Consider the following 63,569-nt stretch of genomic DNA (forward strand, 5'->3'; position numbering starts at 1 on the left):
TTTCTCAAACCACCGTTTTCTTAATAATCTAAATGATTACGTATATTTCTTTCTTTCTTAAAATTATTGTTTTGTTTAAGTTGTTCCATCCATTGATGTCTATGTCAACTTTGTTCTTCAAAATGAGTTCGTATTTATCGTATTACACCGACACATTTCTAATCTTGTTTGCTATATTTTACTAACTTACTCTTGATCAAGTCTTTGTGCCACGGAGGTATTTTAAATATTATTGTTTCATGAATTAATTCTTTTGTCAATTACATGTCAATCTTTGTATTAAAAATATCTTGTTTGCAAAGAACTCTTTTCTTTATATCAACTAATTGTGACATAAATTGATTTCTTATTTGCGCGTAGTTCGCAAATTGTTATTCTATTGAGGAACAGATTTCTATGCCTAGATATTCACAAAATAAATAACACAAGAAAGGTTCATAGCTCATTGCTTTCTGCACACTCAATTTGAATAAAATTGACTTACCTTGTGAACAGAGTAGACCAGTTGTATTTGGCGGACAATGACACGTGCAAATACCTTTTTGAAACTCAAGCGTCCCACCATTGTAGCAATATAACCCGGAGCATTCTGAAACAAACACAACTTTAGTGCTTGTGAGTTACCGGAAGCTTGAATATGCTTCAAAACAGCTCTAAACTTTCATAATAAAGCTTAAATAATAAATATTTATTATATTAATAAACTAAACTATTAGTTTTGTCATTAGGAACGAACTTCATCGTCAGCATTGGTACATAGACCGTTAAAATTATTAATCTTATTTAGCTAAAAGTAACATTGAAATCAGAGCGTCAATCAGAAGGTTTGGTCACAGGTCTGGTCAAAAATTATTGAAAATTTCATTCGAACAGCAGAGAAAAGGGAACAAAATCATGCGCGAATAATCTCTTTGATGTGAAATGAAAATAGACTGTTTACGGTTTATGCCGATACTAGAGACCGGATGATTACTGCAGCGACTCTTGATCAATATTCTTTTCAACAACAGCAAAGTTTAAAGTATTGTTCCGGTTTCTTTTTTTTTTTATGTTTCTGTTAAGTTATTATTTTTTTTTACGTTTCATTGCATACGCTGTTCAGTTTTCAACACCGTTTTCGAACTTGATATTTCACAAGTCCTTGATTTTATTACCCAAATAGCTAAAATATAAAAGTTTTGTTCATTGTTCAACGTTTATTTCACACTTTCAAGGCATTTTATGTTTGTTTGTTTCTTTGTTTGTTTAGTTTGTTTTACTTATTTATTTTTGTACTTTTTATCATACAGATAAAATTTTGTTTGAATGTTTACGCGCCTTTAATGAAGTCACATACTGGTTATCTATAGATACCAAATAACTCTGAAAGCTAAATCTGATTAGTTTAAATTGGATTTTCATGTTATAAAATGAAACAAATCCCTGTGTTAAAATTATGCCTAAGCTTTGCCGAATGCAATAAATGTAAGTTGAATGTTAATATAATTATTTTGTTGAAGATATCTCATAAAATCATGAATAAACTCTGATTTTTTGTAGCATCAATACATGTAGTAAATTCAAGATAATTGACATTAATGTTTGTGTTTGAATTGAATGCAAGGAATCTTTACAAAAGTTCTGATACTGGGTATGGGCTTGTAAAACTACTCTTACTTACTCAAAATGACCTTTTATATTCCGTCTTGACGTTTCTTTCTGAGATATTGAATACAATTAAACGTTTCGATATATAGCATGATAGTCTGATTATGAGATATGTCTGGAGTAATGTATAAGGCGGATCGTACAGCGATGTGAATCTTGAAGAACTATCAAACTTACGCTCCCTTCGCAGCTGGGTGAATACACCCCCGTGAACGATATTGAAATATTTTACCGGTGCGCAAGAGAGTACGTAAACTACGAAGTTCGTTTGCTTCTTAATTGTGTAAGATAAAAGGACCCCGCCCGCCTGACATTTCTACATACATGTATTTAGAACGTTGTGACCTTTACAAATTTGCTTCATCCAAACTTGCCACACAGCTCGAAGAATGATAACTATATTTTTTACCAAATTGAAACGTGGAATACTAGTTCTACTAAACGTATGCCATCACAATTGGCATAAAATACTTAGTCTAGTAATGTCGTCGCATTTTCTCCCCGTTTATGATGATAAGTAGTGAGAGAAAGGGCGATCATATTGACGTTTCGGGTTTTTTTGGTTTTTGATTTTATTTTTTTGTTTGCATTAAAATGATGGAAACTTGCATCGAGTAACAGTTTAAGGTACGCCATTCAGGGTCTTATAAACGGAATTGACTTCATTACAAATCAATGTCATTATCAGCCGACCAGTATGTGGGTTATTATCGATCGATTTCGTGCTCCCTTTTAATCGGAGCGGCCATGATATAATATGCAGAACTTTTTTCCTCTCATACTCTGTTTAAACATATTTTTATTTGTGTGCTGAACAGTCATGCAGTGGTGTTTTTATTATAAATGTTGGTTGTCACTAAGTCACTGTACTACTAAAGAACTTTCCTGATTTACGGGTGGGGGAAAACCGTTTAGCAGGCAAATAAGTAGAACCACCGGAATTCCAAGACAGCTGCTGCTATGTGAGATAGCTGCTAAATATACATTAAGGTTTCCTAACGTGTACCAAACCATACAGCCAATAAGTTGCAAGTAATTTGAATAAAGAAGAATGCGCGACGTACGCGGCCAAATCAGTATCAAATACTTGGTTTAAACATATTTATTCCCGAAAATATATATAATGTACATACTAATAAATAGCAAACAAAATATGTGTACACAATGGAAAAGGATGACAATGAAAGACAAGTGTTATAGAATTCTTCTCCTTTGTCGAACTATATGGTTTGTCTTAAATAAATTAATAGTAAGTATATACTAGACAAGGGAATAAGTATTAGTTATACACATATAAATATATATTTATATAGAAACTTATATAGAATACATTTACTACAAGTAGATGTCTAAAATGAACGAACATATATAAAAGAAGAAAACAAAATAGTGGGAAAGAGAAGAAAGAGTTGGAGAGATGATTACAGTCTCAATAAGAATGGATCTAACTTTTCGTTTTTTCTATATAATTTTGTACATTTGTAAATATAATAACGTTGACCTGGTATGTAAGAGATGGGCCACCATAGAGAAGCTTATGAAGGTTTATGCTGAAGTCTTGCAAGTTAAGGAGAAGTGTTCTGCGGACGGCATCGTATGCTCAGCACTCGAAAAAGAAATATTTGGTAGTTTCAATTTGCCAACAATTACACAAAGGGGTAAGAGAAATGTTTTTTTAAAAACAGATGGTGATTTATTGCGCTGCAGTTCGCTCGAAGCCGAGTGTGAAGGACATGCAGTTTACGACTACCTGTATAAAGTATTTTGGTGTATATTTCGTGTCCGTGTTTAAAAAAGTTTTAAATGAGGATATTGGGCTGTTTCGTATTATAACAGACAAGTTGTTCCAATTACGAATAGCTGATGGCATGAATCAATTATGGTACAGAGTAGTCCTTGATGCAATTCCTCTGATACCTTCAGAGTTTCGTAAGCTGTATCGGGATTGATCTGGATTTGGTATTAATGATGAGAGATAATCTGGAGTTTTGTTCGACTGCATATTGTAAAACATAATTAGTTTGTGTTTATATCTTCTTTTGGATAACGATTCCCAATTAATTTCTTTCTGCAGAGTTTTTTGTGAGATAAGCTTGGTTGCGCCAGTTGCAATGCGTACACATTCATTTTGAATCTTATCAAGCTGTTCGAAGTTCATATTGGATACAATTACACCAAATGACATCACCGTATTCCAAAATAGGTCTTATGAATGCTATAAAGATAATTTCCAAAGATTTACTATCCAGAGAGAATTTCAGTTTACGCATTATATTAACCATTTTCCAAGCTTTATAAGTTATGTATTCAATATGTTTGTGCCATGTGCAGTCAGAAGAAAGAAAGATGCCTAAATGTTTGTGTTCAGAAACTTCTGGAATTTGTTGGTTAAACATATGCAATGAAGGATGATGCTGACGATTTCGCTTTCTGGTTACAAGTAGCGATTCCGATTTTGAAGGATTGAAGGTGACTAACCACATTTCTACCCATAAAGTGATTTTTTGGATGTCAGACTGAAGAAGTGTGGCTGCTGTGTTAGGATGTTCAACTATAACATAAAGACTGGTATCATCAGCAAAGAGGTTTATGAAAGATTCAATTGCATTAACAATATCATTTATAAAAATAAGTATAGAGCCTTGAGGGACTCCTGCGTTGACAAAAGCCCATGATGAGTAGGCGCCAGGTAGTATGACCCTTTGTTTTCTATCAGTAATGTAACTTTTGAACCAAGATAACAAAGATCCAGATATACCTGCGTGCTTTAGTTTCGAAAGGAGGCCTTTATGCCAAACCTTGTCGAACGCTTTGCTGATATCAAAGAAAACCACACGAACTTCAAGGCCATTGTCAAGTGATCTACAAAGGGAATCATAAATAAAGGCCAGCGGATTTACTGTAGAATCACAAGGGATAACACCAGACTGAGCAGTATACAGAAAATTATTTACTTTAAGAAAGTTAAAGATGTGTTTAAATACAAGTCGCTCAAATACTTTTTTCTGTAGTGTTCAAAAGTGATATGGTTCTGTAGTTATTTGGGAGAGATGTATCGCCCTTTTTGCGAACTGCAGTGACATTTGCCTCTTTCCATGTGATTAGAACTTCACAACATCGTAGAGAAGCATTGAATACGTCACACAAGTGGAAAGATAGTTCATGAGAAGCCTCGCGTAAAATTCTATTACTTATACCATCTCGACCTACTGCTTTGTCAATATGTAACGAAAGAAGAATATCTTTTACTTCATGAGGGCTAAGCACAATATCGTTGAGACAGGAATGTGGTGAACTAAGGTAAGGTGGATCTCTGTTCTCATCGTAAATAGACATTTGTTCTACGAAGAAGTTATTCAGAAGATTTGCCTTATCGTTATTTGTGTAAACAATATTTCTGTTTAAGGGATCTGTCAGTGGTGTAATGCTACTATTATTTGTTGATGAAATAAAAGATTTCAGAGTCTTCCATCAGTTTGTAGATGAAAGTGTTTCATTTTTCAGTTTATTTGAGAGTTTACAAAAATAGTTTGACTTGGCTTCCCGTATCAATAATATTGTTTCATTACGAATGGATTTGAATCTTTGCCAGTAATATTGTGAATTTGTCATTCTAGCTTTTTTATACAGACGTTTACGTTTACGTATATCAACTCTGATTAAATTTGTCATCCATGGAACATATAACGGTCTTACTTTAATCAATTTGTTAGCCTAAGGGATGTTATTTTTAGCAAATGTATGTATCTGATTGATCACTTTATTTGTATATAAGTATATGTTAACATCTGCATTAAAGCAGTTTTCCCATGCATACTTAATATCAATTAAAAAGCATGAAATAAAAAAGAAGACTTATTTGTTTTACATGGATATATTGTAATATATTTCATTCGTGAACATCTGCTACTATATTTTCACTCGTGGCTTCGCCATTCGTGAAAAAAATGCATATGGTGTTCACTCACTGAATTAATTTAAATTTTACATGCAAAACAAACAAATATCCTTTATATACATTCAACCACAACAACATAATAATAATAATATTAATACTAGTAATTATAGATATGATGTTAATAGAAATAATAATAAATGTGGATCGCTTTTATCTTTCTTTGAACTCGTTTCCCAAGGGGCCTTCTTTATATCATTGTTCAATGAACTCTTTGACACTCGAGACAGACTAAAGAAACTATTATAACCTCAATGCCTCAACTTTCTCTAATAAACGTTTATACTTTATTGTTATATATATTTATATGTTAAATTTTGTATTATCAAAATAATTGATCTCTCGCAATTTAATTGGTATAATCAATGATATTCATTCATTTATGTCCTGAGAATAATTAATTTATTTTCTCAAATGACAGTTTCTCTCTCTAAAGGGGAATTACGAATCACTAAAATAATTTATGAATTATTCATTTTTTCCGAATTTTGATTGATCTTTTTTATCTTTAACTTAGCATGTGCTTATTTGTATTATGACAATTAGAAAGAAGCATATGGATGTAACAATAATTTGGATAGATCTATTAAAGTACATGAAGCTTTGTGACAGTGACATTATAACTATTATTGAAAGAATTTGTAATCATATTGAAACAAGATAACTTTGGAAAATGGAACCATAAACTAATCGTTAAGGTAAATAAAACAGAGATAATATGATACACAAACAGGAATTATAATCATAAAATATTTTGACAAAATGTTATATGAGTTCCTAGTAAATAGTAATCAAATTTTAAAAAAGAACACTGTTAACATAACAAAATTATATGTAATAAAAAGGTTTTATTCCAAAATGTTATACAGAATGATAAAGTTCATTAGTGGGTCTTTCATTTTTCTCATGGTAATGCAAGAACATAACAAAAAACAACAATAATTGCAAAAGATTAATAGTATCAATAGAAATCAAACATTTGAAACGCAATATTACGCACATATATGCGTTATAACGCCTTTTGTTCTGCGTTTTAACGCCCGATACAAAAGCCATATAAATGCAAAACGAAAGGAATAGTAACGCTAATAAAGGCGTTATAACGCCAATAAAGGCGAAGTTACGCCGAACGAATGGAGTAATAACGTTAAACATTAGGCGTTATACAAAGTAACGTGAAACAAAAGGCGTAATAACACAAAATAAACATAATTACGCTGGCGTTAAAACGCGAACAAAATGCGTTTTATTACCCTTCCAGATTTTTTCCGCCTATTTGATTGGATATTGATCACCCGAAAGATATTGATATAACCGAGCCAGACGGGTAATATACACATTAAATATCCCCGTTGGGTACCCAACGTTGTAAACAACATGCGCTGAGGTGATGCGCGTACGGTTCGATTTTACGCGGTGTAAATTCCGATTTACAAGCACTTTTTAACTGTCAAATGATAAATATTAACCAAAGTAGAGTAATGATACAAATTCCCATCAGTATTGAAAACAAATATGACCTTGTGAAAGCTTGATATTAATTACAAAAAAGTGCTTTCCTTTTCTCTTGTTTACATTCGTTAGGTACGGGAAAAATACGTCATGTATTTATGGGACGTCATGTTGTGATGAAGAGGTACCCTAAAGGGAATCTTATTTCGACGTTTCATTTGAAACAGCAATGATTTTTTAAAAAATCGTCTAAACTCGGCAGGGGAAGGGTAATAAAATTATTATTTTGGTTTTGGAGTGATATATGTGGATATATAACCTGCCAAGATAAAATATCACCCTCGCCTAACGGCTCGAGTGATATAAAATCTTAGCAGGTAATATATCCACATATATCACTCCAAAACCAAAATAACATATAATATAGCGAATGAAGGGGCTATGACGCAAAACAAAAGGTGTATATACGCGTACAAATAGGTGTAATAACGCAAAACAAACGTTTTAACGCCAATTTATTAGCACGTTAATGCTAATCAAATAGCTTAGTAACGTGACTAAAGGAAAAACAATACTGAATTAAATGCTCGATACATATTATCAAAGAATTATTTTTATTCTCATAATTACGCATTTTGTTCTATGTAATTTGAAAGCCTTTTGTTTGTGTTAATTTAATCTATTTAATACTATTAGACTTTCTTGAATAATAGTAATGATTTTAGAAATAATATTGGTAAGATGTTGTTGATAATAACGATTATGATGGTGATGATGTTGATGATGATACTTTTGCTGTTGATGCTCACAATAAAAATGATGATGATGGTGACAATGATGCTGATTATGATATTAAAAGAATCTTTGAAATAATAAGTATGATAATAAAATGCTACTTTTGTTGCTGATAATAATCATACTGACGACGATGTTAATGACGACGCGATTGCGATAATAGTGATGATGATGGTGTTGGTGGCAGTGGTGATGATGATGAACGTTGTGCCGATAATTTTAAAACATTATATGAATAGCAATATAATTTATAAGATTAGTCGTTAAACAAATAAAATAAAAAAATCACTTACCCGTTACATCTACTGTGCTAGATGTCTTTAGAATGTAAACGATGTTCAAACAAAGCATAGAACATGTGCGTAACGATGACATCTTTCCAATGATTAACAGAGTAGTATACTTCGTAGCGGGAATAGTTTGTAGGCGGGGTTTATTTAAAGGCGGGGTTATGATAAATACATAATGAATGTTACAGGTTTGTAGTGAAGTTCTTGACAACATACGTGCTTAAAACTACAAATCATTTTTCATATAAAACTGATTCTAACAAAGAAGTTTGATCATATCCATCTTCGGACATGGTCATGCAAAAAAAATCAAACTTCACTCTGTACTTGTTATGATCGCTGTCGTTCAAGACACTTTCAATAAGCCTATGCATACAATGCATTCTTAAATTGCTTTTGTTCGATGAGGGGGAAGGGAGCGGTGGTCCTGATGTGATTGAAATAATCGGATGGTATTTCTTCTTAACTCGAAATTATATCATATCTTATCGATCGGGTGGCGATTTTTGGAAGCATTCGCTTGTTTCCTCGATTTTCCCGGTCAGGGCAATATGGAAACGACAAAGGGTACTACTATCTTCCGAATTTTCGTACTTACACATGCAAAGCGACCAAATAATCGCATTATTTTTTAAGTTTCGGTTTCAATTCGGTTATAAAGATGATTCCGAGCGCTTGTTGATAGAAACTTAAATCAATTGTAACTAGTAATTTCTCAATACCACATGACGGCCTCATAAATGATCTCAAATTCTATCAGTTGTTGCTCAAATAATTTAGCAAATCAAAAAAGAAACGGTTAATCATCTGGGAAATTGAGTTGGGGATAAAAATATAGCGTCTGTTTACAATGATGAAAATGATTCAATAAAACTTGATTGCTTAGAAATTTAATTCTCTAACAAATCGATGAAAATTTAATTATTTGTTTCTTTTATGATAATAGTGATTTGTGTTCATTGTTTTTGTTATTATAGTGTTCTTTGTACATTTCGGATAGAAACTTATGTTCCTTTTTTCCGCGTTTCAATTTGTAAAGATATTTGTTTTTGTGATTCTATGAAAACCTTAGTTTAATGTATGTAACGTATTATGTAAGATACAATGTATATCAATTGTATCATAGTTTGGGGACCTTTCTGTTGAAAAAGTGTCAGAGTTAAATCGTATACATATACATGCACAGTGCGGTAACTAGAGTGCGGGTATTAGTTACCCGCACTCCAGAGCATGCCCATTGATTGGCTCATTTTTGATGGGGTTTACATATTGTGACGGCAGTGAAAGTGAAATCGACAGAAATGTCATATTTAGATGCTCGTTCATTGGTTCATTTTTGCCGGGGTTTCATATTGTAACAACAGGGAACGTGTTTTTATGTTTGACTATGATACAAAAGAGAAAGAACACAAAACACTCGGTAATCTGATTAATACTCGGGGGGCTACGCCCCCTCGTACAAATCAGATAACCTCGTGTTTCGGTGCTCTTTCTATTACATATTCACTTATGCAAAATTTTCGTTATACTGTCAATCATAAAGTTTACTTGATATATTTTAAATATATTTCCTGAACATGTTTATTCCGAACACGGTTTCTATTTTCTTATACAAGATCCTAAATTCTACATCAATATTTTTATCATCATTATTGCTGATGCTACATTTTCTTTCATGTTTGTCTTGTTATTGTCTTATAATGAAACGTGATATCAAAACGTTAGACGTAATAACGGAATAAGTGTAGGTGCGCAAAACGAATGGCGAAATAACGAGAAACATAAGGCGGTATATAATGAAACGTAAATCAAAAGACGTTATTACACAAAATATACGTAATAACGCGGATAAAGGTGACGCGAACAAAAGGCGTTATATAACGTATAAAGGCGTTATAATGCAAACCAAAAGGCGTAGATATGCGTAAAAATGGGCGTAATAAAGCCAAACAAATGCATTATAACGCCAATTTCATACCACAATAATGCTTATCAAATAGTCTAGTAACGTGAGAAAGAAAGATCAATATTGGTCTGATATAATTGCTCGAGACATATGAACTAAGAATTCTTTTGATTCGCGTAATTACGCATTTTGTTCTATGAAATTAAGCTTTGTTATTGTTTTGTGTTAGAATGCCTTTTGTTTCACGTTATAATGTCTCTTATGCGTTATTACACCATTCGTTTCTCGTTATTACTTACTTCGCGTAGTTATACTTTGATTTGCATAACGCCTGTACATTTTTTTCTTTATTTGATAATATTAGACTTTCTTAAATGATAGTAATGATTATAGAAATAATATTAATAAGATGTTAGTGATAATCACAATTATGATATTGTTGACGACGATACACAATTATTATACTGATGTTTCTGACGATGATCAATGATGGTGATGTTGATAATGATTTTGCTGCTGTTGATGCTAACAATAAAACATGATGATGATGGTGACAATGATGCTGATTATTATAAAAGATGTTTTGAAATAATAAGTATAATAATAAGCTGCTGCTTTTGTTGGAGGTGATAAAGATGATGATGACGATGATGATAATGATAATTGTTGTGATGATGATGCTAATGATGGTGGTCGTTGTGGGGTGAGTGTTTTAAATTAATATTAACAACAAAAGTATTTAAAACGACATTTATTAAACCAATAAATAACAAAATCAGTTAACCATTATATCTACTGCGTTAGAAATCTTTAAAATGAAAACGATGTTCAAAGCATAGAACATGTGTGTAACTATGACATCTTTCAAATGATTAACAGAGTAGTATACTCCTTAACGGGAATAGTTTGTAGGCGGGGTTAAATCAAGGGCGGTGTTATGTTAAATTGTTTCTAACAAGGAAGTGTGACCATAACCATCTCCGGAGATGGTCTTGCAAAAAATATTAAACTTCACTCTACTTACTATGATCGCTGTCGTTGCAAAGCGTATTTATAAGCCTATGCTTACAATGCATTATTAAATTGTTATTTTTTCGTTAAGGGGGTAGGGGGCTGTGGTCTTGTATATTGAAACATTTGGAAAGTATTTGATCTAATCTCGACAATATCGAGTTGCAATTTTGTATTGTGTTGCTTATTTTTATTTATTTTTTTTTTGAAAAGCGAAGATGAAAGCTCCAATGACTACTTTTTACATTACTTTGAAAGTTGAACATACATGTATATTCCTTAAAACTAATTATCGACTACTTCGAACAAAACAAGAGGTTTGAATTTTGTGCAGCATGTGATGTCTTATATGCTTTCAAAGTAGGTAAAATCCACAGAAAATAATTACATATAATAATTAACATAATAACTTTATTTCACTTTGGATAGTTTTAGCAATCAGTTCAGTTATAGTGAGTTAGTATTTGGTATGGAAGTCAAAATACTACTTTGTTTACATTTTCCTACTTAAATGACAAATTATTTCACATAAGTGCTACTTTATTCAGAGAACAAACATATTACATATTAAAACACTGTAATATCAATTTCATAAACTTTCTGTTGCCCTTTCATACAAGAAGATAAAATAAACAATTTATTTGTTTATGAGACATAATGTGCCTTAAAATCAAATATAAACTATTCGACAAAGCAAAAGTATCAAATCATTAATTGAATCATAAATATATTTGACAAACTATCACTTCCATAATCGACAGGAAAATAGTTTTTAACACAAAAGATCCTTTTTTATTACAAAAGTACATAAAGTACTAGAAATATAACGTTCCTAAAGGCCTTTTCACACTACTTTGTTTGTTCTACAGTCAGAGTAGTAAATTTCGCTGCAGGATTAAAGGCCAAGACATTCACCTTCGATCATTCTATTGTTTAATTATCTGTTGACCAGAACTGGTATCCATTAGGCCTTCTTTGAGGCCTTCGACTTTCTGAAATAATAAATAATCAATGTTACAAAAACTTTACAATACATAAACGTCAAAAAAAAAGAAAAAAAGAAAAGAACAATACGACAGAAATGTTGCGCTTTTTTAGAGCGCCGCTCGCTTATAATTAGATTTTCCGTCTTAAATGCCTTATTTTACCTTTTATTGCTTTAAGTTTTATGTCCAAAAAGCGTTTTAATTTTCGTGATCTTTTGTAGTATTCAAAAGGTTACTCATTGGCCAATTACTTGGCCCATCTTTATCCATACGTTGCTTTTTTGTGGCAATAAATACAGTTATCGAGAGAGAATTAATATTTTGTGCGGCAGTCAAAATACTACTTTCTTTACATTTTGCTTTTTTGCCACAAATTTTCACATTTGAGCCGTGTCAAGACAAAACCAACTTATTGGTTTGCGACTAGCATGGATCCAGACCAGTCTGAGCATCCGCACAGTCTGATCAGGATCCATGCTGTTCGCTATCAGTTTCTCTACTTGTTATAGGGTTAATAAGCGAGCAGCATGGATCCTGATCAGACTGTGCGGATGTGCAGGCTGGTCTGGATCCAAGCTGGTCGCAAATCCATAATGTTGGTTTTGTCATGACGCGGCTCATTTATCGCTACTTTGTTTAGGTAACAAGCATCTAACTTTACGAGTTGTTGTATTGGTAGTTTTTCATTCCGGATTACAACAGTAAGCCACGTTTAATTTACCAGAGTACAGTTCAGCCACCGCATTGTTCCTGCGCAAGCTGTCAAGCAGTTTACCAGTACTAGTTGCCTTCACTTTTGCAAGGAACTGTTTATTTGTTTACATACCAGAGCAGAGGTACGGTGCGATTGGCCGTAGAGAGTATTTCTAATCAATCACAACGAAAGTGACCTGCGCCGTCCGGAATCAAACCCGTGTTGCCCGATTCAAACGCTCTACCTATTGAGCTAACCGGACGGCTTTGCATCAAACTTAACGAAAATCTATCGAAGATATATTGAGTGCATTGAACGTATAATCAGTATGTAATTGACAGGTTAATAAAATCAGACAATACCTCTGATTGGTTCCATCTGCCTATAATAATTTTCACGTTGATACTCGCCCCAGTTCCGCCGTTTCCGAACAGGTTCGTCCCATATTCTGCAACTGTAATATTTCATAATAGGTTGATTACCACTAAATAATATAACTCATTCGAGGTTAAACGTATTTTATTCAATAACATTTCAAATTATATATAAAGCCCTTTTAATCTGTATGCCTTTAGTTAAAAAGATTTTTGACAGGTTATATGGCCCTATGTAAAAGGTTGTTTGAAAATATAACCCGAGTCGCTAGGCGAGGGTTATATTGCAAACAACCGTTTATAAACGGCCATATAACCTGTCTGAAATAGTTACAACGAGTTGAATGAATATACGGGATAATATAGCCTGAATGTGATAAATATAATATAACCCAAGGCGTAAGTAGAGGGTTTTATAAATGTCCACGAGGCTATATTCTCCGGTATATGCCGTTTAAATACACACGTTCTTATTGGTGACAAATTTATAAACAAGTTCACAGCTGCAACTTCAGAATCCGAGAAATGTGTACATTTATACAGAGTAGAAGGTGTTCAGATAGAAACTGGATGATATTTAATTGTTGAATGAACTGTATTACGAATAAGTCGAATATGCAAGTTTTTCTTTTTCCTGAGAAATCTCATTAATCTGTCAATCTAGAACTATTTATGATCTGTAAGGTATTCAAAACTGGTATATGTAGCTTCCTCGCCATTAGAAAAATATTCGTCGACGAGCTGCAAAACGATACTATATTTTGTTTCATTTTTTTATTTTATATATAATAAATGCTTGAGAACATTTTTAAAATGACATTATGCCCATTCAAGTTTAAAATTGTCAGTGATTAGGTAAATATAGAATGAACTTGACTTGTTCAATAATTGTGCTCAATTTAATAGTTTACTTAATATAATCTATGATAACTTGGCCAACGGAATTTCCTTTAAAAATCGTACAGAATGCATCGGTAAAGTTTAATTATTCAAACATTTTGGGCAGTATGTTTATTATTTAGGAACTTTAAAAATTTTAAATCATTTTGCATTATCATTTATTGGTCAATCACCATTATATCACAATCTTAAAATATATATCTATTATAACGGCGAAAAAAATGAGCATAATGTCACTTTAACAAAGTTTTGACATGCTTTCAGCGGCGTATTGATTTACCATTTGAATTTATAATATGGCGAATATGGCGAACTACTTCCACAGAATGAAAAGCACATCCAACAAATCAGAATCGTCGTTATTAACAGGATTACGACACATGCCGTAAACCAGGCGATATTACGACTATCGTCGAAAAACGTCTTGTACCTGAAGGGAAAATATAACAAACATAGTTTAAAAGCATTAAATGTTGATGTCGTTGTAAAATAATTCAACTGTGGTTCTGTTAAAACACTCATTGTAATATGCTCGATTGTACAGGAAGGTAATATTTCAATCACCTTTCATTCAGCGTTTTCAGCAAACCAGTGTTGTTTTTGTTTTTTTTTTTTTTTTTTTTTTTTTTTGGGGGGGGGGGGGTGGGGGTGGGGTTGGGTTTCACGTCGCACCAATATGTATAGACCATATCACGAGTTTCCTTCTTTGCTGGTAGAGGAAGACTCCATGTGTCCTTTTGTACATTACTTTTTCATGACATTTGACTAAATACGCGCTCAACGTCGGCTCAGCGTGGTTCAAACCCCATTTCCATTGGCTGTACTTATGACAGATAACATTTTCAAGACAAAGACCCTTGGTGTTCATTCAATTTTTTTTCATAAATAAGTAAAGTTATGGGATGCAACGACATAGTTGTTAAAGGGATCCCACTAAGGTTTGTAAAAAATTTCAAAATTTTTCTTTTGGGCCTTTGCCTTATGTATCCTTTATAGGGCCGTGCAAACGTCTATCGCTGTCAGTGGGAAAGGGGAAAAACCCCAAAAACTTAACAAAGAATAATTGTATAACGGGCTGTTGCCCGTGTAGTTGTTTTTGTAGTTTTGTTGTAAAAAAACCGGGAACCGTTTCTCGTTTTCATTTCCTCCGCCGTCCGAAACTACAATAAATTTTATGGTAGAACACCTCATGGTCCAGATACGGGTTTTTAAATTTCCACCTGAGCTGTCGATTTCGAAATTTTGCAGTTAATTGGACGGTCTAGGGTGAAATTTTTAAAGAAATATACTTAAAACTTTCACCCTTTTTACCCTAAACGTTTCGTCGTATCAAAAGTAGTCATGTCTGCGATTATCCATAACATAAAGTATCATGGCAGATTATTCTTATTTCTCATCTCAAAATCATCATCATCATTACCATTAGCATAGGCAGTATTATCATCATCACCACCATCATCACCATCATCACTATGACAACATCATCACCACCATCATCACCATCATCACCACCATCATCATCATCATCACTATGACAACATCATCACCACCATCATCACCATCATTACCACCATCATCATCATCATCACTATGACAACATCATCACCACCATCATCACCATCATCACCACAATCATCATCATCATCACTATGACAACATCATCACCACCATCATCACCATCATCACCACCATCATCATCACTATGACAACATCATCATAATAGTAATCATCACATCCATTGTTATAATTTATTATCATCATCATCATCAACAACAACATTATTCATAATTGTTACCATCATCGGCATAAACAAATCATCATCAGCATCATCATCATCAGCATCATCATCATTATCTACAATCTTTTTGTCACTACCATTACCTTCGTCACCGTCGTAATTATTATTATAAGCATTATGTTATAGGTACTGTTTCATTTTTATCATTAGAAACTTGACTTTTATACGACTTCTTAACCATAATAAACAAGCGGTTCGGTTGTGATCCCGTTTGCGATTTTTAAAACTTCAAAAAAAATTCGGACAGGAAGCCGGACAGGAACCGACCAAGAAAATCAGCCTGACTATTTCTGTCGTGTATGTCAGACCAGTTCTTGATAATCGTTACCGTATTGCTTTGATTGGGTTTGAAGTTATGGGATGTTATTATCATTTCTGTTCTTGACATTTCAACACTTTTCATATTATTAAAATAGTTATTTGTATTGTAGTAATTAATAAAGATTTTTGCCCTCTGTCTAGCAAAGTGAGTGCCAATACAAATTTAGAAGTAAAATAGTGGAATATATAGACTACTATAAAAATAATGTTGGCTTTATAAGTAGGTAAATGCCAGCAACCAAATTTGCTGGTACTTCGTTAAATATAGTGTAGAGTAGAGAGTGGGGGAAAATGCCCCTACAGTTCATAGTGTCGAGCTAAAGGGTGTACTTAAACGTACATGTATATATATAAGATATGTTATAAATGTTATGAATGACTAAATAGCGGACAGTTTGGGCCATGGTCTGATTACACGGGTGTGACGGCTGATCTTGGTCTGCTCTAGTCTCATTGGTATATTCAGTTACGGTAGATTCATGCCTCAATAATTAAGGTCTTACGTATATGATATATCTCCAAAAGTGCCGATATCAGCATCGGTAGCGGCAGCTGTTCCAACGACTGTACCTACTGCAGCGTCCAGGGAGACGAACCACACATGAGATGTGTATACAAACACCGGCGCATTGTCGTTTATATTATCTGAAATATTAAGAATTTAGTTATTATAAGTCTACAGAATACGACGGATATACAGCTTACGGGTGAGATGTATACATTGGATGAAAACATATACAGCTTTCGGTAAATTGTATAAGTAACTTGACGTTGTTAACAGTCTAGATAATGGACATTTACTGTAAAAAATGGGATGAATTGCCTTAATTTCCATATACTTTGTAGTATCCAGATTTGGAAGGTATATTAGTCATTATTTCCAGCTCAGTAGAACGAAGCTTAAGTGGACTTTTTTCTTTCTTTCTTTTCTTTTACTTTAAAGTTCTGAACACTAAGCCAACTTTTAGCAGTTAAAAACAATGTACGTAAATCTATATGATTATTATGATCATACTTATAATTATTGACAGAGGAGCTGTATCAGTTATCCCTCCACTATCAGTGACTGTCACGTTACAACTGATCGAAGATGGCCGGGTACCGTCATCCACGTCGTAATCCGTAGAGTAGCTCAGTACCCCGGTGCCCGTGACGATAGAAAAATATCCGGTCGAATCACCGCAGTCAACGCTAAACGAGTATGTGTCATCGGTATCTTCATCAGTGACGTTAAATCCGGCTGCAAGGATTACCGTTCCCGCCTAAATTGTCATAATTTTAGATTTGGCTTGATTATTCTTATAATGCATGTATTATATTACCATCCTTTTCACAAATCGTTGCTTTTATAGCAAACATTGAAATAACACTTTCCATGATCATATCAACACATGCTTGATTTTTTGGGATTTGAAAAGACAAAAAAAAGACGGAAAGTACCGAGTTTTGGCGGCCGGAAAACTTGTGTATTACGTCATTAGTGAAGCTCTCAATGCAAATAATAAATAAATATTATATAATAAGAAAGGACAAATATTTTTTAAATATTTTCAATGATACGAAATAAAGATCAAGGATATATGTATAGCACGCATCCCAGGTAGTATTTATAAATTAAATGTAAGCATGTTATTAACTTAATTAATAAGAATACAATAAAACCCCTTTTGTCGGTTTAAAAACAGGCAACAACAACAATACCATACCGGTCCTTCGTCTGCAGATATACTGTAAGCATTCTGGCTCAATGTCGGTGCTTCGTTTACATTGGTTACCGAAAGAGTAACTGTTTCCGTGTCGGAAGCTCTGCCGTCATTGCACGTGACTGGACACGCAAATGACGTAGTTCCGCCCAGAAATTCATAATTGATATTGGAAGTGGTTGAGGTGTAAATGACGCCAGCTGCAAAACAATCTTAAATGTAAGAAACAACAATTCTTAATTGTCTGATAAGATTTCACATTCTCAACTTAATTTAATTACATAGTTATATATTCATGATTAACTCTGCCTGTTTGAACTCGATATTTATTCAGAGCTGTCTTTTCAAAGAAGAGTTAGCATATAAATTGTCCGTATACATTAAAATCATATTGTCAAAAAAATCACTTGCATTATAATAATAATAATGATAATGATGATAATAATGATAATGATGATAATAATAATAATATTAATAATAATAACAATAATATTTTTATAATAATGATAATAATAACGTTGTTTTTACTGTAACGCCTCTTAAATTCAACCTGGTTTTTTTTATTTGTAAGATATAAATTAGAAAATACCTACATGACGAATTTATTAAAAAGTATGTCGAGCCGGAAGCGGGTGTACAGGACATTGTGTAGACAAGCGTGTCCGAAGCGTCACTGTCCGAACAGTCTGTAGTTACAACAGTTTCACCCAGCGCCGTGTTCTCTGGTACAGATATTGTTGAGCCCAGATTTTGTATCGCGGGTGGATTATTTATATCTAAATGAAATCATGACAATGTTTAAAAAATTAAATACAAAGAAATTTAAAGCTAGAAGATTAACTATCACAATAAATACATGTTTTTATTTGCATCATAATTATACCTGATTTCTGAATCTTTCAACGTAATAACGTCATAAATGACGTCATCATATGAACATAAATCTTACTTCATCACTTGTAGATTTTATATCGAACAGTTTAAAATGAAACGTTTTCATTTATTATCTTTCTCATTATCGCAATACGACCTTCCATTTTAGATACGACAGTAGTGTTGAAAGCCGATGTTATTTTTCCACTCTAATCACATATCTAATTCCGGACAATGTTATTAAAAGAAACTAAACCATTCAGTTTGTGTTACATCCACTCACCAGTATAAAGGACCGTGAGAATTTTGTCAACTCCACTTCCGGTATCATCCGAGATTGTAACCGTGACGTCATATCCGATATGTGTACTGGATGAGATATCAGCGTTCAGCTGTATTGCGCCAGCTATAAGAAAGAAAAACGTTGATGAAATCATTTTAGTGGCATAATAACAATAATAATCATCATTATCAGGATTGTTATTATCAAAAGATAAAGATAATGGCAGGTATGGTTAATATAATAATTGATAATACATCATTATAATTACAGAGAAACTAGAGAAAGGCAAAAAAAAAGGAAATTTACAATCCATATTTTGTATTACACTCGTGTTTAAAAGATAACTTTTAATTATCTTTTGATTAATTGATTAACACAAACAGTCTGTAAAAAGAAATATATTTTCTGTGGTAGGAAATGTGTGCCAACAAATAAGGCCTGATTTTTTTCAGCAATAAAAAGAAATAAAATAAAATAATTCATGTATTTTATTTCATAATAAAAACTGAAGAAATGCTTTGATACAGATTTGATTTCACATTAAAATAAACTCATATTTACAAGCTAGTATTGTGAATGGACAGGCGGGCGCGACGGGGCTACACGATCTAGAATACGATATCTGGTCATTTTCTGTGTCCGTCCCAGTAACCGTAAAAACGTTATCCCCTATCGACGTTGTTAACGTTGATACGTTAACGCTATCTGAAAAGTGAAGTCGTGAAAAAGTCAGAAAAGTATACAATATAGAGGATTTTCAATAAGTGTAAGTTTAATTCTAAATTAATTGAACGAGTTGAATGAAATTATAATATGCGAGCCTGTGGCGAGCATGATATTATTTTATTCAACGAGTAAAAAACGGCACTGGTATGTGATAAATATGTAAAATGTTAGAACAGGGTCGAATAGTTTGTAAAAAATAAAAAATAAAGAGGCTTCTTTGTGATGCACGATATATAGCTGCCTACATTCAAACACAAACCGAACCCCACCCCACCACCATATGACAGATTGAAATATAAATCAGGTGACAGTTTTTTATTATGCTCTTAGACGAAAATATATATTACATTTGCGGTCTAATAAACAAAAAAGATACATTGTATCGATGAAAAAATAAATGATTATAAAAATTTATATACAGAACGTTAAAGGCGTTCGTCACGCTATATTTTTCATTGTTATTTAATGCCAATTTACTTTGAGTGGATTAGTCTACAATGGGCACATTTTCCATAAGCATGTAAATAATGATAAAAAAGCAACAGAAATATATCTCGTTTTCTAAAGAAATATATTTTTTAAACAAAAAAACAATATTAACAGAAATTAGAGTGATCGAGTATGAACATTTATATGATTGTTGACAACATTTTGTTCTAGAAAAAAAAATTAATCTGCTCTGCAAAGATATGTAATATTAAAATACCAGTTATGGTTGTATCTCGCATATTATAATTATAATTAAAATTATTATCATTTCTTCGTGTATTGTATGTAAAACATGCAGAAATGGCCATTTGGGCCGACTCACTTCAATTTTGTACGACTATTTTATGCATGTTCTTAGATATTTTTTTATAAACCATACCCAACTGCTCGCAAGAGAATATCGTTATTTATGTAACTGAAACAAAGTTTTTTTCAACAAAGTTTTTGAATAATTAAAAATGGATAAAACAAATTGAAAATAAAAAAAGAAAAGAAAAAAGAAAAGAAAAGTTACCCGGTAGATTTGTTATAACAGGGGGCAGATTTGCGACAATGTTTACTGTATACGTAGATGATACCGTGTCACCATTGGCTGTACAGTCTATTCCCAGCGTGTACACTGCCTGGCTTCCAGGATCATACGTTTCGTCATGGACTGTGTAGAGCGACCAACTTGCTATTTTTAGAAAACAAAAAATAATTGAATTTTTATGCGTATTGCGTATGATATTTTTATGTATTAACTTTTAAGATGAACATCCGATGTCAAGTGGTTCAGGTCGTTGACCTCAAACCACTTGCCCTTCACCATTGTGGGTTTGAATCCCACCAGTGACTTTGGATTATTTTATGTATGGAAGTTATCCAGTCAGATTACGGAACGTTGGTTAATCTACTCAAGTAGCTCGTTCGTACACACAGGGGCACCTGAGGTATTGCTCTATGCCCACCAGTAAGGCTTGAAATTCGTCATATGACTCTACTGTGTTGGTGTGACGTAAACCCAACCACGAAAAAGCTGTTCAGGCGTAGTTAAAGTTTTTGAGGTTCTTTACGGATCTCCCACTTCGCTAGTGCAATCGCCTTTTCGAATATATACCCTCTTAACACAAAGTAAGGTAGTTAGGCACATTTGCATCGTTGAGTGTGATTGGATGCAAGTTTATTTATTGAAAACAATATTAATCAAGAACGTATTTTTGCTAAAAATTTCAAAACGGAAACGTAGGACATGGGTCTAGGCTTTCTTGTTGTTTGACACATGATTTTCATATCGTCTAAATAATGGGTTTAGAGCTTGCTAGATGTTTGCTACCTGAGTAAAACAGAGAAAATAAACACACAAAAACTCACGGTTGGCATCAGTAGATAATCTCAAATTAAATTTATTACTTCCACCCCCCGCTTGAAGTGAACATGTAATGCTGTCGCCGTCAGCGTCTGTGACGTCAATCACGTACAGTAATTCTTCCGTCCCGGTTCCCTCGCTTACGCTGGTGGAATTTGGTAAATTACCTATCACAGGGACCTAATATATTATAAGTTTAAGAACGGATTACACGCATAGTCACGAAAAGAAATATATTTTCATTTTCATTTTAACACGTTTGAATATGATGCGAAACACAAAATAAATTAAACGGTCCATCTTTCCTTTACAACACTATATTGATCTTATACGTTCTTAGTTATATCATAAACTTATTTCATTACACAGAATATATCTTTTTAAAAAGTTCATTGAACACGTGTCAGCGCAAACTCATTCAAATAAACCATTAAAATGACACGCACGGGCAGCACGAGCAAATCGTGAGCAGATGCGGGAACTTTGCAAAGTATCAAATTTAAGCGCTGGATTTTATAATTATAATAGCCATGGCGCTTGGTTCTATCTGGATATTACCCAGTATATCTCTAAAACAAATATATATCATTGAGAAAAAATCGTTGACAAATCCAAGTGGAGATAATTCAGTATATATCAAAGGTCACGCATGTGCTTACGATTTGAACTTACTCCCTGTAAGTGATAATTATGATACAGGTACATATCACACGTGGAAAATGTGAACCAAGTACATTTGCGGGCACATGATTTTTTTTTATCACAAATTTTGCCAGCAAAAATATAAGTATTTTAGCATATGGATTCTTTAGCTGTTGTTTCAAGTTATCTGTTTTGAAAAGACAAGGGTCCGAACTTTTGTTGTTACTGTTTTTGGTCATTCAGATATTGTATAGACAGGACATACTTGTGTTTAGAAGCCTCTTAGATTGTTCCATTAAGTATTTAACTAAAGACGAATAATCCAAACTAAACTAGTATATCAATATCATTATCATTACTCTTTACGCAACAAAAGATACAAGATAATTCATATGTAATGATTATTAAAATAAAACAAAAATCAACATACCGCTGCGTAAATTGTGGCGTATTTCCAATAGGAATGTAAAACGATGCTAAGTGCTAATAACAGAATTCCCATTTTTAGTTCTTATATATAAAAATATCACATTTTCAATCAAATTCACTTTTTCAGACTCTTTATTTTTGTTATTTCAGATATTTATCAAACGGTTCGATTCATTTGCCTTCATCATATTTATTAATACACATGTTTAACAGCCAAAGTTTGCGCATTGACAAAATGATATTAACTTAAACCACCAAGTGTAAATAATATTTTTATTCATTCCAGTTCAAAGGCGCTCTTTTCCTTTACTTTGTATTGTTGATTTTTTAAATGGATGGTTTTTAATTCGATGGTCTACATTTTATTTTATACACTAAACATGTAAACAAATCTGTACAACTGAAAAGCTATATAATTATTTCCATTTTTGAAGTGAACACAATGCAAATGTCTTTCTTCATTCAAATTGAGCTTGAATAGCTTGAAATAAGAAAATTTTCCGATCGATATACTTGATCATTCTATTTCATAATATTTCGTTTTTGATATCTTGCTTATAAAGGCTGCATTATAAGCATTTAATACCATCGTCTTTTTCATTTTGAATTTCGTTTATTTCATGCATCGACTCCGGTCAAATTTCATTTTTGTTGTTGTTGTTTTGATATATCACGTGCTTTCGCAGCGAAAATAATAAAAAGAAATTTGTAAACAAAAGATAAGACTAACCTAATACTGAATTAATTGAACGAGTTGAATAAAATTCTATTTTCGAGCGTCTGGCAAGCATTATATTATTTTGTTCAACGAGTACGTATGCAGTAGATTTAGTAATGAACTTACACGAACTTGATATTCTATTTATCATATACCAAAATAACGATCGTTTGAAGTGAAAGACAACCATTTTTCATTGATGCGCTTATAGTATAATGACTTATCTAATGTTTTATGTACGATGCAGACAGAGCATTTTGGTACACACTTGTCATGCTATCAACTCTGATTTGTAATATGAGCCGCGTCACGACAAAACCAACATAGTGCGTTTGCGACCAGCATGGATCCAGACCAGCCTGCGCATCCGCGCAGTCTGATCAGGATCCATGCTGTTCGCTTACCCACTCTACTACAAGTAGAGAAACTGATAGCGAACAGCATGGATCCTGATCAGACTGCGCGGATGCGCAGGCTGGTCTGGATCCATGCTGGTCGCAAACCCATTATGTTGGTTTTGTCATGACACAGCTCATTTGTTTTATTCTTTTTCCGGACAGAGGCCTCTAACATCAGTTTTACAAATTTATAGGGAAAAATTGAATATAAGAAGAACTTTCATGGTTATTCTAAAATTACAAACTGAAATCTGGGAATATCATTGGCTGTTCTAAAATAAAATGTAAAGTATAGTTCTTGTCTTTCTAAATTAAAATTCTAGGATAATTCTAAAAAATGTAAAGGATAGTTCTTCCCATTATGAAAAAAAATGTGAAGAATAGTTCTAAAATAAACTTTCGCACAATTAATGTGGTGGGTGGGTTATGACATATGCAAGTTAACCAGTTTTACTTTACTTCGAGCGAGTAAAAGTATTTGATTAATGTCCTCGCGAAAATGGTGCTTTTATTTGGCCTATGTTATGATAAATCGCATGATGTAAGAGGCCTCTATTCAGAAAAAAAATGTATAGCATTTAAACCAAACACAGTATTTGAATTTTAAACAACTTTATTGATGATAATATTTTACGAAAGTTTATCACAGAACTGCATTCTTTATTTTGAAGCCTCCTGAAAAACAAAAATGGAAACTTATTTTATTTTCGACCAGAGAATACTTCTATTTAAACATGAAATGGAAAGTAAAAATATGATGGCAAAAAAATAAACAAAAAAATATTTAAAAATCAACAACAATATAGTGTCTATATAGTATATTCAATTTAAAAATTAGTATACTCAATTAAGAAATCAGTTGTGCAATAGAAGTCTATGCATTTCGTTTTGAAACAGACCCCCGTTCATCCTACGTTTCAATAGATGTCCTCAAAGAACTAAATTCACTAAAATGATTGCCAACTACTACTACTACAACTAATACATACACGCGAAAACTTACTCGAATGTTGACAACAGACTATGTTAAATGTACAATATGCTTTTTTGAAAGATAGAAACACTGACATCATTTGAAGTTGTCAGCAAGGTAAAGGTCGACTAGGTATATAGCATTTGTTATCGCCAAAAAGTTGTTTGAAACGCAACAATTTTTTTATCGAAAATTATTTTTAAAAAAACTGAATTTACTTAAATTTGTAACATGTGGAGATTTTTTTTTAAAATACGAATTTTGTCTTGTGTGACTACAATGTGTAATGATTAAGAAGGATGCTCCTTCGGAAACATTAATCACAACAGAGTTACATAAAAATTGCAGACTTGGTTTGATTGAGTCTATACATGAGGAATTACGGAATAAATGTAACACCCCTCAGGTACCCTAGCACCAGCTGGAGTGGTACTTAATTTTTCAACACTTAAAAGTGTTGTAGTCAATGATCGCGAAGGACCAAAAAAAAACACTGAAGTGAACCTGGGTTTCCACGTGACTGTGACTTATCTTAGTAAAACCAAGAAACTATAGTGAAAGGTGACAAAAAAAAATAATTGGATGCCGACCACACCTTGAATGCATATTTAACGGATGCCGACCACTGACTAAGTTTCCAACGACGAACTAAATACATGTATACGAAAACGGATGCAGAACACAGATTAAAACGACGAACTAAATACACGAAAACGGATGCAGAACACAGTTCAAATACATGACAATGGATGCCGCCGAGTACAAACCAGATAAAGATACAAAAATAGATAAGTATTAACCCTTGAACCAACGTTACTTTCCTGGCTAGTATTAGCTTCCTGAAAAATATTCGTGACTAGAGATCCATCCGCTTCCCGGACAACATTTCTTATCCACTTTGCGGACCATGAGGTTGGCTTCTTCTGTTTACACGGTCCCAGTGTACCGTCGGGGAGTACATGGTAGCGGACCAAGGTAAATCCAATAGGAATCTGACCTAGAAATGAAGTATATAAATATAATTTACTTTGATGCATTGTATAATGTTTGATTACACGATTCGTCTGGCTATAATATATAATTAGATAAAAATATTGAAACAAATGTAGAGGGAAATAACACCGTCTCTATTTTGATGTCCAGTTAATTGTGTAGTTATCTCCCCGAATTACAATTACATCGGTATGTGATTCAATAATATTACATTATTCATCTCTTCATCTCTTCTTCTTCTTCTTCTCCTTCTTCTTCTTCTTCTTCTTCTTCTTCTTCTTCTTATTATTATTATTATTATTATCATCATCATTATTATTATTGTTACTGTTATTCATTGCTATATTTTTTTCAACAAAACATTAAATATATGGCCTAGTGGACGACTAGTGTCATGGCCATGATTTTTCACCTAACATCAGTACTATAGAGTTCCATTGAGCGTATACGACAGTGGCCCAAAAAAGCGTCAAGCTTTTATAAAAAAAATATCTACAATAATTATTTATGATTAAGTTCATCCTCCGTAACCCAGGCTATTTACCGTATACCAGTATCAGTAAATTTTACATGAAGAGTAATCATATTCGGAATGTGTACCGTGGGTTCCTATGATGGATTATAGCTAATCCAACACAGTTCCGATTCCAGTCGCTGAAGTCAACATAAGATGGCAACACGGAGAAAGAGGTATCTCGTTTGTCTCAGAAACGTTTCCTTTGTTCGTTTATTTAAATATTTCCTCTATATTTTTTCTTTTAACAGGTTCAAATACACGTTTACAACTTCAATAACTCTGTAGTGAAGGGTAATACTTGAAAAATGCGAATCTATCTAATTTATTATTCATATACGTTTCAGATATCATGTACATGTAATTTATTTACCTTTTATTATATACTCATCGTCTTCGTTTCCTATGGTCAAATTGATTTTGACGTCACTGACGTAATACACTTCCGTAATAAGGTATATCCGGTCAATGTTCTTATACCCTAAAAAAAGATTGCAAGTTCTCTATAAAAATACAAATTTTATCAACAAAATTGTTTGATGCATGTAAATATAGAAAATGACATCAATGAAGAAACATGGACGTTGAAAAAAATCGAGAAATCATTTTTTTTTATTTTCACATATTAACTAAAACAATGGCAAAAAGTGTTAAATGTCACAAGAAACAAAATCAGGGTACTACAAAATGTAGTTAGATATAATATACGGACAATATTACTTGACAGAATAAAAAAAAGATATTTTTAAATAGTTAACTTATATGGTATTGAAAAATTGAATAAGTTTCAAACTTTAAACCTTTTCTTTGGAGATCTATTAACAGTTCTCCGGGTTTTGGCGCAAACTCCAGCGACCATTTTTCGCAGCCCCAGAGTTGAACTGTGAGCGTCTTCTTCACGCCATGCTTCATGTCGGATTCGTGAAACTCGTACGCCTGGTTTAGTCGAAGATCGGTGTCTTTCCTGATATTTCCCAACCTGTCAAAACAGCGGATTGTATAATAAAACGCAGGTTTATTGTATGATCTGTAATGATTATATTCCATAATTTGAAAATAGTAAAATAGTAGTTTTTATGTTAGTCACACTGATGCTATAACAGTTATATATGGAAAGACTTAAATATTACTGGTAATGGACTCATACGGGTATTATATTACTCATAAGGCACAGAGGAAGAACCGGCCCCTTACGTTATTTGGATTACTCTTATTTCGCATGAAAGAGAGCGTTAAAGTATGCTTGTTTTGGATTTTATGGAAAACGGGCGAGGGTTTTAATCTTATTAAAAAGATTTCTGATTAAAATCAGAAAGAGTAGATTGTGTTGTCTTGATTTTTTTTGCATTATTAACATTCTGTTTATAAACTTCTATCAAAATCTCATAGATAATTATGTTCGTTCCTGAAAATATGTCAACAACGCATTTGTAAACATTTCTTAAAAACAAACTTCAATAGGCTTAAGTTTCGTATTGTAGCGAATCAAAAATATATCTAAGTCAGTGTTTTTATACCTTTTTGAAATAACCTAGAAATAATTTTAAAAAATGCTTTGAACTTTGTTGATAAAAAAGAGAAAAAATAAATGATAACAAACTTTTGCATAAATTCTCGATCTCTGTCGACAGAAACAAAATCTGACAGCTGTCCGACCGGAAGTGATGACGTCATTACACCAGTAAGTTTCTCGAGCTTTGAACGCTTGCCCTTCAGAATCACATGTCCTATATCAAAGCATGTCGCCTCTCTCAAATATGGAACCGGAAACACGTTGTCTCCTGGAATGAAAATGTGCCACGTCACGACAAAACCAACATAATGGGTTTGCGACCAGCATGGATCCAGACCAGCCTGCGCATCCACGCAGTCTGATCAGCATCCATGCTGTTCGCTATCAGTTTCTCTACTTGTAAAAGGGTTGGTAAGCGAACAGCATGGATCCTGATCAGACTGCGTGGTTTTGTCGTGACGCGGCTCAAATATTCTTGCAAACTAATGTGTAATCATTTTTAGATGAATAACTGTCAATGAATAAAGACATTGAACAGCCCTTAAATTGTCAATCAAATATGGTCAAAAATATAAATAAAGATTACAGTAGAAGATTTAATGTCGAAAGCTGAGAAAACCGCTTGTTTTTTATTGAACAGATTAATTATATGAATATGATAAAGTAGGCCTTTGCCTTTGAAACCAGAAAAAAATATCTGACCAAATAAAATGGCTTCACAAAAATAATCGCATGGGTTATATTTTAACCCCTTCAATTGTGTTTGGCGTAACAGGCATTCACCCGATGAGGAAAATAGGAACACGGCTGCTGAATTCGCACATCACTCCCCGTGCTCTCTTCCCGGTCTCTTCCCGCGGAATCGGAAATATTAAAGTAGAGGAGAAGCGGACCAAAAAGCGTTCTAAAATCTTATTTCCGTGTGAAAATATTACATTGTAAATGGTTTTGTCTAGACTGAATGATGGACAAGTCCATTCGAGAAAATTTAATGTGTAGGAATGTTATTGCACGTCGTATCTTGATTAGAGTAATATTTTTGTTTCTAATTTACATATTGCAGGGTATTCTTATACATGCACTGTATAATTGTTTAAATCTGTATTTGAATCTTCTAAGGCAATTTTCACATTGCTGTATAAATACATGTATACAGAAAATTTGCTTTAAAATTCGTTCTTCATTCCTTTTTGTTCATAATTTGAAATAGAAGCTAATTGTACATAGAATTCCATTACTTTTTATGATTTTATATACTTATGTCTTATTGCAAAAAATAAAAAGAAATAAAATATTCATATGTCATAAAATTTTAAAACGTGTGAAAATAATGTAATCTTATTTTAGTTTAGTTTCTTGCTCACAGAAACAACGGCTGGCCACTTACGGGGTTCGAACCCACGCGGTCAGCAATCTATTTTTTCATGTACAATAATAAACAAACAAACAAACAAATATTATATAAAAACAGGTAGAAACTAGAATGATAAGAAGAATTGTTTTAAATCAAATAGAGAAAATAAGAATCCCTAAAGAAAGTCCAACACAGCATAATTGAAAATGTCGCAGGCTCGGTTTGATTGAGCCTGTTCATGGACGGTACTGTAAAATGCAAACTACCGTCCACGCCCCCTAGCACCGGCTTAAGCAGAATTCAAAATTTAAAATGAATTGGTACAATTTTGAATTTTGAAACATCCGCAGATGTGTTTATATGGCGGTTATCATGGAACCTTCAATGTGACACTTAGTGCCATTCCATGAAAAGCGGCATATGGTCCCCAAGTAAAATAATGCGTGTGCCCTAAACGAGAAACTAAATAAAATGGAATTTTGAAAGAGGATCAAAGGATATGAAGCCTGCATATCACAGATAGTACGTCAAAAGACAAATTTAAAAAGCAGGCCACATATCCTAAGGGTGATTCAACAGTATTAAAGTGAGGAATACTGGAACCACAAAACAAGAAAAAAGCAACAATTATGTTGCGCTGAACGATCTTTAAGGATCGGAAATATAACATCTCTGATTCCTTTATGAATGATTTTTCGTGAATCCTGTATTCATTGAAAGTTAAAGTTAAATGAGCCGTGTCACGACAAAACCAACATAATGGCTTTGCGACCAGCATGGATCCAGACCAGCCTGCACATGGATCCGCGCAGTCTGATCAGGATCCATGCTGTTCGCTATCAGTTTCTCTACTTGTAATAGAGTTTGTAAGCGAACAGCATGGATCCTGATCAGACTGCGCGGATGCGCAGGCTGGTCTGGATCCATGCTGGTCGCAAAGCCATTATGTTGGATTTGTCGTGACACGGCTCAAATATTTCCTCACCCATTAGCTGAATTGTGACAATATCTCGCACATATTCCCAGTTCTGTTCCGCATTACACGTTTCAAGCTTTTTAAAAAGCTTTGCGTTCATTTTTGAAAGAAATTCAGCCTGTCATCATTGTTGGCGGGATAACTATTAAATGATGACGTCATAGATGTCTCTTAGCGACGTTATAATAAAGATCACGTCACAAAGCAGCGAGAATTGATAACAACTTCAAACATGTTGGTTTATTTGATGAAAATAGTTTTAAATAACTCTAGTTTATAATATTCTTAAATATATTGGGTATAAAAATATTAAATCATCGATATAGAAACAGGTCTATAAAAAAATGAAGGAAAAAATAACCGGAAGCGGAAACGAAAGTTGTATTGTCAATGACGTTGCTTGGAAACGTGGTGGCGCCATTTTATGTTTGAAACGTTCGTGATTAAGTTGCGGCATTTTATAAACGATCAGACTGTATATCTATTATTAGCAGTCATGAATGTTGATATTCAATGTCGTTAAAGGATAAAAAGTCACTGTTGGCGGTGTTTGACGGTTTCCGGTCACCTTTCGGCTGCGGCGGTCATAGATATTATGACAAACTTCTGAACAAATTGCATATTAACGAATTTCCCGACAAGCCGAGTACACCGGAAATTAATCTGATCAAGACATGGGATGTTTTCCGGCAAACGTTTATCGACGAATGTTTTAACAAGGGTAAGTTTTACACTCGAATAGTTTAGTTTATGTTGAATTTTATCTGTATAATTAGATTTAATTTTTATTTATATTTTCTTATTTGATGCAAAAGAGGTTCAGCATGCAATGAGGCAAATTATATCGACCAACCATTTATTTGCCTTTTAGCTACGTATATAAAAACTATTCTAAAAACTTTTCCAAAGTTTAGATAACATGGAAGTTTATAATTCTTACATGTCAACCTTGTTCTGTTTTATAACTTTATGCTTTTACAGCACTGTATACAGACATTTATCAAACAGCAATAGACCAATCAATCACACGATTGTTAAATCAATCAATCAATCAATCAATCAATCATTAATCATATACAGTACCTTTTCCAAATTAGTAGTAACCAATTTTTTGATTTTTATACAGTCGTTTCTTTTATTTCGATATAGTTTTGTTCGTGACAAATTGTTCGTGACAAATTTGCACACAAAAAAAACAATAAAACAATAAAATTAAAATGAAAAGAAAAATGGTTTGCGCCTCATCATATAGTCATAATTTACATTTATTTAGAAAAAAGACAAAATTTGATTTTTAAGAAAGAACAAAACGTGTATTCTTAAAAGTTTAAATAATAGGTTTAGAGAATATTAGATGTTTCTTTCTTGAAGAAAGTTGTGGAACCTGTGCAATCATTTGTCTTAAAAGTAGCATAAAGTAAATAAAGTATTGTATTTCGACTTCCATACAAAATACTTATTTACTATATCTATACTTATTATCAAAAAAGCGACTGATGAAATCGACGGTTCAGGTAATTAGCCAATGATTAATTTTGAATAATAAAAAGTACAGTTACTTTTTTTTAAATCTTATATGAAATAAAATTACAATCAATTAGAATTGAAGCATAATAGGCCTTTAAAGATACACTCTGTTCATCTTAAAGTGATTTTTCATTGCAGAAATGTATTTTCTCTAGGAAATTGGAATAGGATAATGCAGAACCCGTGTTTCGGGAAAAAAGCATTCCCTATAACTGGTCATTTTGAGGCGAAAAAGAAAATTAGCACTCGGACCTTCGTGCATGCAAACTCCAAAGCGGTGTTAAGTAGCCATTAAACACCCTCTTACCGATATAATTTCTTAATCATCGCTCAGAAAACAAAAACAAAACAAATAAGAAACCAAAATATATTGCAAATAAAATGAAAATAAAAACGATAAAAGTGACAATATTTAACATTACTCTGTCTCTATAAATATCTGAACGTCCATATGGAGGTTAAAACATAAAGAGCCCAACTGCCTGTTACATATATTTCAAATAACTAAAATCTTTAACTTCAGGTAGCAGTAAGAAATGGACGGCCGTACCGTTCCTGGACATAGTGGACAGTCCATGTGCCGCCGGCTCGGTGATCTTGTGCACAAACCGTGATTTTAAACAAAGAATACTCATGCAGCCCAAACCAGCTTTCTTTGCCGGAGTTGCCAGTGACTTCTATCCTGAAGGTAACTAAATAAAAATATTTTAAGAAACTTGGTGTTTATTCTCCATTTTTTGCGATTACAAAAGTCTCTTTAAACATAGAGAAGTAACTTTGCTCGCTAACAGATAAAATGATCGGTTTTAAAAGTTCTTACAATCTATATTGATCACCACCATGACCGCTTACTGGAACAAAATAACACATGGTTTAATGTGAAGCACGGTCGTTGGTCGAGTAGGGCTCGATTCTAAGTTTCTTACGTCTGTCAGGTTATTTTCCTAATTTATACTTATTTACACTTTCAATAGAAAAAAAGACACAAACGTTTTGACATTAAGTGATATGATTTAAAGAAAGAGGATTTCACGTTGTAAATTTAACAATTGTCATTTAAATGTCATTTATGCATGATAAGCACGCATACGTATGTGTTAAGCTGCTCTATGCTCGTAGTCACCAATCATTGTCACGGCGTTGAATATGTCATTCATAAAAGTACGTTTTGAAAACTTTAATTATGTTTTAAAATGTATGCTCTGCATTCACGTGATGTTGAAATTTCACCAAAATGTTATACGGACATTAATCATTGCAGGGAGGACATACATGATGATGCCAATGATACCGAAAACGAACACTCTACACTGGCGGAACTTCTTTCGAGTGTATCAGTCGAGGCACTCCGAGAAAGCGGTTATGATCTCACTGACAGTCGAGGACAAGCGTGAAATAAATGACCAGCTCAGGCCCACCAATGTGCTGTTAGACTTGGACAACTTCGGTGAGCAAAATTATTAAAATTTAATGATCTGACATGATAAGGGAGGCAACTAGGTTGCCCATTTTATGGTATTATGTTGCAGAGTTATCTCATTTGTATAATATTATAACTTTAATGTGATTCAATCAGACGCCATATCCCAGGTGTCTGACATTTTCAAATTTGAAAAATAAAGTATTTTTTATTCTCATACAACATAGAACTGATGAAAGATCTCGAATCGTCACAAAAATTATCACTAAGTTAGCTACTTCAGAGTAATTTACTTATTTTCTCGTTGTTGCGTAATATTAAAATGTCTTCAATAGGTCTCAAATATGTCTCAAATGTTTTCAAATCCTACTTTAAAAAAAAAATTACAACCACAACATGTTCAAATGAAACATGTATACAGACATTGAAGGCCCTTGCACGACAGCGATATCTTGGTCGCCATAAAAACGGACAATACAAGATGCTTAACTTTCGTCTTTTATATTATCTAACTTGTTTGTTACAGAGGATACCGGCTTTCAGCACAAGTACTGTTATGTCGTCACCAACGTTATTACGGCTAGAAGTCTAAAAATAGAAGTGACAGAAGATGGGGAGGTTTTCCACGAGGCGGAGTACACCGCCGCCGTGCCGATTTGCTTCCAGGCCGCAAAAGTGCAGCTGTACAAAGAATCATGCGGGCTTCTTAAGAAGATCGAACCAATCACCAAGGTCCTGGATTTAAACTACAGGCGACGTCGCAACTGGCAGAACTTCCTGAATGCTTTCATTCCAAACCAAAATAGATTAGGTAAGTTGTAAAGAATTACCGCCCTTTTTTATCTTAATGTTGTAGTTAATGAGTCATTTATGTTACACTCCTGAAAACCTTTCTTTGCTTAAGGTATATCAAAAGACACAGCAAAAATCTTTGTTTTAAAGTTTTTCTTTAATTAAATAGTCACATTTCATGGTTTGCAATAGGCATTATGTAAATTATACATTGAAGATCTACCCCTTAAAGCATGTTTATTCCTTATTCAAATAAGAAAAAATCTTTACGTTTTTAATAGACGTCCATTTAACAAGAACATTCAAAACAACTTTTTACAAGCATTGTTTTTTTGTTTGTTTATTTGTTTTATGCCGATTCTAACACATATTCCGTTTTTAGATCCAGTCAACCGGCTTTTCTGGATAACTAACCAGTAATTGCCAGTTTTCCTGGATAACCGACTAATCTTATAAGATTTGTGAACCAGTGGTAAAGGTCAAATAACCCTTAGAATCAATGTTTCAGGGACATGTCATGTTGTATTGACACTTTCCAAAATATTTTCAATCTGCTATCAGTTTATTAACAATGTTAACCGTAAATGAATACAGAAAGAAATGTTTAGATCGAACCATTAAGTTGTCTAACCTGATCTGGTAAAATTGCAGGACATTCCTCAGGTGACTTCCCAAATTCGGTGCCTTCTCGAAGGTTTACGGTGTTAAAATCCTACCGTCCACAAATACTTCCGCGGAAAGATCGACGCAAAAACAACTGTGTGTGGTACTTTGACACTGAATGCGAACTAAATTCACTCCGATACAATTTCCGTCGGGACAGGCAATTGAATCGAAACTTGCTTTTAGCAAAATATTTCATTAAGCCGAATGAAGAAGAAAAAGACGGCGAGGATGGCACTGATGAAAAAAATGACACCAATGGTGAGGATGGCGTTGCTGACGACGACGACGACGACGAAGACGACGACGACGACGATGACGATGATGATGATGATGAGGAAGCGGAGGAGGAAGAAGAAGATGATGATGACGACGACGTTGTGATAAAAGATCCGTACGCATATTACCCGACACCTAACCGCAAGTCAGTAGAGTATGAAGATTTCGAATGGTAAAAGACTTCTTGCTTTTTTTTGAGTGTTTGTTTTCTTGAAAAATAAAGATAATCTAGAGAAAAACAATTCTTTGTTTTATATTCTGTTTTATTTAGTTCTCATTCATTAATGTCTTATAGAAATGTCTTTATGTGCGACATTGAGTCACTCTTCTCTGCACATGTGACCTTTGGCCTTTTTACTCTGCAAGCGATATTATAAGCACAAATTATTTTTATTTAGGCAAATTTTCATATTGTCATTCAATCAACACACAATTTTATAACTTTCATAGAACATTGTCAGTTCTGTTGTTAGGAAAATAAAAGGACCTCCTAATATCTAAATCTTAGCTTTGTGAATGTTAAGCAAGAACAATAATAAAAAAAACAATAACAATTCATCTTATTTTAAATATTTTATTTTGTTTCCAGATGGTGTTGTCACTGAATTCAACATTGTGTTTCGTACATTTTTTTTTTCAATTTCAAATAAAAGTTAAAACGAATAAGGAAATAAATAATTATACACAAACTGACCAATGAATGAACATGTATAGTTTTAAGTGCTAAAATAAACATCAAAACATGATAAAAAAGAGATTTTAAAGTTTAAAGTTCTTGCGTACATACAAATTTTAAAAAAAAATGGCCGCCCCTAACAAAAAATATTTCTTCTTACTTTAAAATTTAATGGGTTTTTTTAATGAATTTTTTTGATCCTTAATGGGGTTTCACCCTTTTGCCCCTTATGTTTTATTTTAAAAAATTTGGAAAAAAAAATTTGAAATTATTTCCCAAAATTTTCCGAAAATTCAGATTTTTGGTTTCAAAAATAAAATATTAAATTTAACCGGTTGAGGGACCACTAAAACCTTTGTCTTTGCTAAGACCCGGGTTTGAGTTTGCAACCCCTTAAATATTTTTTTTTATTTATTTTATTTATCTTTAAAAGAGTTTTTTAAAAAATGGGGTTTTTTTAGTCTAAAACTTTAATTTAATGTAAAAAATAATTTTTTCCTTTTTTTAAAATTTTAAACTATTTTAAAAACTATTAGAAGGACTTTACATTGACGTAAAACTACTTGGTAGCGTAAAACAATGAAACAAAAATGATCGCACGTACTGTTATATGTATCTTCAACAACAGAACAAAATAAATAAAAAATGATGAACAAAAACAATAGCTAGGAAAACACAAGGTAAGCATTATTTAGCATAAATTCTACAGCTTTGCAAATAAAATTACTTGAAGGAATATCCTGGATTCTAAGGATTGCTGGCCGCGTGGGGGTCAAACCCCGTTAGGGTAAATCCGTTATTTCCCAAGAGCAAGAAACTTAAGACTTAGTACTGGTTAGTTCCAGGAACAGATTTGAGAGTGTTTCAATAAGCTTATAGTTTCCAAACAATAGAACTTAAATAAATCCGTATGAACTAAACTAATATACTGCTCATTTTTTCATTACCAATAACGTTGTTATAACAGTTGATATTTGAAAGTGTATAGGATAAAATATAAATCTGCTTTAAATATAATAAGACCGCCCCACTCTTTTTTATAAATTGAACATTACAGATAAATTCCGAAGGATAATACAGAAATTCGCTTAGGCCATGTGAGTTACTTGTCGTTCATACGAAGACGTAAAATTGAAAGGAATTATGGCAAAATGTAAACTAAAATTGACTTTCAACGTTTACTCACTATATACCTTTAAACTTTATAAAATGAAACGAATAAACTTCGAGCGTTTGCACCGTGCGGCCTCCCAGTATCACTCATTATTGGACCAAATCCCATTCATTTAGCCTCGTTTTCATTTTGAGAGTCAAAAATAACCATATCAAATATATATCGTACCCCATACATTCTCGTTTTTTGGGGTTTTTTTTTATTTTTAGAGTCCAAAATACCTATATCAAATTAATATCGTACCCCATATAGTCTCCTTATCATTTTCAGGGTCCAAAAATTCATATCAATTCATCATTGTACTTAAGTAATAAAGTTTTGCCAAACTGTTCAAACAAGTGATGTGAAATAGAGACTGAGACACTGCTAGCGTCTCGTCCAATAAAGGTTTGACAGTCATCGTCCAATAGAATCAGTATAGTACTCAACAATGTATAAATAACATCATAATATATCTAAATAACACTAACTTAAGTTATGTTAATATGTTTATAGAATGCATTGCAACTTTCTATACGGATTAACAAGTTACCCGTCTCAATACATCTTTTTTAATTTTTAGTGCTATGAAACTATATTTAAAGGATGTAAAGTAATAAAATACAAAATATACTTTCAAATACTGTACTCGCATAATCATTCTGTTTCTATACACTTAGTGTTATATAATTATACATAAGATACAGTTAACTAATGAACACTTTGTCATTTAACGCACAACGTAAAACATACACTAAAACAGAATAAAGCGATCCATAAGAAACATTCAAAAGCTATGTTTGAAGATTCCATCCTTTTCAGATAATTTCTCTTTTTCTGAAACATTTTTAGTATATTTAAATAATACCTTCATTTGTCTCCAACTTTTAAGCTCAAGTATTAAAGTCAGTCTAACAGAAAGAAAAATGTGATTACTTAAAAAAGATCGTACACTAAGAAATCGTGTTTCCTTAAACATTCAACGTTCCTTTTAATATGATAAGCATGACTGTAACATGGTTGACATGTATAAATAAAACATAGCATCACATAACACAGGTTTGTCTTTTAGTCAGAGAAAAAAAATCATATTCGTTTCTATTACTTAATGTGCTTTTGATGAATCAATGAAGAATTTTCCCCCTGTGATATACTGAAAATAAAAGACTTGAAAAAAAAACGTTTTAAAATTCTATAAAACATACCATCTTAATACTTTTTGCACTGCACATTTTTAACAATCTATATTAATTTTTATGCTTTTATCTGCGACATTTTCGAGTTTTGCTTTAATAACTATGTGTAAAGAAATCTATCTCAAGAAGGTGTAAATCCTTATTATAGCCAGCATAAAATGTTTGCTGGAACGGGTATGTAATCAGTTAATTATTTCAAAACAAAACACAAATGAAACACTAAGCATTATGTACAAAACAGGGTAGCGCTAACAAAATAAAAAGAATATGGTTAAATGCAACACAATAAAATCTTTACATAATATGAAAAGATCTTACACGAGTTGTCCTTCCTAATAAAGTTACAAGAAAATTCTTTTCCGATTTTTTTTTATAATCAAAGTGCTGGAAGCACCGCTTTTCTAATATAAATTTGGTAGTGATTTAACAATGACAAACATATGTAGAGTTAATGACATGTCTCAGATAGTTGAACGTTTTGCTTACAGTCGGAAGGTTACAGATGTACGCAGCGGCTCTTCGGTTTTTTCCGAATGTAGCTTACGACCAATTGTTAAAAGCTGGTATCAGTGTTTTTTGTTAGTACGAACAATGAAAATTCTGGTAACGAGTTTTAATGTCGAATTTTAAGAAATGACAATACAGGTAAGGTTCTCACTCTCTCTTTGTATCACATATTATATTAAATAGCTAAGACACGCAAAAACAAAAACAAAACGGCACAATATCCGTTTGACGGCAAATTTTTCATTTAACATTTGTGTAAATATTTAGACATAATATAAAGGTAATGTAACACTAAAACAAGCACTACTATGATATAATAATAAATAAACAAAAACCTTCAAAACTCAACAGAACATCTACTATTAATTGCAATTGTAAACATATAAAAACAAATGAAATTCAATCTAAAATAGTTTGAAAGGCTGTAAAGCGATATCTAAAGAAACATAACATTTAAAAAGCATTTAAACATGTTGCTTCCATAATCTTTTTGTGGGTTATCGAGTCCAAGTTATAACATAAAATGTCTCTGTTATTTAACACAAATCAATAATGTACAAAGTGCACAGAATAAAATGTTCTGGTACAAAAATATTATGCACCTATTTTATGTAGGGTTTAAACCGTTTAAGCAATATTTTTTTCATAAGAAAATATACCAATTTTTCTTTTAAACACGTATTTTAGAATAAATCTGTGTAACAATTCAAACAAAAATTTGAAAATTGCAATTGGCGGAGACACAGTTTTATACACAAAGCAAAGTGAAAAATCATTTTGGAATCTGTTTAATCTGAAATAATAGTTTTCTATTTCTTTTGATTTTCTATTTGCCCTCGTTGAAAGAAATTTAGTTTCTGTCTGAGGCAATAATCGTATAATTATTATATATGCCATCCTAAGAATATGTTTATGTTTGTATGCTAACCCTACATTTTACAAAGTATACAAAAAGAATTACTAAGAAGTTAACACCCGATGTTATACCACTTAATATTTTCAAAACGTGTTACAACACCTGTAAGTAAGTACTGATTCTATAATACTATATGTATCAATGTCTTGCTTTAATTGGCACACAATCATCTTCATAATTATGTTTCATATTTTTAATATATATTTTTCCTTTCAATCACTAACACAGTTTATTTTCATTTTCACAATGAAACAAAATCAAAATATACAATTTGGGACAACCCTCGTATATATAAGTTCGCAGTATAACAGTTTAATATAAACTTGATGCAAACAAAATACCTGTAGCTTTTGCTATATTCTATGTTCATTAAGTTATATTTTTTCATACCACTTAGGAGATGCACAGTTTAATTGTAAACACGGCGCCCATCCTCTGTGTTGGGGATAGCGGGTGAAGTAAGACGAGTTTTATCGAACGTTTGACCCCGCTCAATGCGGGTTTTGACTTGTTGCAAAAATAGTGAAAACTATTCAAACAATTACTCCCATTGATGAGACTTTTATCACATTTGTTATCGCGGAATGTCCTTGCAGGAAATTAACCAGGTATTCAAAAGCCTAAAAGTCAAAGTATTTGCTATTCTTAACAGCGTAGGGTACTTAGGTAACAATTAATAACGTTCCTTTGATAATACACATTTATTAAAATCTTGTTACAATTGTGTATAAAGGTGTGTCTGATAGAGATCAGAGTAAAGGTCAGGGACAATGTTCGTTGCAGGGGAGGGACTTAATATCTCCTTAGCAACGTCACGCGCAGACTCGCGCAATTCTGATTTAAGACTTGTTAGAACTTCCAACTTGATTGACTCAATATCCTCATTAGACAATATTCTAGAACGCGACTGGTTAAAACTGGTCTCAGTATGGTTTTGCGCATGCTCAGTTGCATCAGAATGATATCTATGACCATAGTTAGTTGGTCTTGGTGCATAAACTTCTCCGGAATGTGATTTGAAGGGGTCAGAGGTCAAATTAGGAAGTGGGTAGGTATCTGTTGTTTGCGAAGAAGTACTATGCTCTAGATGTGAAAGGTAGCTTTCTACTTTTGCAGACGTGAAATTTTCGGGCGTATTACCATATGATATGTTTTCAAGATTACGAATCAAAGTGTCTTTGAATTTCCTCTGCGTGTTGCGGTGTTCGTCGACCTGTGATCGACTTGCGTGACCGATATGGTCGGTCGGGTTGTATCCAGCGTGAACTGGTTGACTATAGTCACCGCTAAAGTTCGTCTGGTGATTTTGATATGAATAGTTTTGACTTGGGTGATCAACAAAGCTACCCCTTATAGCATGGATTATGTCTTTCCGGAGCGTCTCTAGGTGGTTTTCCGCTCTGAGGATTTCTCGTCTGCGGTCCTCACGGATTTCATATCTGTAGGTAGAAAATACATGCATGTGTCATAAATACGGATGGCCACAGCATATATAAAAATTACAAAACATTTAAATTTGTTCTATTGTTCTATTGTTGATTGTTTTTCCTATTTACATATTCAATAATTCAAATAAAAGAAATATTGATTTTGTTATTAACATTTTTGTTAGTCTTTAGCGTGAATTTTTGTGTCATGTTGTTAGCAAGTTGCTGTGCAATGTCATAACAATCTAGATTCGATGTTACAGCTACAACGGTCAATATCTCATAATTTTGTCTTTAGTTTGTTTTCTGTCAATAATTACAAAATGTATATTGAATTTCATGTTTTCTATTGCCTTCATATAAAAAGTACACAGAAACATGTATATGTGATTTATTTACAAATTGACGATGATTCTATGTAGTTTCTAATAATACTTTAGGCCGAGTGGTTAATTCGTCAAACTAGAAATCCAAGGATGACTTGCCGCGTGGGTTCAATCCCGGTCACGGTTACTTGAGCAAGAAACTGCACCCTCTTTCCTTAGTACTAGTAATTGTTGGTTTCAGGAACGGAAAGCATGTCTTCAAGCTTAAAGTTCGTTACACACACGAAGTGAAGTAAATTTTGTATGAATTAAATATACTTTACCTTAAACTGGAAATATCTTGTTTGATCTCTAATAAATCATCTTCGTTGACACCATCTTGACGTCTTTGTTTCTTAGTTTGGTGAATGTACCGACTTACTAATCGTCGCATAATATCCTGAAATGTTATCAGAAAAGTTAGTCACATGGTGTTTATTTATCCTTTTATCTCTTTCTTTATTATAGAATCGTGAATATATAGAAATGATCTTTTTTCAAGGTTATGAATCATGATTATAAGCATCATTTCGAGGCGTCATATTGGTATGATCTCAAATAACGACGCCGAAGTAAAAGCTATTCTTTTACATGACGTAAATATATTAGAATACTAACATTACGAAAACTGTCGAATATGATGAGAATGCCTCGTGTTTTTACGACATTTCCCGAAATAAGAGCTATTAAATAAATGTAAAACAAGTCCATAATAATTAAAGACAGTAGTAAAGATCAATATGAAATACAGGTTTATATGAAATAAAATTCCTTAAATGAAATAATATCGATATGAAAACACAGTGAAATACAGGTCAATTTCGAATAAAGGTACATATGAAATGCAGTTAAATACAGGTTTATATGAAATACAGATCCATACATAATAAAATACAGGATAATGCCTTCACTTCACAGACGTACGGTATTTAATTTTTAGATCTGGTAATCACTTTTAATTTTCTGTTATTAGCATATTTTAAGACTGCACTAAATTAGTTTAACTTATTCGTGTGAGTTGTATGTAAACCAAAGAGTGTATTGTTTCAACGTTCTCAAAGTTCTGTGAAGAATCTTAAGCCTTATTGAAACAAATTATATTTTAATATATTTCATGTCAAATCGAGGCTTACTGGTGTATAATAATGAAATAATCTGTTGGCTTGGTTGGCAATGCATCTAAACCATGTCAATTTAAGTAGTGTAAGAATTTTGTTTCTAATACGAATTTAGGCTATATTTTTGAAGATACACCGTATATGTATATGAAAGCATGTATACACGTTGCGATGTTTCGTAGACTATATATGAATAAAAAATGACCACTTACTGCATATTTTACGTCAGGCATCACGTGTTTACTCATAAGCCGTCGGAGGCGACCTGCTTCACCATTATAGGCCGCTTTCTGAAAACATAATTTAAAAATATTATAAAAAGCGTTTTTTGTGTTACTTGATCGTTACTCTATGATGTTGTTGTTGTTGTTGTTGTTGTTTTGTGTATTTTTCTCTCTTTTTTACTTTTTCTTTTTTATTCAATTTTAAATAAAACAATATCAATAGTTGATGCAGACGACAGAAACGAAAAAAAAAATCTTTCTTATGTTCTAGTTGGTTTCTTCTGATATTGTCTATAGTTTTAGACCTCTTTAATCCGAAGTGTGACTGAAAGAGCCGATAATTGGCCACTGGTACATCCCTTTAAGAATGTAACTTTCAGTGAAAGAAAATAGGTTGTTTAATGAATGTATTATACATTAAATGCAACACATGTTGTTGGTTTCTCCCTTATTGGTAGGTTTTGTCTTTTGCTTGTTAAGGTAGTATGTAATTAACAAGAAATGACATTAAAACTAAAAATTCAAGTTTTCGCAAAATTACAATCGTTCATTCATCAAAGTAATTTTGCTTACTCGCACATGTTTTCTTATTCATTAATGTGAGTTTGTATTTCTTGCATCCGGTCTGTGATCTCCAAAATTTGATTTGTTATCAATTTCCAGTCATAATATTGTGGGGGCTGTTTGATAATTTTCTTTTTCGAGAGAAAGTCGGAACTCCTGATATTATTTTCTGTTTGAACAAGAAAGATGAATCCCCATCAAATTGTTAATACTTTGTCTAAGTGATTGACATTATGATGTAATTGTTTTAGTAACGATTTTTCTAAAAAATCTTTAGTTTCTTTAGATTGAGACTAAACCATGTTAAATTTCTTTTTTAACTTGTGAAACGCTCGGAAATATATCTTTAATACTACTAGCTTTTTATGTAAATTATTTCACTAACGCTATCGCCAATTTTTTTAAACAAATACTAAGATAAATAAGATAATGAATGATTTTGTGCCGACTTATGAAAAAAGACTTATGATCGAATTTAATGGTAGGATACTACGTCATCGCACACCTGCAAAATGCTCCAATTCGGCGACTCGAAAATAAGACTTTTTTATTCTTAGAAATCGTTAGAATGTAAAAAATTTATGTAGCCACCAAAGATTGTTTTTATTTTATTTTGTATTTGATATAATTTTAAAATACTGCCTGGTTTAAGTCTGAAAACCGGATAAATTTTGTTTTAGAGTCCGAGTGGAAGCATTTAGGGAAAGCACACACTTTATCCTACAATTGTTAAATTGTATTTCACTTAATGAACGGCATCATTTAATATGATACTAACATTCTATGTCTAGTGATATGCATGGCGTAGCCAAACTCAATAAACAATTAATTGATAAGATGTTGTTGTTGTTGCTGTTGTTGTTGATTTTTTTTATCCTCAACGAAATGCAACACTGTAGGCTTATCAATACTTTGCCATAGTTTTATAAAGCGTTTTTTATAAAACAGAAATTGTCTAGACTTTATTTTCTTTCTTATTATTAACTTTAAAGATATTAACGAGTTCAACGATCAAGGTAAAATATATTTTAGCATGTACAGAGTTCGTAAGCCAATCACGCAACGCCTTAATTAATTTTCTTTTGTCATGCAAAAAACCTGTCGTATTGTCGTCTCACATTTTGACCTGTATATGTCGCTATCATCCAGAATTGATTTACAATATTATTTATAATTCATGTGACTTAAAAATTTGCAGAATATCTCAAAGATAGTTTATTCTAAATATGGACAAGCACTGAATTTCTAAAAGTTTTTTTTAACAAACTTCTTGACGTTACGATGTCAAAAAACTCATGGTAGATATAATATATTAGGAAATGCACACTGAACGTCAGAAATGAATACTTTTTTTCTTCAAAACGGGCAAACGCGTATTCCATAATGTTTTTATTATAGAAGCTGAGCATATTAGGTGCTAATCACCTGGACCAAATTAATGCTGTGTGTAAAATGGTTTGCTATATGAGTAGCAAAATGTAAACTTGTATTTTGAATGCCATACAAAACAAATTGTTATTTTATCCCCTGGAAAAATATAACTTTCTTCCAAATAAGTGTATAACAAAAAAGAAAATTTCGTTCTTCAATAAAAGAAAATAACTAAAAACTTCATGAACCAAAGAAGCAAGAAAAGAAGCAAGTCAACTTGGCTCTGTATCTTTTACACATTTTCTTTTTGCTCATAAGTACATAATATAGGCCATAATGTAATTTGTTGTCATTATTTAATGTATATTGACATGGACGGTAAATTGTTGATTATTCTTTCAAGATGGAATTATTGTTATTTTGTCTGTGTTAACAAAAGATAAGAACATGTCAAAATGTTATTGGGGTCTATTAATAAATGACATAATGATGAAATTGTTGTTGTTTCTTTAGACATCTTTAAATTAATATTTCCTTGGGAAGGGAATCGATAATGCTGTCTTGAGATACTATTATTAGCATTTAATATCGCCGAATGACAAATAAAGCAATTGTACTGTATTTATTGTATATACATATAGTGTATATGACTGAACTGCATGATATCTTACAACAATAGTGTAATATTTATAATATTTTTGTATCATAGTTTGGAGGCTTTTCTACAGACTTTTTTAAAATACGATTTTTCTTTAGTAACGGATGTTGAATTTCGCGCATGCGTGTTTTGCGTAGGACAAAAAAGCGATATATATATATAACGATATACTACAATTTATCGTAATTAAAGGCTTTAAAGACGTGATTTCTAGTTATGTCACCAAGAAAACAGTAATGTTGAGATGATTTAAAGCGGTGAGTTCTTTAGCCGTGAATTAATATTTATAACAGAGATACTATAAAATATGCAGGTCTAATAATTCAATGACCAGAAAGCGCATACAAAAGTCATCTGTTTAATGTTTCATTTGACGACTTTTTCATATAAAAGAATATGTCAGAGTTAAAAGATGTAAGTCGTCAACGTGCATAAACTGGTGTTCAGGATAAATTGCCCGCACTCAAGTTAACGGACTAAAAAAAGAGTACGCTCCTTGATTGGCTCATTTTTTCTTGGGTTTACTTATTGTGACAACATGGAGGGGATATCGGTATGCTCGTATTTTGGTTACTTTTTTCTGGGGTTTCATAATGTGACAACAGGGAACATGTTTTTATTGTTACCTATGTTACAAAAGAGAAAGAGCATCAGAACACTCGTCAATCTGATTTATACTCGTTTTTCGATGCTTTTTCTATTACATAACAGTCTTGGCATAGGCAACATGTTTAGAATTAGTTTGATACAAGCATTAAACTAAATAAGAATATTAATGTATTTCGTAATATTTTGCAGTTTACGCCTTAAAACAGGATTTCTTACATATATGTGATTTAATGTTTGAGTGATACAGACTAAGAATGTTGTCAATTTATTGCAATATTCATTGACTTATTACTCAACCTGTCTTTTAAATCTCTTTTATCATGATATGGCAGAACGACTGTGATATTAAACATGTGTTGTCTATGTTTTATAATATGTAATAGACAACTCTCACACCAGAAAAAATAAATGTTGTTATAAATTTCTTTTAGAAAGCTTGTGCGATGGATAGAAAAATTACTACAGTTCAGATGTGACATGGGTCTATCTATAAATGTACTACATATTCCGCGGCATGGTCAAACATTTCAGCAAGACTAATCTATGCCAGATCAAATATATGAGATATAATTTGATAATACTTGCATGCATATTTTAGGAAGTAGAAAATCAGGTTTAATTTAGTTTCCACCTTAATTGTAAACTGTTATAAAGAAACAATCTAAAAGGGACGTTTAGATCTGACATTCCATACGCCTGACGGCAAACATACTTGATAATGATATATTAAATTTCAAAGATAAACTAATGCTGTTTGTGTGCCGTTGTAGCTTGTAAAGGTTGGGCTAACAACTGATATCAGAATCACATTAACTGAGTATTGAAAGAGCAAATTATCATTTTCATAAAATCACTTTAAACGTCCTTCAAATCAAAAGGGAAATTCAATCATGAAATTAATATTTTTGCCCCAAGATGATTTGAATTAAAATGTTTTTTTACGTCAATTTCATTAGGAAAGATTTTTCATTCTTTGACTATAATATATCGACTTCCTGTTTCCCAGCATGCATTTGTCTAAAGTATCAAAGTACATGAAATACTTTGAAATTTCAACACAGCAATTAAGTAGCAATGCATTAGTAATCACAATCAAATATCTGCAATAGGTATATACATGTAAATTAAACTTTTTTCGTTCATAATAGTTAAATCTCGTTAGTCGAATTTTAAATAAAGTCTGCACTCTTTGTTATTATGGCTGATTAATGGCATGCCGTGTTTTCGTTTCAAAAGGCGCCAGGTGGTTACTTTGTCGTATTTTCGCCTGGCGCCCTGCAGGACAGAAGTACGACAATGTGGTAATATTGTCGAAATTCCGCATCCCCCCCCCCGGAGCGAATCGACGACAAAGTCGTTATTTTGTCGTATTTTCGTGTTTTTGTCTGGCGCAAAGCGAAACAAAAAAACTCAACAAAACAACATGGCATATATCAGCAACCATACTTTATACTTTTTATTTAGCTTTTTGATCAAATCTTTAAACTGATTTTCAAGCAGCTGAACTGTTCTTTTGAAATATGTTTCATGACGTTTCGAGGGTAATGATCACTCTAGTTTGTTAACAGAGTTCTACTCAATGAATTATGCTCACTGAACTATGCTCCATTAGGACTACTGAGTCCATTGTGAAATCGCTTGTTCCCCACTTTGATTAAATTAGGCTGCCCTTACTATATAGTTTGTATATGTAAATTGCTTATGAACATTTCAGAGGTGAGAATGTTAAAGAATCGTTAAAGGCACATTATGCCTTAGAAACGATAACATATATATTTGTTCACTTCTTTAGAAAGGGCAAACATACATTAATTAATGTTTAAATAATGTTAGATGCTTGTTTCTTGAAGAAAGTAGCGATAAATGTGAAATAATTTGTCATAAAAGTAGCAAAATTTGAAATACAGCAATTGCTCTGATGGTGTCTTAATATTTTTTCTTGGCACGCATGACTGTAAAAATCACCTCTTACGAATCCTGATAAAGCACAGATTTAAACAGAACCTTACTTTTAAAAGGACTTCACTGAGATTTTGGTCATGGCGGGACTGGAAACATTCTTCCGAGATTTGTGTATCATTTGATGTATATAACAACTTGTGTGCAAATATTCAGCATAATTTTCTCCAGAATGATTATTTTCATTGTTCGAAAGACCCCAAAATGAAAAGCGTTTCAATGATTTTACAATCAGATTGGGCCATGAATCGAATTGCTTTTAAAATTCAATTTTCAATTTAATTCCGAGCATATTTTTATTAGATGTAATATATTGACACGCTATTGGTCAGCTAGTATTAGCCACTTGCTGATAAGCCACGCCTAAATTCACCTGGCATCACCGCTCTGGTGTGTATTCAATTACTAAATAGATTTAGAAACCAATATTACATTATTCTTCGCAGGTTTTCTTTCTTTCTTTATTTTTTCATTATTTATTTTATTTTTATTTTCATTTACATGTATTTATTTTTTTATTTTAAGTGCTTGATCTCTGTAAAAACTTAATCTCAATCGAGCTCCTTTAAAATAAATTCACCAATCATAATCTCTAACTGTCTTGAGCAAGAAGAAACACGTGCTTAATAGAAAATCTTTCACTTATATTGATTAACTCTTATATTGATGTGTTTTGTCTTCGGTTCAATTTTGAACATAAATTGAATTGGGATTGCTTTCACTGACAAGATGTGTGAATTGTTATTATATTTTCTGTTTAAATAAGAGAGAAAAACCAATCAAAGTGTTATTGTTTCTTTAAGATGATTGACGTAGCCAAACAATGGATTGTACAGAGTTTTGAGAACATTCTCTTCAAGGCAAATATATTTCAGCAAGAAATTTCTCGTTTATATTTCGTGTTCTATGTATCTAATGTAATTTGTTTCCTGAATAAATAGTCTTTAGTCTTCTGAAATAATCTAAGTCGGACATGGAAGAAACATATTCGATATTGGCCATTTTAAGTAACGTGTTACAGTAACGAAGACAGTTCTTTAATCAAATCTTAAAGGCCCATTATGCCCAAGAAATGACTTTATGTTTTTATATCTTAAAAACTTTTTATACACTTATTATGTAATTATATTTTACCAAATGTTACTCATTGGCAAATTGCAATTACCTGAACTATCTTTTTCTTCTGTTGCTTTTTGGCATTTAGTACAGTTATGGTGAATGGCAGTCAAAATACTACTTTTTACATCTCGCAAATGATGTCAAATTTACCTTACTTTCTTTAGGAAAAACGCATCGTACATGCACTAAACCATTATTTAAAAGCTATATAATACATGTGTGCCATTTCCAAAGAAGGAAAAAATTATTCGTTTCTGAGGCATAATGTGCCTTTAATGAGAAAATATCAAAATATAATAACTAATACGAGAGATATGAAATTATTGTTAAGGGAATGAGAACCTTATACAAATAGATATTGAATTGAATACACAATTAATGTAAATTAATATTTTATATACATTGAAAATACCTTTTACAGACCAATAAATTCGCAAACTACATTGAATTGTAGTATTTAATTAAAACCAATATGACTTTTCTTAGTAAGTTAATTGAAAACAGATTCCGTGCAAAGAAATATGAGCCGCGTCACGACAAAACCAACATATTGGGTTCGGATCAGCATGGATCCAGACCAGCCTGCGCATCCGCGCAGTCTGATCAGGATCCATGCTGTTCGCTTACCAACCCTATAACAAGTAGAGAGACTGATAGCGAACAGCATGGATCCTGATCAGACTGCGCGGATGCGCAGGCTGGTCTGGATCCATGCTGGTCGCAAACCCACTATGTTGGTTTTGTCGTGTCGCGGCTCAATTATTACGTATGGGTCAGGTTTCCATGGTAAAGGCACGTTGCTTTTAAGCAAGTTTCATATTATCAGAGAAAATTGTTTAAATTATTATCTATGGCATATTATTTTATTACGATATCTAACACTGAGACAAATATATAAAAAAAGAAACCCGGAAACCCGGCAGTTTATACTGTGTGTTTTTGTAACGTCGTTTTTCATTGGATAATCGTGACATTTATATATTCTATATACACGGCAAGAATTAATGTCATTGTTTTATCTAATAAAGAAAGATTGTTGACACATTATATGGTCGAATATAAATGGTTATTTGCAATATAACCAACCGTTTATATACGAGTTTTGCCATATTTGCATTTTTCAGAAATGTTAAATACATTTGTAATACACACTTGTTATTTTGATTATCCTTTTAAATGTCTTGCTGGTTTTTTTCCATCATAACCGCGTTACTATTACTGAGGAATTATTTTAAGGATAAATTTCAAGTACACGTCGCATGACTCTTAATTTCATAATTATATATTTGAAATAGCAATGGGGTTTCTGTTTGTTTGTTGTTGGGGTCTTTTGGGGGGGGGGGGAGTGTTGTTGTTTTTTGCTGTTTTTATTTCTTTAAATGTTATGCGTACTTAACTGTGCAGTATCGGATATACTGAAAACTACAGTGTCCTACACGTGCACGTTATATAAAAAATAATGAGTGTAGAATGATTAAGTTTTAACAAAAATGCTATACAATACTATCATAAAATAATACTTACAATTCCATCTGCATGCGAGTTATTCAGGTTCACAGATGAACTTTCTCTGGTCTGAAAAAAGAGGGGAAAAAACAATTATTATTGAAATAAATTGATTAAAAGTCATTTTTTAAAGAAATAATAACAGCATGAACAATAGGTATATCTTTGGTAAATTTTCAATAACAATGGAATGATTTTTCTGGAATGCATGGTAAAATTGAAGTGACATTTAAAAATAAATATCAGATCAGATGTCTTGACACATATTTAATACCAGACCAGAGAACTTTCAAATTGGTAAAATAAAACTGACAATAACATGTTAAATACGGGATCAGAGATGTTTGATAAAATTAAACTGACAATTACATATTTAATATCAGCCCAGGTTTTGCATTGGTAAAAAAGAATTGATTCCAAAACATTTTAAGAAACGCTGTTTAAAATTCGAACTGTAGTAAAATTAATATGATAAACAAGATCAACAAGGAAAGGCGGCGTTCAATGAACGCAACCCCCACATGGCCCAGCAACAAGAACCAGTGGCATGGAGCCCAGACGGACCCCAAACAAAAAACAGGACAGGGCACAAGGCAGAGCACGGACAGGTAAATGGTACTACAGTGCGTTCTTTCTGCATTTAAACACGAACATACGTTTTTATATAACAAATTTTCATAAATTGGTTTTTACAAAATTGGTTTCACAAAATGGCGTTTTGAAAACAGCCTCTTTGATACGAAAAAGTCTTTATAAAATCTTTGAAACTTTGACACCAATAGCATTATTAACATGATATAAACATTATATAAAAATGATGAAATTCTATAATTCTGTAACAATATATACTGATAATTTACTGATCATAATTATCTCTTTTGTTCCTGGAATTTTAATTGCTCATGTTTTGAATCGTCTATCAACGATTGTTTGATAAAAGTAAGTGTAGTAAAGGTCTAAACAATATATTATTATGGATTGAATTTATTTTTTATTTTAGTCCATCATCTAAATTTCATTCATTTACTAGTTTGAAGAAGATTTGCTGATAAAACGGTGTTATATTTAATATATCAAGCTATAAAGATATACATTAAGATAGGATTATATGGAAGTCATGAAAAATACAGACACCTGACTTAGATAAATATCAAATTCTTAGCCTGATTGTAGCAGTTATCACAAATATCCTATGAAGTGATCTCCCCTTATCAGAGATACAATCTGCAAAGGGAGGTAATCACTGAGATTGGAGTTTGCTTCGTCACTGCGATGAATGATTTTGTTCACTTTCTATTTTATAGAATGTAGTAAAATGTATCAAATTAGGTTTCATTTAGTTTAGCCATAATTTATAATTTCTTTTATTCACCTTCATATATCATCTGAATTGTGCAAAAATGAAAGAAATTGTAAAAATATTGAGAGTTATTTAAATGCTGCACCGGTAATTTTGCAACAAGGCTAGAAATAGACATTTGATTACAAAATAGGCTAAATAATTAGTTAGAAGGCAAACTGTTCTATGATTCCGGACATTGGAGTGTCTTTTTTCCTTACTTGCAGCAATATTTTTGTCCGTCATCAAACATCCGGTCGCCATGTTTTGGTCACATGGTTTGCCTATCGTCACGTGGTACTATCGGGTGTACGATATGATAGAACTTCTGTTATAATTCTAACACTTTCATTTAGCATGTTTAGAGGAAAAGCTAACTGCATTTCTAAAAAATTTGTTATGAATTGGTCTCACATGTTATGATATATTCATGAGATAAAGTTATATGATAACTACAACTTAGAATGTGTTTTCTGAATAAAATAGAACATGCTAGGTATAAGAAAAAAAGGAGAGCATGCAAAGTTTTAAAAAGAATCAGGTAACTAGTTCTTAATAGCAATACAAATATTTGTCTTTATGTAATCTTAAACGAGTACAGATTACATATAGACTTAACACTTAACAAGTCTAAAAAAAGTTATAAATCGGGCTTAACATTACAGTACGTGGCCACAAGTGAGTCATCAAAATGGAAGTGTACAGGTAAATAAATTTTATTTTATTAATGCATCTCTTTGATGCAAAGAAAGTGTCATTTTTGTTTTCTTTACTGTAGATTATTTCCTTTATGTTTATTTAAATCGGAAATACTCTTCAGTGTTTATTCATAAATTATTCGTCTGATTCAAAGATGGCAATTGAAAGAAAAGAAATGACACCTGATCAAAAAAACTTTTTAATTTCTTTAGCGAAATTCATTGATATATTGTTTGACAAAGGAAATCTGCAGAATTGTTGACAGTGAGTCCATCTGATGTTTGCAATTTTCTCAAACGATTTAGGTCCGGGAAATACATAAATTTTCAAAAAGCTGAAAAGAAGTGATCGGTAACAGAAGAGCTCTAAGATAACTAAAATGAATTGTAAGTAAATGAAACATTACATGTCCTCAAATCTGCGAGAACTGTAAGGCGTCAATTAATATTAACGGAGAAAAGTTAGAAAGGCCCTTACTATCCCAATAACACAATCAGAATTATATGCATAACTTTGGGGTAAACAAAACTTACATTGTCACTAGTTATCAAATGGATATTTATCATATATTTAGTGATGAAACAATAGTATTACTTGGAACTCAGAAGGGAGTCCTGTCAGGAGAAAGACAGATAAAGGACAACGCGGAGGCAGTTGCATTTCTGTTATGTATTGGTGATGCCTAACATACCATTGTGTCGGGACATTGGCAGTTATTGAGGGGAACATTAATTGCAAAGTACATAAATTGTGTAGGCACGAACTTACGGCCAGTTAATGCCAATTGTGTCCCCGACGTTGAATATTTGTTACAAGAGGATAATGTCACAGTGTCTCTTATGGAAAAACCATGAGAAAATGAAAACAATACTCCATCCATGGCAAGGCTTTTCCAAAAATAAAACATAAAATCTTAAGCATATATTTAAATTAACCTTGAACAATCAAAATGTTTAATAAATTATAAGGCAGACGCTACAATTTGTAGAGAAGTTAAGAGCGTATACTATTGTCTTCCACATCAGTATAATGCATAAATATCAAAACAAATACATCATCTCATGTTCAACTAGGGCCATAATAACAAAGTACTAATCAGATTTTAAGTAAGACTGTATTATGTTTATTTTTAGTATGTTTTGTAAAGCTATCATGAAACTTAATGCAAAAGGCGGCCATTTTGATGACTCACTTATGGCTTACTTATGGTCACGTACATTTGGACGAAATTATGTAAGTGGGAAATGACAACAATTGTGAAAATAAGTTGACAACGTGATAATTATTACAACGCAAATATAAAATGATAGAAAACAGCACAGTCATTGTGGGACTTAGGTATTTAAAAGATGACGTCAGCAAAATGTCATTGTCCTGTATTTTGGGCGTATGTTATAACTATATTGTACGTGTGATATGAAATTATATCTCACCGATATACATGTATTTCAGTATCTCATTTAAACGAATGAGATATAAAATATATACAATGGTTATATTCAAATTAAAACAAGAGATGGCATGCCATGTGATAAGTATTGTATTTTAACTGTAAATTTAGATGTATTTTAAAAATATAAAAAAATAAATATCTCGGAGAAACAGATAGAAAAAGACAACAAAAAAGCTTCAAAATAAATAAACTCTCACCGTGAAAACTGAATTTTCGGAATGTTTAAATCCCTAAAAAAACAAAATATAAACACATTCAATATAAAATATCAAACAAATAGAAATGAGTAAAATGAAAATCGTGGTACATACGATTATGGCACTAAATTTATGATAAAAAAAGTTCTAAAAATTTTAATTCTTTGTCCAAGAATCTATGGTTCATTTCTGTTATTAAATACAAAACTGTATGTTTCAAAACATATTTCTTTTAGGTTCGATTTCGAAACAACTTCTTGAAACTTATATTAATCATTTTCCGTTCCCTGGAACCAACTAATACTGGTGTCATATGAAATAATATGGTGGTGACCCGATTAGGGCTCGAACCCATGATTCCTGAATAGAGAGGCAGACATCTTAACCACTAGGCCACGAATAAACACATCTAGGTTGTTAAGTCTCACAAAAGAATTTTCAGTTGATATTAAAAAAACATTGTCAAAACAGTATGATTGCAATATGTTTGTGGGAGTTTTGGATACGTTAAAGACTATCAAATGCAATTCCTAGTGGTGTTTTTAGCATTAAGTTGCAAATCAAACAAGAACAGATATTATACTGAAACGCAAGAATGTATTATTGTTTGGAAAAAATGTAGCTTCAGATAAAATAGCAATATTTTTAAGTACCTTAAGAGTTTTTAATAGCTTTTTGCAATGTGTTGATGAAAATTCGTGCTAAATGCATTTCGAATAAATGAATGTTTGTTAGCGTCTTGGCTTTTTTGCTTGAAATATGTAAAGAAATGCTGTAATTTTGTCATAAAATAACTTTATTTTCAAAGAAAATGTTTTCTTGAAATAGCTGTGTCACCCCCCCCCCTCCCCCCCCCCCCCCCCCAAAAAAAAAAAAGATTGTTTTACCCTGAAGACATTGTCAAATCAATATTAATGTATTTTCCGGCCTATTGCGCTGATTTTGGTATAACTGTAAAAACACTTGTTTTTTTCTAAAATACTTTGTTACATATTATTAAATTGCTCCTTACAATAACCAGAGATTCATACTTGCTGAATAACGCAATTCTCGAATAAGGTAACCAAATAAAAATAAAGCTACCGCATCGATATGAAATTTTGAAGTCGTATCTTTAAACTGCTGGAAATGTTTTCATTTTTCTTCTGAATAAAGACTGCTGTACATATATTGTGAACTTTTACAGACGTTACAATACTAATCGGATCGAAGAATTCTAATTAACCCAAAGTGAACTGAAGAAACTAATCACTGCAAATGTACAGAAAAGATAACATACCGTATGGTTGAAAGAAAGAGACCATAAACTAATTAAATCTAGATAAAATGTACTAGAAAATAACGATACCGATATTAATTATCTACAAAGTACAAAAATCGAGAAGAAAGAAAACGAATATAATGATAATGATAATAAACAATTAAAAAAAGGACATTCGACAAAAATGCTTTATTTTAAAAACGTTATATTTTTATTAAAATCAGAAATAAAGATTTTAATTTGTTATATTTTTACACACTGTACCATGATACTACATGCAGCTAACTAATTGCATTATCTGTGAAATAAAATATGTGCATATTACATTAGAATGTTTGCAATATTCGTTGTTAGTTAAAAGGATTCCTTAATCAAAGTACTGAAAGTCTGCAGATGAAAGTAGGCATTTCAGATATTTTGCCAACATATACATGCTTACTGGAGCCTTTGGGTAATTTATGTCATTAACGCCAAAAATTGACGACAGCGTTAATTGAAACGAAAATATAATATGATAAACTAAGTTTTTCCTTTTAATAATTACTCGATATTGTTGTCAATATAAGCTATATTTGCATACAAAAACAACAGTATTACCTTTATATTGTCTTCTGTAGACTTGTTTCGTTTTCGTCTGATATTTTGAAAAGAGGATTTCTTGCAACATGAACAAAATATATTTTTAATTGCCCGGAAGAAATATCCAATAGATTTTGGGCTTATTATGAGGTTAAAGGGAGGCGGAAGTGTCGAGCCTTCGTCGAAGTAGCCCATCCAAAGCTTTGACCTTGAAAATTTCCATTCCATATCTGCATGATTCTGTAAAAAATAAAGTTATGATATCCAGAAACCATATTAGATTGTTAAAATTGTGAAAAGTGAATTAAAAAGTGCAGCAATATCAACAAAGTAACCTGCCAAAGATTTTACAGTTAAATGGGGACGGGGATGGTTGTAGTTGGTTTGTGGCAAAAATTGTGGTTTAGAAACAAATCTCTATTTAGATGCTTCAAACAAAATTATATTTATACACAAAATTAACCTGAAATCAAAATATGACAATAATATTTTTAAATTCAAATTTATTATGACTCTTTAATAACGTAATTAAGACGTAGTAAGAAAAAATAGCGACCATGAAAAAAAAATTATGCCGATATTTATAGTAAACAATACCTCTGACCTTGTGCATACAAGATGCATTTGTATTTTCTTATTCAGTCCTTACAACGCTAAATATCGTAAATGTACCGGTACGTATTTCATTTTGGACTAAGCTATTCATCAATATTAAGAAAATTGACCATATAAGTTCTGACTAAAAAACTAATAGTTCAGACTATGAGTTCTCGTAGAAGCAGACTTAAGGTAAATAAAACAAATAGGCTAGAAAAATTACGACACAAAAGGCGGTCCGTATTCAATTTAATAGTGCTGATGATATCAATGAACAAGTTTGAGTTTTTAGAATAAGTATATCTTTTTAAATAGCCTGTCACAAGAATCTCTGCATTATGAAAGTAAAATAAAAAATAAATCAAATCATTCAATCTTGATTTATCTTAGTGCTGTTTTATCTGGCATGAACCGGATAATCTATTATCTTTCAGGAAATAGTTCCCATAATCTATATACGCACTATCTCTTGTATAAATTCACGCGCAGAAAAAATAATTCCCTTCTGAAATATTAGAAAGTGCGAGTTGTAACATTAACAATCGTAGATTAAATCTACATATTAGTAAAAGAATTGTAAATTATTACCTCGATTTCTTGGAATGAATTTGACATCATTGCAATGAGCATGTTGATGAGAACAATTACCGCCATTGTGTGATACACCATAAAAAGTAGTTCCCCTACAGTTTCTGTAAAATACTGACTGTTGTTGATCTTAATGTCCTTCAGTTGGGTCAGACTGAACAGTGACCAGTATAATGTCCGATAACTGTTCTCTAGACTGGAAAATATATAAAACATCTAAAAGAAATAACAAAATTAACACTCAAATGAGCAATTATATCCTGACATGTACGTTTCACCTTGATGGTGAAAAAGATGGTGCGCGTATTTTTTTAACTTAACAGTGATATCGTCATGCCATGATCGGAAATTTGGTCAATGTCGTCTGCCAAAAAAGGCATTTTCAATACGTGTCTGTTTGCGTTTAATTAATCATTCATTTATTTTTAAATATTAAGAGAAAAAAAATTATTTAGTTTAAGTTTATAAAGGAACATTCTTAACAGATAGTGTTAAATTAATGTACAGCTTATTATGTGTGTGTTTGTCGTTGTTGTACATCTAGTTGTTGATGTTTTGTACAATAATATAATACGTTTATTTTAAGGAAACGATCACTTTTTTATTTCTTAAGCATTTAACGTATTAAGGATATGAATTTAAAGTTTACTCCATATTTAGTAGGATCCGTCTGTACCAGAAATTTTGAAAGAAGCAAACATATTTATTACATGCTTTTCGGTGGTTTATAGAAATATATCAGTGATATAAAAACTGGTAATTTCACTGTTTGAAACAGTGAAATTACCACTTTGATAATTTCACTGTTTTGAATTTAAGCCCCTTGCGTTGTTTCAGTGAAATACCAGCGTGCACAGAACAGGATACCAACTTAATGACGTGACGTCGTAAATGACGTCACGCTGTATTATTATTTGGCGCGCTTTTCATTCAGTATTAAGTTTAATGTCTTTTTAAAACGTTTCTTTGCATATAATAAAAAGAAAATTTGTTAAGTTCAGTGTAAGATCGAAATATATTTCACCTCGTGAACACCAAAAGTTCACATTTCACTCGTGGCTGCGCCACTCGTGAAATATACCTTTTGGTGCTCACTCGGTGAAATATATTCCGATCTTACACTGAACTTAACAAATATCCTCTATTTATTAAACTTATAAATTGTATTTAAGACGGAATCTTGTGAGAATGAAATAATGCGATAATTGTAAAATAACAAAGAACGTATTCATTTCCTTCTGTTTTCCTATAATTTACTTTGAATAATCACTCACACGCTTGTATTTATTGTTTCCAGTCCTTTGAGATAACCATGATTCACAAAAATATAATTTATTATTTCTATTGGGAATAGTTTTATATGTATACTTACGTATAAAAAGAAGGCGGGTTCCCAGAATCCGGAGTGTAATACCAGTAGAGTTGGTTAAGCCCACAGGCAAACGAAGTCAACACAAGAAAAAATATCAACATAAATTTGGCAATGTCTATCAACATACAACCCAAAGATATCTGGAGAGGTCCCAAGTACTGATCAGCTTGGAAAAGAAATATAATCCTGGCAAAACTAAACACGTTGGCCACTGCAAATAGTCCCTCCGAAACCATCGTTGGATCGTAAAGCGGCCAATTCTTGCGCTCCATGGAACGCGGGCCATATTTCCCAGACTCCATCTGGAAATACGCGACAAAGCGCAAGGTGAAGGTCGTTAGATACAATGAGAGCATGATAAAATCCATCCAGTTCCACCATTGACGAATGTAGGCTTTTAGACCTTCCTCCCATAACTGTTTACATTCTGACCAGATAAACCCTGTAAAGATGACAAAAATAGATATGAAAACTACTTCCGGCACGTGACATACAAATAAACATAAAGTTCCAAAAAATTCCAGTAGGAAGAAAACGTTCGGTGATGAGCTTTTCTATATACATTCTGTCTACCGTCAAATAAAAACTGTAATCGTGCAATTGTAATCAGGCAATCGTAATCTTGGAAAAGTAATCGTGTAATCATAACACTGTAATCGTAATCGTTACCGTGAAATCATGATCACGTAACCGTAATTAATTCGTATTGATTGTGTAATTAATTGTTACCATGTTTTAGTAATTATGTAATTATAATCTAATAATCATGTTAACGTAATCATCTTATATCTTCATCGTTGGGAAAAAAAGCTATTTTTCAGAAAATATTTTAATTAATTTTATATCGGTTATAATTTTAAAGGCATATTATATCTCGGAAACGAATATATATTTTCTTCTTTAGAAAGGGCAAACGTAAGTATTTTAACATTTAAATAATAGTTTAGACTATGTTAGGTGCGTATTTCCGGAGGAAAGTAACGATTAAAATAATTTGTTATTAAAGGTAGCAAAATGTTAACAAAGTAGCATTTGACTTCCATACAAATTTGACCATTATAACTGTACAAACTGCCAAAAATAAAAAGAGGCAAAAGAATGTTAAGATAAATAAAAAAAATAAAACAACAAAAAAACCTTTTAGAAACAAAAATTAAAAAGGTTTCTGGAGCATACTTGAACTTTAAAGCCGTGTTATTGTCAGTTGTATTTAAATTAAGATATTCAAGCTATGCAAACTAAAAAAATAGAACCTATTATATTATGTTCATAATTTTTCATATTCACATTTTCATACGCAATTGAAAAGTAGATTGTGCAGCACAATTACATCATGTCTAGTAACCATGGCAAAGAACTAAGCAGAATTATATTTTTTATGGTTATGTTATTCTAACAGACATCTACATTACAGAATTTAATGTCACGCGAATCTCGTGTTTCTAGTTTTTTTTACTTGAAAATTTCCTTTTGATTAAATGCCATCCTTCAGCCAACAGTCTCGTAGTCTTATTACGTTTTCAAAATCAATAGATAAAACCTGTCACTGTTGCTGGTAGGAATATATACTGTGAATTCATTTAAATTCGTGGGCATGAAATCTCGTGGTTTTTGTCCAAGAGAAAAACTATTTTTGTGTGTATTCTTAAATTCGTGGACTGTTTGCCTGTGTATAAAAAAATGCAAATAACATAATGAATAATTGTACAGCAGACGAAATAAGATTGCGTTGGTTCTTAAATTCGTGGATTGACATAGGGGAATGTTTAGCTATTGTCTTTTAAAATTCATTTGTATATTTGATTTGTTATGCATTCATCGAAGCTAATATACACAATGTGATGATAAGATACTTAAAAATTATCTTAGAGAAACTAAGACAATTATATTTTTTAAAGTTTTTATTACTGTTTAAAGTGGATTGGTCTACAATGGGCATGTTCTTTTTACCTGCTATACAACGGGGCAAGTGGTCTGAAGTCATCAACCACGGATGCTCTAACTAAAAATACTAGAAATATAAAAATTCTACGTAAACAATGAACGGACCTGTTACCCAAATACACACAAGCCACTCTAGTGTGGTTGGCGGTGGACCTCGTAGGTTTTCCCTGTCTTTCAGACTCGAGATCTCTGTAGACGCCCACATTAATAATACCAGAAACGTCACGAAGGATGCACTGTGGTATAAAAACTTCATAAACGGTGTTCGTAAAAGCTTTCCTATTTTACTGAGTGGGAAAGTCCAATAATAGATGGCCATAAATGGCATAATTAGGCATAGTCCGAGGCAAATTGTGAATTTCGATATGGTGTTTCGCTTCCTCCACCCTGGGAGACCCTCGTACCAAATACTGGTAAGCAACTGCTGGCAACTTGGATGGGCAACAAACTGCAATAGAGATCAAATGGTTTAGAATTTAAAACTACATGTATTTACATTATACGTCATGAACTCAACGGAAGTGTTTTTGGCACATGCGCTTTGTTCATTAAATGTACAGTTGGTCTTAAATGATAACGTGGCTCACCATGTAATATTATTAGTTATAAAGATTTTAAAAAGTTATATGGTTTTATATATGAACGGTTGTGAGCTTAGGCAATCCAAGTCGCGAGTTGCCAAAACACCTCATATACGGGCATATTACCTGTTTAAAATCTTTATAACAAAAATACAGCATGATTCCTTTGATCGAGTTGTTCCATAGCTTTACATCTATAGATATTATATTTACGTAACGATTATCCATTGAAAAGCATTGTTAAAAATGTACAATATTATAAAGTACATTTACCGCCGCTTTTCACGCGATCAAACAAAATAGAAAAAAAAACATTTAAGAGACAAGAAAACGTAAAAAAAGGTGTTATATTTTCCTTATCTTCTTTCAGTTAAAAATAATGTTTTAGCTTAGACAACTGGTTTGAGTTAATTTGCCTTGGTTTTTTTTCTGCAAATATTGTTACTTATTCAATTAAAATGGATTGGTCTACAATGGGCACATTTTTCAAAAGTATTAAAAACAAATAGAAGTCTTTCATTTGGGGATTCTGATGAAAATTTGCTTGAAAACAATTGTGAGTTTAGTATGAATGTTTATATGATGAATAATAATATTTTGTTCTAGAAAAAAATATTATCTGCTATGTGATACTCGTAAATGTAATATCGAATCACGTATCTCAGATCTGCCAACAACTATTATATATATATCGTTCTTTATCGTGACTTGTTACTAAATATGTCTTAAACTAAATACTATGAACATACATATTTATTGTATTACTGTGGACCTTTTATTACAGACTAATTTACTTTAAAATAGTTTATATGAAAACAATGGTAAGAGGATGCTCTCAGCTGAGTCATTATTACCTGGAATGAATCAAATATTACTTACGTACTTTCAATATGATATTATTTGACTATAATGAATATGTTTATTATGACGCGATTACATATTTGCTGTGCTATGGCACACACGCGCTTCCATAGAATATCGTGCAAATCATGTTTTTGCGCAATCTGCATGTTGTTTGCAGTGTCATAATGACTGCGCATTTTCACTGTTTAAAAACGGATAAACTCTCTTCTATATTATACACGAAGATCTAATTATTCTCGACAATAATTTCCTTTAAATATTGACAACAATCTTGTGCCATTTAAATGTCATTACAACAAAACACAATATGCTACTAAGTATATGTGTTTTTTATATTTATATTAACACAGTCTTATCAAAAATGCTGATTTATACAAACAATCAAGGCTTATCAAAATAGCTTATCGCTGAAAATTTTCAAGGGTTCGTTTTGCGTTGCGATAATATTTTCATTAATCAAATCCAATAACAATACGTATACTTGTCGATGGTATATAGTGGTGGATATTTAACCACACCGACACAATGTCATATAACGACTTTCCAGCTTAAATGGTTCAGAAAGACCTTGGTGGGACTTGGTGGTTCATGAACGAAGGATTGCATGCTGTTTTTATAACATTATACATTAAGGTAAAAAAACGCTCACAAAAATCAAATTTGTATATAGAAACTGTGTAAATATAAAAAAAAGACATGTAATGATCATGAGATTTCATGGAAAAATTAATTACAAAAGAACTCAAAAATACATATCGTAAACTTTTATGTCAAGCTTAGTTAACAAAAATGTATGAAGCAAACGGAGGCAGCAATTAACGCAATGATATATTTACAATGTGTTTGCGAAAAAATGCAAATTGCGTCAAATTTAATTCATTTTTAAGGGATACACTATCTATTAATAACCTTATGACCTTTCTTTTATTTTTTTTTCATGAAAAAAGTACATACATTCTCCTCATTATCTGTTACGTTGTGTAGCAAAAGACATTTTTAAGATCTTAATAAAAGTAAATTATCAGGGTTTTTTTTAACTTAACGAGCTCATTAGCATTTCGAATGAATCTTCTGGAAATTTGAGACAGCTATAAGTCGCGTCCTACCCTTTAATGAGGAGGGAAAAATTGATATTCTAGCTTATAACAAAACTTTGTTTTCATTAATATCCAATTATGAATAGATATTAAACATAAGCTCTAGCCATGATCTTATTTTAGTTGTCACGATGTTTACGTATCTTTTACTGAAGAAAAAGATATCGTATTAAAAAGACACTAAACTTCGTGATTTGCTTGTGCTTAAATAATTTTTAAACCATTTATTTCCACCATTAAGGTATATATTAACGAAAAGGATCAATGCAAAATTCATATATTTCAATAGTTAAAGCATACAAGGTTTGATAGAAGAAGGCGTAATACAAAAATCATCGAAACATGAAGCTATCTGATTTGTTCACGGGTGCGTTGTCCCGGATATAAATCAGATTGCCGAGTGTTTTGATGTTCTTTCTCTGTTGTTTCATAGACTAAATTTTAAACACGTTCCTTGTCGTTACAATATGAAATCCTAGAAATAGAAAAGTAACCAATGTATGATCGTCTGAATATGGCATTTTTATCGTTATTCCTTTCCCTGTCGTCACAAAACATTAACCCAAGAAAAAATGTAGCCAATCAACGAGCATGCTCTTTTTTATGCAGTACCTTGAGTCCGGGTAACTTACACCAGCACCCAAGTTAATGCACTGTGCATGTATTGGTGGTGTACGTTTTAACTCTAACACATCAAGAAAGGTCTCCAAACTCATACAAAATAAGGACGTATAACCACTAAAATGACGTCAGAACTTTAAGAGTTAGAATCAAGCAACAACTATGCTTTAACATTACATCATTTATTATTTGATAGAAGATATATCAGAGATGGAATTGATTTCAACAGTTTGTATCAGATAATCTACGTTTTTATTGTCCTATCGT

General features: G+C 32.2%; 5 protein-coding genes and 1 long non-coding RNA gene across 6 annotated transcripts; 1 reads left to right on the forward strand and 5 right to left on the reverse strand.

Annotated features, from left to right (window-relative positions):
• Positions 1-10,847: 10,847 nt before the first annotated feature.
• Positions 10,848-14,461, reverse strand: LOC132715369 (uncharacterized). Its single transcript, XR_009623677.1, has 3 exons — positions 14,291-14,461; positions 13,099-13,190; positions 10,848-12,048 (listed from the first exon to the last, which is right to left on the reverse strand). It is a non-coding gene; the product is annotated as an uncharacterized LOC132715369 (long non-coding RNA).
• Positions 14,462-16,628: 2,167 nt separating this feature from the next.
• On the reverse strand, positions 16,629-22,911 carry LOC132715370 (protocadherin-like wing polarity protein stan). Its single transcript, XM_060698360.1, has 9 exons — positions 22,624-22,911; positions 21,557-21,731; positions 20,718-20,879; positions 19,550-19,693; positions 18,989-19,111; positions 18,426-18,608; positions 17,836-18,032; positions 17,145-17,391; positions 16,629-16,774 (listed from the first exon to the last, which is right to left on the reverse strand). The coding sequence occupies exons 1-9, from the start codon at positions 22,693-22,695 to the stop codon at positions 16,629-16,631; spliced, it is 1,449 nt and encodes a 482-aa protein (XP_060554343.1). The 5' UTR covers positions 22,696-22,911.
• Positions 22,912-24,333: 1,422 nt separating this feature from the next.
• On the reverse strand, positions 24,334-30,230 carry LOC132715367 (uncharacterized protein C11orf42-like). The gene is made up of 6 exons (XM_060698358.1): positions 30,071-30,230; positions 27,819-27,999; positions 27,019-27,197; positions 26,592-26,699; positions 25,512-25,708; positions 24,334-24,413 (listed from the first exon to the last, which is right to left on the reverse strand). Exons 1-6 carry the CDS (start codon positions 30,159-30,161, stop codon positions 24,399-24,401), a joined length of 771 nt encoding a protein of 256 aa, XP_060554341.1. The 5' UTR covers positions 30,162-30,230; the 3' UTR covers positions 24,334-24,398.
• A 209-nt stretch (positions 30,231-30,439) lies between these two features.
• On the forward strand, positions 30,440-34,975 carry LOC132715366 (uncharacterized). The gene is made up of 5 exons (XM_060698357.1): positions 30,440-30,782; positions 32,112-32,276; positions 32,850-33,035; positions 33,535-33,819; positions 34,452-34,975. The coding sequence occupies exons 1-5, from the start codon at positions 30,575-30,577 to the stop codon at positions 34,916-34,918; spliced, it is 1,311 nt and encodes a 436-aa protein (XP_060554340.1). The 5' UTR covers positions 30,440-30,574; the 3' UTR covers positions 34,919-34,975.
• Positions 34,976-39,017: 4,042 nt separating this feature from the next.
• Positions 39,018-50,239, reverse strand: LOC132715371 (transient-receptor-potential-like protein). Its single transcript, XM_060698361.1, has 4 exons — positions 50,129-50,239; positions 42,313-42,390; positions 41,267-41,382; positions 39,018-40,629 (listed from the first exon to the last, which is right to left on the reverse strand). Exons 2-4 carry the CDS (start codon positions 42,346-42,348, stop codon positions 39,906-39,908), a joined length of 876 nt encoding a protein of 291 aa, XP_060554344.1. The 5' UTR covers positions 42,349-42,390; positions 50,129-50,239; the 3' UTR covers positions 39,018-39,905.
• On the reverse strand, positions 46,271-60,549 carry LOC132715368 (transient-receptor-potential-like protein; the record flags this gene model as incomplete). Its single annotated transcript, XM_060698359.1, is given in 6 exon segments — positions 46,271-46,318; positions 50,129-50,179; positions 55,657-55,878; positions 56,824-57,019; positions 58,196-58,637; positions 60,245-60,549. Coding segments are annotated over 6 exon segments (1,264 nt in total), but the record flags the coding sequence as incomplete, so codon positions are not given.
• Positions 60,550-63,569: the final 3,020 nt, after the last annotated feature.

Source organism: Ruditapes philippinarum, unplaced genomic scaffold (assembly GCF_026571515.1).
Source record: "Ruditapes philippinarum isolate M1 unplaced genomic scaffold, ASM2657151v2 ctg365_1_1_1_1, whole genome shotgun sequence".
In the NCBI taxonomy this organism is placed as follows: Eukaryota; Metazoa; Mollusca; class Bivalvia; order Venerida; family Veneridae; genus Ruditapes; species Ruditapes philippinarum.

Coding starts and splice junctions, on each gene's coding strand:
- LOC132715370 (XM_060698360.1), bottom strand. CDS start 22,695: ATGGGAATTCTGTTATTAGCACTTAGCATCGTTTTACATTCCTATTGG. Junction 18,033..18,425: donor CTTTTTAATAAATTCGTCAT/GTAGGTATTTTC, acceptor ATTGTTTTGCAG/CTGGCGTCATTTACACCTCA. Junction 17,392..17,835: donor TATCTGCAGACGAAGGACCG/GTATGGTATTGT, acceptor ATGACAATTTAG/GCGGGAACGGTAATCCTTGC.
- LOC132715367 (XM_060698358.1), bottom strand. CDS start 30,161: ATGAACGCAAAGCTTTTTAAAAAGCTTGAAACGTGTAATGCGGAACAG. Junction 26,700..27,018: donor AATAGATCTCCAAAGAAAAG/GTTTAAAGTTTG, acceptor ATCTTTTTTTAG/GGTATAAGAACATTGACCGG. Junction 25,709..26,591: donor CGATGAGTATATAATAAAAG/GTAAATAAATTA, acceptor CTTCATTTCTAG/GTCAGATTCCTATTGGATTT.
- LOC132715366 (XM_060698357.1), top strand. CDS start 30,575: ATGTCGTTAAAGGATAAAAAGTCACTGTTGGCGGTGTTTGACGGTTTC. Junction 30,783..32,111: donor CGACGAATGTTTTAACAAGG/GTAAGTTTTACA, acceptor CTTTAACTTCAG/GTAGCAGTAAGAAATGGACG. Junction 33,036..33,534: donor GTTAGACTTGGACAACTTCG/GTGAGCAAAATT, acceptor TGTTTGTTACAG/AGGATACCGGCTTTCAGCAC.
- LOC132715371 (XM_060698361.1), bottom strand. CDS start 42,348: ATGAGTAAACACGTGATGCCTGACGTAAAATATGCA. Junction 41,383..42,312: donor TGCCTGACGTAAAATATGCA/GTAAGTGGTCAT, acceptor ATAACATTTCAG/GATATTATGCGACGATTAGT. Junction 40,630..41,266: donor CAAGATATTTCCAGTTTAAG/GTAAAGTATATT, acceptor TTCTACCTACAG/ATATGAAATCCGTGAGGACC.